Below are 72,089 nucleotides of genomic sequence, written 5' to 3' on the forward strand. Positions count from 1 at the left end.
TGGCTCGGCGTGGAGGTCCGTTTGCATTTCTGCTACTTCAGCGCTACTGAGCCGCCAATTCTCACGTTTCTGTTTCTTCTTGTGCACACAAATGACCGAAAGCTTCAGGAGAGGCTCAGCATTTTGCTCCCCGGACCACTGAAGGACGTGCACGTTATATAAGCACGCCAAAAGTATGTGGACACCTTTCCTGAGTTTAAAGCTACTGCTAACAGGTGCAAATTTGCTTGAGAAACCTCAGTGGTGATAGTTTAGAATGAATGGGCACAAGTTCCCACAGACACACTCCAAATTCATTTGGGTATGATTCTCAGAAGGAGCTGGGAATTATATATCAATGCTTATGGTTTTGGAATATCCTGCCAGGACCTGGTGCCCTATTCAATATGTATTCACTCCTTGCACAGTGTTTCGGACATGTGGGCCCTACAAATATATCCATGCCTGACGTGGGCAGTGCCAGTCGTGGTTGGTTCACACACACACACACACACCTAGGGCAAGTAGTAGTAGTAAATTTAGTATGATCATGTCTACGCTTTGACGAATTTGTTTGAGGAACCTCAGTGGTCTCCGCTAAGCAGTTTGGAATGAATGGGCACATGTTCCCACAGACACACTCCAAACTCTATTAGATATGAAGCTGGGAATTATATATTAATGCTCATGGTTTTGGAATGCCCTGCCAGGACCTGTTGCCCTGTTTAGGATGTATTCGCACCTTGCACCCAGTGTTTTCGGACATGTGACCCCGACGTGGCCTGAAATGACCGAAAGCTTTAGGAGACGCGCAGCATTTTGTTCCCTGGACCACAAACAACTTTAAAGTAAACTAAAAGACGTGTACGTTATATAAGCACACCAAAAGCATGCGGACACCCCTCCTGAGTTTAAAGCTATTAAAGCTAACAGGTGCAATAATTTGTTTGAGGGACCTCAGTGGTCTGTGCCAAAAGAATGGGCACAAGTTCCCACAGACACATTCCAAATTCATTTGGATTTGATTCTCAGAAGGAGCTGGGAGTTATATATCAATGCTCATGGTTTTGGAATACCCTGCCAGGACCTGGTGCCCTATTCAGGATGTATTCATGTGCCAGTCGCAATTGGTTCACACACACACACACACACACACACCTACCTAGGGCAATTTTAGTAGTAGTAAATGGGCACAAGTTCCCACAGACACACTTCAAAATAATTTGGATTTAATTCTCAGAAGAAGCTTTGCACCTTACCCACAAGTTTCGGACATGTGAGCCCCAAAATATATCCATGCTGGACATGGGCTGTGCCAGTCGTGGCAGGTTCACACACACACACACACACACACCTACGGCAAGTTTAGTATTTCTAATTACTTGCGTGTCTTTGGACTGTGGGAGGAAACCCATGCAGACATGGGAGAACATGCAAACTCCACACAGAAAGGACCCACACCGCTCCACTTAGGGATTCGAACCCAGGACCTTCTTGCTGTGAGGTGGCAGTGCTACCCACCAAGCCACAGTGAACCCTGGATCCCCAGATACTATATATCTATGCCACCCAAGCACCCTGCTTACCACATGGATAGGATTATTCTGATTATTCCTAAAACCACTCACATCAATCTGTCAGGTAAAGCCACACCCGGTGCAAAATGTGGTGGTGGTGGCATCACATCGTGGAGCTGCATTTCAGCAGCAGGGTCTCAGTTTGCCCTAACAGAGGAGTCAGCACAGGGGCAATTACCTTTCATAGCGTAACACTGTACGTACCCTGGTGCGGACGAGGTTTTTGTTCAGTGCCCTGCATGTGTTTTCTCTCCTGCTATAGTGTTACTGGTGTCAGCAGTAATTCCACACTGCCGGAGCACAGGTCATCTCACAAGGTCATTCTGCTCCCGGTAGCTCTGGTCACTCGCTTGTTCATCACTGTCACACTCATGGAGCTTTAACATTTAATACATTTATTATTTTAAAGCTATTAACTGCTTATTTTTATTCACTAATAAATGATTTATTCTCTTTAACTTCTATCGTTCTGATTATGGTGGATCATTAATTCTGTCTTCATCTGAAATATAAATCCCGCATCGTCCATAGTTTATAATCTACGGCAGTAAGAACGCCTTTATTAGTCATATATACATACACTTAATGGCTACCTACCTACCTACCTACCTACCTACCTACCTACCTACCTACCTACCTACCTACCTACCTACCTACCTACCTACCTACCTACCTACCTACCTACCTACCTACCTACCTACCTACCTACCTACCTACCTACCTACCTACCTACCTACCTACCTACCTACCTACCTACCTACCTACCTACCTACCTACCTACCTACCTACCTACCTACCTACCTACCTACCTACCTACCTACCTACCTACCTACCTACCTACCTACCTACCTACCTACCTACCTACCTACCTACCTACCTACCTACCTACCTACCTACCTACCTACCTACCTACCTACCTACCTACCTACCTACCTACCTACCTACCTACCTACCTACCTACCTACCTACCTACCTACCTACCTACCTACCTACCTACCTACCTACCTACCTACCTACCTACCTACCTACCTACCTACCTACCTACCTACCTACCTACCTACCTACCTACCTACCTACCTACCTACCTACCTACCTACCTACCTACCTATCCCAGAGCTGTCAAGTGGGGTTGAGGTTAGGACTTTTCTTCATGTCTTTATAGAGCTCGTTTTGCTGGAACAGGAAAGGACCTTCCCTAAACTGTTGCTGCAAAATTGGAAGCATATAAAGTCCTTCATATAACTGATTTTTTTACATTTACATTTTCGGCATTTAGGAGAAAACTACTTACAGTACTGGGTCAGTGCATTGTCTTAGCAATGGAGGGTTAAGAGCCTTGCTGAAGGGCCCAAAAGTGGCAACCTGGCAACCTTTTGATTACTTGTCCAGTATTTTAACTACACACTTTTTTTCCCTCATATCGCAGCTAGGGTCAGAGCTCAGGGTCAGCCATTGTATACCTCAACCCTAGCTGAGAGGGTTAAGGCACTTTTTTAAGGGCCCATCAGTGTCTGCATGGCAGAGCTGGGATTCAAACCCACAACCTTAAGACTAGAAACCCAAAGCTCTACCCACTAGCGCAACAATAATATGGAAATACTTCCGGTCAGCCGGGCGTCTACACAGACATGATTGGCTATGTCTGAGTGGGAGGGGGGTGGCCTCCCGACGGATTGACGCCCCCGTCCAGGGTGTCTTCCGGTAAAATAGGCCACACTTTGACCCTGACCAGGATAAAACGATTGACAAAAGCGGGAAAAAGAAACTGAATGGAACTTAATTGTTTATTTTAATCAAGAGCCTAAGAACGCATCACCTAACACACAGATCAGAGCTGCTAAATTCTACCAAAAGCACATTTTAAAACCCTTCAGCAGAAGTTATGACGCTTTTTATCCACTAGGTTGTACGATTGGTCTACTGGTTTATTGGATATAAGACAAACAAACCAGTCCACCACTACATGTTCTATTGATTTAATCCACAAGCACGTTAACGTTTGATCTGAAGAACAGATCTAAAAGACCCGGATGAACCAGTTTTGTATATTTAACTTATATTAAACAAAAACATTTGTATCTACTGCTTTATACTTATCCTGATCAGGGATGCAGCCCATCCGTCTCCCCTGGGGAACACTGGGTGCATACACATACACACACACACACACACACACATTCACCTATAAGGCAATTCAGTGTCTCCAATTAACCTGACTGCATGCAGACACGGGGAGAACAGGCAAACTCTGCACAGAAATGACCCAGACATCCCCGCCTGGGGATCAAACCCAGGACTTTCTTGCTGTGAGGCGACAGTGCTACCCACCGAGCCACCGTGCCGCCCAAATTGCATTCACTATTAATTAATTCCCGTTTTTACACTTTGTCTACCCTTATAAAGCTCATAAATGTATTAATTCATTGTGTGTTTTACCAACTCTTTATCCTGGTTAGGGTTGCAGTGGGTCCAAAAGGAAGGAGACACCTGGGACAGGTCACCATTCCATCACAGGACACACACACGCAATTTCTAGTAGCTCCAATCAGCCTGACTATACGTCTTTGGACTTGTGGGAGGAAACCGGAGCATCCAGAGAAAACCCACACAGATACTACAAGGAGAACATGCAAACTTCACACACAAAGGACTTGAGAATCAAACCCAGGCCCTTCTTGCTATGAGGCGACACTGTGCCACTGTGACTTCCCTAATAAAGTTTCATAGTTACATTTTTATTTACCTTGTGTGTTCTGTGTTATTTTAGGGTTAAACCATGTACATTTCCCAGTACTTCACCTCACACATTTGGTCAGTTTCGTATTTACGCACCATTATCCACGTAGCTTTCAATAATTCTTAAAAACATCATTCGGAAACTTAACAGCTGGTGTGATTTAATGCTTTAGTCTGTTTCCTTTTCTGCACATCCTGTTTATGGTCCCTCGTCCCCTGACAGCAGTGCTAAGGCCACGGGAAACACAGAGGAGGATGAATCTTGCTGTCAGCTCCTCGTAAGTTTTAAAGTTACATAAGCACAACATTCAGTCCTGACCGGTTTTAGCCCAGAATAGAGAAATAAATGGAATTATGTCTGACCACAATGTGACCGATTGTTTTCTGTTATGTACAGTAACAAATCATGCAGAACACAATTAGATTAGAATAATCAGCGGAGTTAAGAAGTGTGGTGTGAAGCGTAAGGATACTTTCACTTTTAGGAAGGAATTTTACCCATCTTGCTGTTAGGCGACAGTGCTACCCACTTAGCCACCGTGCCGCCTAGAGGCTTCCTCGATACGGTGAAAAAAAAAAAAAAAGAAGACCTAACGTTTTATTTGTTAAAGCGAGGGTAATAAATTAAATTAAATTTATTACAATTAAATTGTATTTATTGCAGCTGTTTCACGCATAATCATTCCATCATATATTGTGTCATTTTGTGGGGCCAAGCAAAGCTTATAGTCCTCAAAACCTTCACTGGTGAAACCTAGATGGTGAAATTAAAGTTTTTTTTTTTAATATGTACTTATAACAATAGAATAAGCCACAGACATACAAAAAATATCGTGATATACTGTGATACCATCAGAATCTTATATTGGATAAAGCAATGGTAAAAACAGACAATGAAGGGATGAATTTATTAGGGGGGAAAAATAATCTGCCTGGATGAAAATAAGGAAAGTTGCATCAAAACTGTGCCCAGTGACTCTGAAAAAATGCAAGCAAGCAAGAAAGCAAGCAAGAAAGAAAGAAAGAAAGCAAGAAAGAAAGAAAGAAAGCAAGAAAGAAAGAAAGAAAGAAAGAAAGCAAGCAAGAAAGAAAGAAAGAAAGCAAGAAAGAAAGAAAGAAAGAAAGAAAGCAAGAAAGAAAGAAAGAAAGAAAGAAAGAAAGAAAGCAAGCAAGCAAGCAAGAAAGAAAGAAAGAAAGAAAGAAAGAAAGAAAGAAAGAAAGAAAGAAAGAAAGAAAGAAAGCAAGCAAGAAAGAAAGAAAGAAAGAAAGAAAGAAAGAAAGAAAGAAAGAAAGAAAGAAAGAAAGAAAGGGGGGGGGGGGCTAAATCTGGACCTTGTGACCCCATTGGCGTTCCATATCTAGAGCTTGAGTCTCGGGTTGGAGGTAGAGAAACTCTGCCCTGCCCAAACTCCTGAAGCAGATTTTTCCTTCTGAGCTGGGCGTCGTGTTGCTGAGGAGCTTTTCTCTCTGAAAACCAGACCAACTTTTAAACTAAGCTCGGATCTTCATTAAATTAAGGAAAATGGCCGCTTTTAACAAGGGACCCGCTTACGGTTTATCAGCTGAAGTGAAGAGTAAGGTAAGAACAGAGAGCTGAGAGTGTGAGAGAGAGAGAGAGAGAGAGAAAGAGAGAACTCAGATCTGCTCACTTTGTTTCCACCGCCGCTTCCTTTTCGGTTTTAAAGTCGCGGTTTGATTCTTGAATAATTAAACTCCTAAATCAAATCTTTCAGCTTCTTGTTTGATAGTTTTGAAAACTTCTGACTTTCCATTAAAGCTTTAAAACAGATTTGAACTCGAAGTATAGAGGGTTTTGGGTTTGTTCCCCTTCTTTGTCCGGCCCATCATCATCACCACCAGGGTTTTTTTCTCTCTCTCCATCTCAGATCAGATCAGATCAGGGTTTCTCAGAACCTTCTAGAAAAAAAGGCTTAACTGGAGCAGATCATTGGAGAAAGTAGAAGCTCATTCCAACCTTTATGCACCTCAGATAACCTTTAAATCTTTGGAAGCTGCTTTATTTTATAGTTTATATGATTTATGTGCACAAACTTTCTGCCACGAACACGTTTCTCTCTTACCTTGCAAAACTCGAACGTCTGGTGCTTTCAGTTTACTTGTCTAAACTAAACTAAACTAGACCAAACTAGACTAGTTTACTTAGGTAAAGTTTATTTGGGAGAGTTTAAAAGGCTTAACGTGGCTTAAAGTACAAAAACAACAACCAAGAAACACCAAACTCCATTCACTTATTACTGGTTATAATGATGAAATGACCAACCTGTGGTCCAAAAGGAGAATAATAATGTTTACGTTGAGATTTTATCTTTAAATCTATTATTGTGAGTAAAAAAAGCTTAATGTGGTATTATGTACCAAAACAATGACCTAGGAACACCAACCTTCTCTTAGTAATGACCTGAATGAAATACAATATAGAAAAACAAACGAAACCATCAACAGCAGTAGAGAGAACTTAAGTGAAACGAGAAGTTTGGTGTTTCTTGGTCATTGTGTTAGTACATGAAGCAACGTTAAGCCGCCCCCCCCCCCTTATTTAAACTAGGTTTAAATGGGGGTGAAAAAGCTTAATGTGAACATTATTACTTTCCTTTTGGACCACAGGTTGGTCATTTCAGCAGTAGAGAGCACCTAAGACCAGTAACAAGTGAAAGAAGTTTGGTGATCTTTGGTCGTTGTGTTAGTAAATAAAGCCATGTAAAGATTTTTTGCCTTATAATAGGTTTAAATGGGAGAAAAAAAAGTTTAATGTAAACATTATTCATTTCCTTTTGGACCACAGGTTGGTCATTGGGCAGTAGATAAGAACTTATGACCAGTAATATGTGAATGAAGAAGGTTCCTTGGTCGTTGTTTTAGTACATGAAGCCACATTAAGCTTTTTTTCCTTATAATAGGTTTAAATGGGGCAAAAAACCTTATTGTAAACATTATTCATTTCCTTTTGGACCACAGGTTGGTCATTTTAGCAGTAGAGAGTACTTATGACCAGTAACAATTGAGAAAAGTTGTTGTTTTAGTACTTTAAGCCACATTACGTTTGTTTGCCTCATAATAATAGCTTTAAATGGGAAGAAAAATTAGTACTTACCTTTTGGACTTCAGGTTGGCCACTGGGCAGTAGATGAGAACTTATGACCAGTGAATGAAGTTTGGAGTTCCTAGGTTGTTGTTTTAAAGCATTAAGCCACGTTAGACTCTTCCACTTTTGCTGCGTTCATGTAGACCAGAACATACGGGCCATGGAGAACATTAAAACATGAGAAATGTGAATGCAGTGTTGGGATTTTAAGTATTTTTATCGTTGAGTAAACACGTATCCAAAGCAGCTTACAAGGCTTTGCTCAGAAGCCCAACAGGGGCAACTTGGCAGAGGTGGGGCTTCTGATCACCAGGTTGGTACCTTAACCACTGAGCTTTCACTGTTTTAGGTCCTTGTGCCTTATAAATTGGGTTAGTAATGGTCCTTTATACTGAGCATGTGATTAGTCCAATTGTCTTTGTATTAGGTTGCAGTGACCCTCGCCTCCAAGGGGCATAAGAAAAAGCCTGTAAAATGCACTTTATAGCCAAAACCTTTGGACATCATTCATAATTAGTGATATCATATCAACCATGCGTATTGCTAACATGTATACTGTACAAAATCAATTCTACTCAAGAAATGATGTTTATTGTGCATACTAGTTTGTGCAAAATCAGGTCCATAAGGTTTAATTAATTTACAGAAAGGCCTGCACAAGTCCTAACTTAAACCCCATTGACTACCACTGGGATGAATTGGAATCATTGTCTGACCTTACTGGAGTCGAGGCCAGAGCAGAGGTCAAGTATTATGGCCTGTACCGTTCACCCAGAATCAGCTGAGCCCATCGCTTATACAGCACTGTGGCTGCGGTCGCCATTGCCGCATCGTCCCTATAATGAGGACATCATGCACTGCAACCCTCTGTGCGTTCTTACTGATGGACTGTTCTTGCTGACCGCCCCTTTCCAGTCATTAAATAACATTTTAATTTCATTTGCATCAGCATAAACCCATAAGTCCATGTTTGAAGGGCAGCAGGATATAATGAGTAGGATGTGATTAGATGCACGCCTGTGTGAAATACACCCAAAAATTAACATTACACCAAGGACGACGCATAGACCAAGTCATTCTTACACAATGCAGAATTAGCCATCGCAGAATAACCCACCAACACCTGATAAATGGAGAAAACTTCTCAACCCATTACACCATCCTGACCGTACACCAAGGAAAGACAACGAGTACACACGCCTAAAACCACAAAAGCCATAAAAATGAAAATATCAAATGAACCCCCAATATAAAGACAATATAGAATACAAGGCTCAAACATTATACTGGTCATGCCATAAAATGGCACATATGGGTCAAACATGGCATTAAAATCCAAACAAACAAACAGTATGACGATTGACTACCGGTTTAAAGAAACTGGCAGAATCTGCAGCCCTACCATGGATCAGTTTTTTTTTTATTGTTGTTTACTCCCATTTTAACCCAGTCCAGTCATTTCCTCATTGCTGATGAACCCCAATCTCCAATTTAGGATGGGCGAGGCTTTCATACATCAGCATGGGTTGTCTGCATGGGTTTTCTACAACAGTCCAAAGACGTGCAAGTGAGATGAATTGGAGATACAAAATTGTCCATGACTGTGTTCGATATAACCGTGTGAACTGATGAATCTTGTGTAATGAGTAACTACCGTTCCTGTCATAAATGTAACCAAAGTGTAAAACATGACGTTAAAATCTTAATAAATAAATAAACAAACAAACAAACAAAAAATATGCACCTGTACTGGCAACCTTTTAGTTTATAATTATAGGTGCAAAATCAAAACAGTGGATATCAATACTGGAAGTATATTTAATAACAAAAGCAAACGTGGTTGAATAATTGTTATTTCTTTATTATATGCTGATGTTTGTGTACGTTTGTGTACATATAAGCAGGACGAGGTGGATGTTTGTTTCTGAAAGATGCAGAAGACGGTTAATATCCGTGATGTAATGCAGCTACAGGAAAGTGCAGAAATATGTGATTGCAGATACCCGCCAGGTTCCTCATTCGCTCTGTTCAGCGGACGTTACCACAGTGTCAGATTTTCAGGAAACGTATCTCAGGCCTGTAAATGAAACAGAAAGAACCCCGACGAAATGAGGTCGGTGGTTTTTTTTTATTTTTTATTTATTTTTTTTTTTTTTTAAAGAATTTTCACAACTTGTAAGTTTCTCATGACACGTCTGTCGTGAGGTCTGGATCCAGGGCTGAGCCTCGGGTATAAGCCTTAAGACCAGTGTGGAACTGGTTCTGTTCTAGTTTGTGCACCTAATTTTGAACTGTTATCAAAAATGAAATAAATAGGGACGTTCGTTTCCAGCTGGAACCAAAGAATAGTAGATTTTTATCATGAACCGTGATGACATCCAAGGGCGTGTCAGGTTCTAGAGGAAAGAAAAAGCAACGGTTACTACTGTGTGCTGTGCAGTGCTCTCCATTGATGAAGAATCCTTGGTTCCAATAAAAACTGGCACTTACTTTTTCTGGGAATACCGGACCCACCGCAACCCTGACCAGCTCCGAGTGTTAAGGCTGGCATAAAAAAATGCTTTAATGCCGTCTTGTTTGGTTGGATGGCGACTATATTGAGTGTTTTTATGTGGACACGATACTGAAATCACTGCCGGAATTTAAAACATGTCTGTAGGAATTTATGCCCATTTAGTAAAAGCATTTGTTGATGTTCCAGTTCATCTCAAAGCCTTTCACTGAGGCTGAGCTCAAGCCATGTCTTTATAGAGCTTACTTTGTGCACAGGGGCCTTCCCTAAACTGTTGCTTAGCTACTGTAGGTACTGTAGTTTAGTGTCTCAGTGCTCTTGTGTATTTAGTGCAGTGGTAGCTCGGGGGTTAAGGTACCGGACTACTGATCAGAAGGTCCTTGTTTTAAGCCCCACCAGTGCCAAGTTGCCACTGTTGTGCCCCTGAGCGAGACTAGTCTTCTCAGACTAATTTACCCCAATCGTCGTTACACTATACGCTCAAAAGTATGTGGACTGGTAAGTAAACTGTAGGTAGATCAGATGGGAACACACAACTAGTGTTGTTAACATTCCAGGTGCCGTGTGAGCCGCTCTTATTCACCGTACAGACGGTTCAGCAAGGTTAAATACCAGGATGTGAGTCAGGATAAATTACAGACCGTCTGCAGCATCATCCCAGTCCAGACCTGTAATCTGGGTCACATAAAAAAACATTCTGAGTGGAAACCGAGCACTGGATTTTAGCCTCGAAGTCCACTGTATGGCCTAAAGTATTTGGACACCTGATCATGAGCTTGTTAAACATCCTATTTTGAAAGCAAATGCTATTTTAATTATGTGACCTCTGTGTGAACTTTTTAGCTAGAACGACAGCCGATCTTCTGAGAAGCTTCTCCCAATTTTCTCCCAATTTAGTGTGTAGTCAGTTTGTCTTCCGCTGCTGGTGGATCCGCGATTGCAGTTGAGGTGGGTATATTGCTGCTCACGCCTCCTCCGACCCACCCACATAGTCCGGTCATCCCGCCCTAGCATAGACGTGTCTGCTGCTGGCACTGCCAATTATGCCCGCTAGATGGCGCCCAGCTGACCGGTGGCAATGCCAAGGAGTTCAGAATCTCGGTTCTCACAAGACTGTGGGAATTTGTACCCGTTCAGTCCACGTAAAAGATTATTTGTATGGCTGGTGACTCATGTTGTTCAAGAAAGCCTCAGTTGATGTTTTGAGGTCAGGGCTCTGTGCAGGACGCTGGAGTTCCCTTCAAACCGAGCTTATAGAGCATGCTTTGTGCTGGAACAGGCGTCCCAATACTTTTGTCCATATCGAGTGTGATCGTTTACGGTTTGATTAAACGTTACCATCGTAACAAAAGGTACAAAAGCACAACAAGTCGACAAGCGAACGATGAGAGGAATGAGAAGCAGCGCTGAAGAATCCTGACACACCAGATTTACAGACATGGCTCTAACATTCGTACATGTGGGAAAGTTCCTTAAATAAACAATGCTTTCGGCTTTTGGATTCCAGCGAACCACAGTGAGATCTGTTCTCTCCATATCGAGAAAGCTTGTGGCGTTCCGTTTAATTTCTCAGCTAGGAAGTGACTGAAGAAGTCAGATGAACGTCTGCAGGCCTCGTTCAGTTTAGATTGGGTCAGCATTCACAACTGGACATTGGACAAAAATCCAGATGCTATTTATCATCTAGAACAACCACATTTCTGAGAATGCTTCTCACTAGACTATGGAAATTTGTGCCCTGGGAATGGCTGTGCACCGATCAGTTGATGTTCCAGTTCATCCCATAGCTGTTTAGTAGGGCTCTGTGCAAGTCACTGGAGCTGTTCTTCATGTCTTTATAGAGCTTGCTTAGCTGGAATGGGAAAGGGCCTTCCCTAAACGGGTGCTGCAAAGTTGGAAGCATGTCATTTCCCTTATATAATTTTACATTTTTGGCATTTAGCGGACGCTTTTATCCAAAGCGACTGACAGTATATTGTCTAAGCAATTGAGGATTAAGGGCCTTGCTCAAGGGTCCAACAGTGGCAGCCTGGCAGTGGTGGGGCCTGAACCAGTGTCCTTTCGATTAATAGTCCAGTAGGCTACAACTGCCCTAAATTATCCAATATGCACACAGCTCCTGGTACAGCATGAGGCCGAACTGCAGCGTTCTTGGTTTCTTTTGGTTTTATTTTGACATTCCGGACCGTTTTCATTCCTTTCATTCCGGCTAAACGACCTGCAGATCGAAGCTCACGGGAAAGTGTCAACACCCGTGTGGGCTGTGTGTGTGTGTGTGTGTGTGTGTGTGTGTGTCAGCATCATGTCCTCCCGATTCATCTCACGGTCGGACTTCCCCTCTGCCTGAACCGTGTAGCATCACAGCAACACAGCGGCTTTTGTTTACGACCAGATGCTTGTGTGTTCGGAGACCGTCGTGGGTCTCTTGGTTACCGGAGAATAAACAAGAGCGAAACGCCCCCGCCAGAACACCCTTGACCTGTCTGTGGGTGGACGTTTGTTCCATTTGGGGATGTTTGGCTCGGTGGTGGTCTGCATGACCATTAAAAACAAGTTCAAATAAATCAATGGTTTAAAATTAGGCTTGCCATTTGTTGCTGATCTGTTATCGATCTGGCACAGCGGGATATTCCGCTAGCACACCAGCGACGAGATTCTGAACTCCTCGGTTCGAAACTCTGTGTTGCCACCGGTCGGCTGGGTGCCATCTAGCGGGCATAGTTGGCAGTGCCTGCAGCAGACACGCCTGTGCTAGGGCGGGATGACCGGACTATGTAAGTGGGGTCTTTAAACGCTGTGTAAGGACCCTGATTAGTAGATAGAGAGGCGCCTGTGCGGAGTGCATGGGTAAAAAAGGGTTCCGCTAGGGGCTGTGCATGGGTCGGAAGAGGCGTGAGCAACAATATACCCACATCGACTGCAATCAGGGATCCACCAGCAGCGGAAGACAAACTGACTACGATAAATCGGGAGAAAATGCAGAAATAAAATAGAAAAAAACCCTGAAAACTGGCAAACCGCATCAACTGAGGCTTTCTTGACCAGCATCAGTGCCCAGCCATACAGCCTCTGCTTTATTTGGCTAAATGGGCACAAATTCCCATACTTCTCAGAAGAAAGGCTGTTGTTACAGCTGAGGAGATCACACAGAGGTCATGTGGGATGTCCAGCAAGCTTACGGTCAGATGTCCGCAGGCTTCCCCGAGGGCGTTTGGTGAGGGGAAGTTCTAGATGTGTTTACAAACAGCCCTGGAATGCAGGTCTCTTTTGTTCTGCGCGTGGCGGGGGTTTTCTCCGTCCGTCCCGCCGCCCCCCGCCCTGGTTCCGGACGTGTCCTCACCCGCCCCGTCTGCGCGCCTGCGCCGCGAATGAATCGAGAGGACGGAACGGCTTCCAGCTTTTCTTCACCTCTGTCTGTCGGGCTTTTCTCTGAAAGGCTTTTGTGCTCGGCTCGGCTTTTGTGTTCGCTTCCCGAGCGCGGCGGCTTCCAGAGAGCGCGGCGCGTTATCTCGGTTACAGGAAGCGCCGAGGCGTCTTTCAGCTCCCTGAACAAACACACTGAGCACCGGGGCTTTAATAAACAGGACACAATGCCGTTTTTTTTTTTCGGCCCCGCCCTCTGGTTTTTGTGTCCCGCAGCTCCTCCCAGGCTTTTCACTCCGGCGCCCGTCGGTGTTCCGCCGCCCCTCCTGGACGAGCGCGGGCGGGGCGGCGTCACGGTCAGAGGTGTTTACTCGCACTGTCGCTCTCAAACCTGTGTTTGCTCAACCGATTCTGCTTCCTGTTTGTGTTTCGAGCGTTTACACACAAGCTTTGCAGCAACAGTTTAGGGAGGGTCCTTTCCTGTTCCAACATAAACCGAGCTCCGTATCGTCAGCACCCAAGCGTAGACACTAATCCCCACAGACGTACTTCAAAGTCTTGTGAGAAGCATTCTCAGAAGTGGCTGTTCTAACCGGAAATATCACCGAGGTCACTCTGTATAAAATGGGACGTCTGACAAGCTCACGGTCAGGCGTCCAGCTACATTTGGCCGAACTCCTTACCGCATCACGATGGAGCTGGATCGGTTTGGCTTCTCGTATCACGTCATCCTCTCATTCTGTCATGGATTCTCAGGTCAGACGCCGATGGATGAGAAAGCCCGGCTCACAGTCGCCGTTCCGTTTCGTCCCACAGGTGTTTAAGAGTAAATGCCTTTTAAAGAATGAACTTTTGGGGGGATTTGGCATAAATACTGGAGGGATTAGCATGGGATCAAACATTGTTTACATTTTATAAGCCACTCTGTGCTTCCGGAAGTCTGAGTTCAAAGGGATTGAAAGGGCTGCGGTTTAAAGGGTTCTTTTGTCCCCCGAAGGTTCTTATTGTATTAAAAGTGGACGACTTGTTGGTAGAGGTCGTGTACCCTGCTGGTCAGTACAAAACAGTACAAGATACACCCCAACGTCTGTCTGTCTGTCTATCTATTTCCGGGGAGAACATGCAAACTCTGCACAGAAAGGACCCGGACTGCCCCACTTGGGGATCGAACCCAGGACCTTCTTGCTGTGAGGCGACAGTGCTACCCACTTAGCCACCGTGCCGACACCCCAACATCTGTAATAAACCAAAATTACAGTATGGATAACGTACAGACCATGTTATCAACACTAGATGGATAACTAGAAGACCAAAGACCACCACTGCGAAAACCTAGTGAGCTGCCTTGCTGCCTACTGCTTACCCGATCAGCTGCCTCAGTAGAGAGGATTCTAATAAGACCTGAACTCATAAGGCAGATTATTTAGACGCTCTACTTACTGAGCTACACAGTAAACTGTCCCTGATGACACAAATGTACAAATAAATGACACTTGTGCATCTTTACGAATACGAATTAAACATCATCGGAGAATTTATTTACATGTGGAAAGAACTGTGAATCCGACTCCGTCCCGACACCCGCCGGCTTCTGTTTGTGATCGTGACGTGCAGCAGTTCTGTCCTTCACGGGTGAAATAGAACACACCGGTCGAGTTTTTCTGTTTGGGTGAGAAGCGTGGGCAGAACAATGAGTTCTTTCTCAGTCGTCCGTTAATCGGTCGATCATTAACATCCCGGCTCCATCGACTCGCCTGAAAATCTTCTACACTGTACAGCCAGAAGTATTCGGACACATAAATATGAGCTTGTTGGACGTCCCATTTCAAAAACGTACGATATTTTCTTTTGAGAAGGCTTCTCACAAGAGTTTTAGTATGTCTGTGGGAATTTGTGCCAGTTCAGTCAGTATGGCTGGCTTTAGTTGGTGTTCCAGTTCATTCTCTTTATAGAACTGCTTGATGTCTGGGACAGTCACTGACAGACACAATACAATACTGTCCGTACAGTGTATTTATTTCCGTGGCGTCCTCTTGGTGGATTAAGCTCACTGTCGTACACGCACGGGCGAGATCAGACTTGTCACGCTCGATGAAAAGAGCTGTTGGAGTGTTGTTACATAAACAGGAAGTGACAAAACAATCCCCAGCCTGCTGATTCATGCTATTTTATTATGGTGCCAAAATGACGATGAGCCCAAGTCGAGTAAACGGAGTACGTAACGACGCCGGTTCTGTCGTCTTCATTCTGTGCTGGGAGTTTGAGGGGGTCAGGTCTGATTCACACCCGGAGCCGACCCTAAACACGGGGGGTCGGGATTGGACGGCTTTGAGTGTGATGTCTTACCTGTCATGCCAGGTTTGGCACATTTTCCCAGTATGACCAGTATGTTAGCTGGTGGATAATAAAACTACGATTTTAGTCTGTACAGTTGGCCGGATCAGTGTGAGATTAAAAAATGTGTTTTTAAGCACCGTGAGCATCACAGCGGTTATTTAGCTTCTCTGATCTGTCCTCATTAAACAGTACTTGGTTTTGGGGACGATACAGGTGTAATTCACTGGGAAACACGCCGCAAGGCAAGAACAACCTAAACAGGGCGCCAGTTCACTGCAGGGCTTGTTTGTGTAGATGCCCGGCCAGCCGATAGCTCAAACTCGGATCTTGGTGGTGGTGGTGCACTAGCTTAATAGCACCACCAGAGCACATCTAATCCTAATTATGCAAACATTTCTGTAGTATTTGTAGAAGTATTTGATTTGGAATTGGAGTTGGTATTTCAGCAGAGCTGCCGGTCGTCCAGGTCGTCCGTGTTTAAGGAATGGAAGGTCTGACGGGTCTCTTCCTACTGCCTCAGCAATGTGTAATCTTAGGGACTGGTCTGGGCTCCTGTTTAAGTGTGTGTGTGTGGGGGGGGGGGGGGGGGGGTGGTAGTAAAGAGAGCTTAGCGTAACTATCTGTATGGAATACAGCTCTGTGTGGGAAGCTAAAAGTGGTCACAGGTCGGACATGTGTCAGATCAGGGGTTGTGCACGCAGGAGCAGATTGGGAATTGGACATGACTAAATTGGGAGAAAACAGGAGTCTGTAATGTCTGTATGTTACATAATTCCTCATCGGTTAGTGTAAATTATTAAAAATCCTGATCCTTGGGAATCTGAATTCTCCAAATTTGAATCTCAGCTCTGCTACCGGTCACTTGGCGCCCCCTGGGGGCACAATTGGCAGTTCCTGCAGCGGACAGAATGGGCAACTAGTCTGCTGTGTGGGAAAAGACCAGGCTGGAAAGTGGGCAGGGTCTTCTGTGCCTGTGCAGAAGTGGAGGAACGTCGGAGGGAGCGTGTGTCAGGCGAATACGCCCTCCTCGGACTAGCTCGGGGTCTTCGGCAGCGGAAGACTAAATTTGAAGGAAAATGAGGAATAAATAGCAAAATAAAATCCTGATCCGGTGGTCATTGTGTTCTCCAGATTGCTCAGAAGTACGACATGCAGAAGGAAGAAGAGCTGAGGTTCTGGATCGAGGAGGTGACCGGCATGCCCATCGGAGAGAACTTCCAGGCGGGTCTGAAGGACGGCATGATTCTCTGCACGTGAGTCTCTGCCCTGATCTAAATGCGTGAATGCGTGAGTGTGTGTCATGTCAGTAACTCTTTGTTCATTTGCATGAGTTTTATTTTGTAAGAGCCTGATTTGTTTACGTTTGCATGTTGCTGTAATGGTTCAAAACAATCACCAACACACGTCAGAGGAGTAAGATGGTCCAAATAAAGAATCTACATGTTTTCTCCCGGAGGAAACCCACGCAGACGCGGGGAGAACATGCAAACTCCGCACAGAAAGGACCCGGACCGCCCCACCTGGGGATCGAAGTCAGGACCTTCTTGCTGTGAGGTGGCAGTGCTCAAGCACTAAATAAATAAGTGAAAATTAATTTATTGTTTTTATTATTATCTCTAGCCTCATCAATACACTGAGGCCCGGCTCCATCAAGAAGATCAATCACTCCAAACTCAACTGGCACAAGGTGAGCGCTCATAAAATATCTGCACACGATCCGACCCGACCGGTTATGGAGATGCGAGCTAGCTTTCAGCTGGAGTAAAAAAACAAACACACAACGTGAATTATTGTGGCACTGAAGTGTGTGCTGTGGTGTTTTTGTAGCTGGAGAACCTGGGTAATTTCATCAAAGCCATTCTGGACTACGGCCTGAAGCCCAACGATATATTCGAAGCCAACGATCTGTTTGAGAACGGGAACATGACGCAGGTTCAGACCACGCTGCTCGCCCTCGCTGGCATGGTGAGAATTTTATACGCCGAACACAAAGATCATCAGACTGTAAATCAGTAAAATAACATCATATTCAACTGATTAAATACATTAAATGTTCAAAAGTATATGGACACCCCTTTCTTTTTTTATATATATGCATGTTCTCCCCATTTTCCTCCTGATTCCGCTGCTGAGGGATACCCAATTGCATCCGAGGAGAGCACGTCTCTGTACCCGCCTCCTCCGACACGTGTACATCCTTCTCTTCTCACCTCTGCATTCTGCACAGGCGTCTCTTCCGCCAATCAGGGTCCTTACACACCGTATAAAGACCCCACCCACCCACACATAGTCCGGTCCCCACCCTGCAGATACCGTGACCAATTGGTATCTGCTGCAGGCACCGCCAATTTTGCCCGCCTGATGGCGCCCAGCCGACCGGTGGCGACACCGAGTTTCGAACTGAGGAGTGCTGGTGTGCTGTGGACACCCTTCTGATCATAAGTTTAGGTCTTACAGTTTGGGAAAGGCCCTTTCCCGGTGCAAAAAAGCAAGGTCTATAAAGATTAAAAACTTCTGCCTTTAAATAATGTCTAATTCCAGCCAGGCTTATTCAACCAACCTCCGTACCTCACAAACGGGGGCACAAAGTCTCACAGTCGTGCTCCAAGATCATGTAAAAAAGCCTGTTATAGCTGCAACAAGGTGCCAGACTACACTGTCATTTTGGTTTTGGACTAGGATGTCTCAAAAGGCTTTCGTTCAATTGTGGCTTAGTGGTTAACGTACTGGACTAGTAATGAAAAGGTCGCTGGTTCAAGCCCCACCGCTGTCAGGTTGCCACCGTTAACTCTCAATTGCTTGGACGGTATACTGCCACAGTACTGTAAGTTGGTGGGTGACAGTGTACAGTCAGTGATTGTATCACCACAAAGTTCATCTGTATGATCGATGTGACTGCAAACAGGTGATAGGTGAAGCTAATAAAGTGCTTGCTGAGAGTATATATTGATTATATACAACTGTTACCATAATAATTAGGAATTATGAGCTTGCTGGACGTCCCATTTCTATAATGTGACCTTTTTAAGCTATACCACAAGCCACTCTTCTGAGAAGGCTTCTCATGACACTTTAAAATTCGTCTGTATTCGTCGGAATTTGAGCCCATTCATTAGTACAAAAGACTATTTGTATGGCTGGGCACTGATGTTGGTCAAGAGGGTTTCAGTTCCTTTATGTTATCGATTTATTAGGCTGAAACACATTCAATAACTAGAAGGGGTGTCCCAATACTTTTGATATTTATCGTTTTTTTTCATTTTTAATTTCCATTTCCCCTCAGGCGAAGACCAAAGGCGTGGACACCAAGGTCGATATCGGAGTGAAATACGCAGATAAGCAGGAGCGTCGTTTCAATGATGAGAAGATGAAGGCGGGTAACTGTGTGATCGGTTTACAGGTGAGGCGCCACGTAAACACCTATAAATAAATCAAAAAGATCATCTTAATAAATAGACAACACTGGATACAACGTGCTGCTCTTTCACTGGCTAGATGGGCACCAACAAATGCGCCAGTCAGTCTGGCATGACGGCCTACGGCACCAGGAGGCACCTTTATGACCCGAAAACCCAGACAGACAAGCCGTTCGACCAGACCACCATCAGCCTCCAGATGGGCACCAACAAGGGCGCGAGTCAGGTAAACAAAGTTCATGTAACTTTGTTGTGTGGCCTCCTGATTTCACATGTACCCATAAAAACATAGGTGACACTGTTTACAGTCGAGCAAGCTTTACATCACCATGTGCTTAGTGGCTGCAGTGTGAGAAAGAAGCTTCTGCTCAGTGTGATCGACTTGTCAAGCTTTGTGGTGCAGGTTAGAGAGGAGGGGCCTCTTTATTGCTTGCTTGGCTGTGGACAGTCGATATCTGATAGAGAGTCACAGCAAGAGACTCACAGAAAAGAGTCACAGACTCACATAAAAGAGAGTCATAGAAAAGAGTCACAGAAGAGTCACAGACTCACAGAAAAGAGTCCTAGAAAAGTCACAGAAAAGTCAGTCATAAAAAAGTCATAGAAAAGAGTCACAGGAGAGTCTCAGACTCAGAAAAGAGTCACAGAAAAGAGTCACAGACTCAGAAAAGTCACAGAAAAGAGATAGAGTCATAGAAAAGAATCACAGAAAAGAGTCACAGACTCAGAAAAGAGTCACAGTCACAAACAAGAGTCACAGAAAAGAGAGTCAGTCACAAACAAGAGTCACAGAAAAGTCACACTCACAGAAAAGAGTCACGGAAGAGAGTCACAAAAAAGAGTCACAGTCACAGCAAAGACAGTCACGGGCTCACACTCAGAAAAATGAGTTACAGATTCACAGCAAAGAGACTCACAGCACAGTCACAGAAAAGTCACAGACTCACACTCAGAAAAATTAGTCACAGAAGAGTCACAGAAAGAGAAAGTGTAGCATTAACATCTGCAGTTCACGTTCTTTGCCAGTGTACTTTTAAACTCAGCCACTTTGTGTCCTCTTTGAGCAGCTTTTTTGTTTATTTTATGTAATACATAAATATGCACTATGTTAATGAACACGTGAGCATGACCTTGTGGTATCATTTTAAAACCGTTCAGTCAAACAAAAGGTGTTTGTGAGGTCAGACACTGACTCGGAAGATGTTGAGGAAGGCATGGCTCACACTCAGCGTTCCAGTTCATCTCAAAGGTGTTTAATAGTGTCGAGGCTGAGACTCTGCAGCCCACTGAAGGAACACCAAACTCATCAAACCACGCCTTAATGGTTCTGGCCTTGAGCACGGGAATTCTGGAATAGGAAAGGGCCATCCCCAGACTGTTTGACAACTTTATAATTCATAGGGTATCCACATAATTCTGGCTATATGGTCTGTTTAGGTATAATGTGTTCAGCTTACATATAAATGTAATAAATGTAACTTCTTCTAAACAAATCATGTTTTGGATCCGTGTGTCATGTTACTGTAAACTGGGCACCAGTAAATGCTTTACTGGTCACTAAATCAGGTGTGGTGAAGACAAAAATATTCTACCTTTACCCTGGTCTGTGTTTACTGACTTTCATTCTTAGCAAACTTTCAGTACCTCTTACCTTTCTCACAACTTAAACTCCGGCCCTGCTTCCCTTTTTCTCCTTTCAGACTGGCATGAGCGCTCCGGGCACCCGGCGGGACATCTACGATCAGAAGGTGGCCCAGCAGCCCATGGACAACTCCACCATCTCTCTGCAGATGGGCACCAACAAGACGGCCTCGCAGAAGGGCATGAGCGCCTACGGGTTGGGCAGGCAGATCTACGACCCCAAGTACTGCCCCACCAGCCAGGAGTCTGCCGGCAACACCAACGGCAGCCAGGGCACGGGCACCACCGGGTCCGAGGTCAGCGACACCGAATACCAGGCTGACTACCAGGGGGAATATCAGCATGACTACCAGCCGCAGTACGACGACTACAGCCCCCACTTCGACGTCGCCATCGATTAGTAGCTGGCGGAGTTTGTAGAGTTCACGGCACGGTTTTTTTTTTTGTTCCTGTTTGAACAGAGCAAGAATTTCTTCTTTTTTCCTTGCTGGCCTTAAGAAACTGATGCGGAGGGAACAAAGCGATGCCTTAATACTCATTCCTATTTAGATTATCAGTATTTTCTTTTTTAATACAGAGAATTATGTTGTATTATTTTCTTTGGAACATGTTATACTTTTTTTAAATCCTTTTTTTTTAGTTTGGTGTTTGTTAAATGCCAAGTATTCATAATACCAAGCCAACTCTGTCTGACTCGTCTTTGTGTTCCTGTAATTTGATTTGGTCCGATCACGGGACGTTTCATTCTGGCTGTGGCTTTTTTTCCCCCTCTATTGTATCTTGGACCCGGAGACAGCAGGAGGGCTGAGTGTACCTCTTCCTGGAAGTGTGTATGTGGTTACATGTGACCAGAAAACGTATTAGTCGGTGGCTTTCAGTTACAAAAAACACTTTTTATTTAGATTTTATCTTGGATTTGTACTTCTTTTAATAATTAGACCAAATAGCGCTTTAGTCAGTTTATCCCTTTTTGTATTTATTGTCGCTGTCGCTCGATATGGTCCTGTCGAATGAATAAATTTTGCATTTTACATAAATTTTTGTCATTTGTTTTTGCTTAAAATACCATCAGCACGTCTATCCGTGCTCTTTTCTGTGAGGTAAATCCTTTCATCAGTGACGAGCCTTTTACCACGGGGCCCGTAAAGCCTCCATTCCGTCTGAATGCGCCCTTGTGTACATGTGGACGGAAGCCAGAAGCGGTTCTCATCCCGCCAGCGAGCCCATCCTGCTACAGTGCCCCAGTCAGACATGACAAGGACTCGAATCGCCCCAAAGGTTCATGGGAAAGTCCCGGCGGCTCTCGAATTCACCCCCTCCCCTCCTCTTGCTGAGGAATGAGAGAATAATCCTGGCTTTGTGTGCATGTGGAATCCAGGCCTGATCGGAATTGAGCTCTTTAATAAAGCCGAGGCCGATCGGTCAGCACAGTGCAGGTTGTAGCGACAGCAAATTGGTGCAAAAATAAGCAATCCTTAATGATCATTTTAAATGTGGGTGTGCATTTCACTAAGGATTTTGGTTAATACTGTTAAGACTAAGTCAACCAGATATCCCAAATAAGTCCAGGCAGAGATCATGCCCTATACCAGTAGAATCCAAGATTCTAGGAAGAGACTGGAGACTGGAGGAGATCAGGGCCCATTCCAACTAAGTCTAAAAAGAGATCATGGCTTATACCAGTAGAATCCAAGGAGAGATCATGGCTTTAATCAACAGAGTCCAAGAAGAGACTATGGTTCATTCTGACAGTCTAGGAGGAGATCATGGCCCATACCAGTAGAATCCAAGGAGAGATCATGACCCATACCAGTAGAATTCAGGGAGACCGAGTCCAACAGAGTCTAGGAAGAGATCATAGCCAATACTAAAAAAGTCTAGGAAGAGACAATGATCCATACCAGTAGAAACCAGGGAAAGATCATGGTCTATTTCAACAGAGTCCTGGAAGAGATCATGGTCCATAACAACAGGGTCTAGGAAGAGATATTGGCCCATACCAGTAGAAACCAGGGAAAGATCATGGCCCATACCAGTAGAAACCAGGGAAAGATCATGGCCCATACCAGTAGAATCCAAAAAGAGATCATGGTCCATTCCAACAGAGTCCAGGAAGAGATCATGGCCCATACCAGTAGAAACCAGGGAAAGATCATGGCCCATACCAGTAGAAACCAGGGACAGATCATGGCCCATACAAGTAGATTCCAAGGAGAGATCATGGCCCATACCAGTAGAGTCCAGGATGAAATCACGGCCCATACTAGTAGAATTCAGAGAGAGATCAGGGCCCATACCAACAGAGTCCAGAAGGAGATAATAGCCCGTACCAGTATAATTCAGGGAGAGATCATGGCTCATTCCAACAGAGTATAAGAAGAGATTATAGCCCATACTAAAAAAGTCTAGGAAGAGACAATGATCCATACCAGTAGAAACCAAGGAGAGATCATGGCTCAGTCTAAGAAGAGATCATGGCCCATTCCAAAAGAGTCTAGGAAGAGATCATGACCCATACCAGTAGAGTCCAGAAAAAAATCATGGCATATACAAATCAAGACAAGACCAACACCCATACCAACAGAAACCAATACATTACCCACTGAACCAAGATGAGATCAATCATACCAACATAGATAGAAACAAGGCCAAAACTCTTACTATTATACAAACTGAAACTAAGACGCAAACCTACAAAAACCATTATAATACATACAAAGACAGACAGGACCAAAACAAGACCATGACCTAAATCTGCAGCACCCACTCCACCAGCTGCCCAAGAATATAAACAGAATATTTATTGAGCTCTCTTCTTAATGCCAGTTTTGGTAATCAGGCAGCTCTGTTATTTAATTCTTTGTTTCAGCTATCACAGACAGACGTTTAGGTGGTGCAGCAATAAATTATGCTAGCCCACTATGGCTAGGATCCTGGGTTGGAATCCCCAGCAGAGCTATTAGCCAGTTGGCATCTACATAGAGGCCTGATAGGTTCTGGTTAAGGGAGATGGGACGGCTGAGGCCCCACGATGGATTGGCGTCCTGACAATGTTTCTGCATTGTCACCAGTGATTCCCAAGAGACCAGATCCGCCGTGACACTGACCATGGGTAAAAAATAAAAAAGAAGAACCACCTTTTTCTCCACCCGCCACCCCAGTCAGTGCAGTTTGAGCTTAGCAGTGCAGAGTGATGATCATTTACAGTTCGCGCTGTGAGAACAGACTGAATGCTGAAGAGTCGACTGTGGTTTCAGTAAGTGAGATTTGGATTTGCTTTGTGGTTGGGGAGGAAAAGTTTCCACTGTGGCTGAGCTGGAATTCCTCTCTCACTACAGCTGCTGGAGGACTCAACATCTGGAAACATTTCTGATTTTCATTACCTGCATTATACAGGTCAGGGTCATGTCAGGCTAAGGCAGGAATATTTATTGACTATATATTAATGACTGTTCTTTTCATTATCTCCTTTTCATTATATACTGTATACAGTGGTATCTCGGTTTTCGTCGATAATCCCTTCGAGAAGGCCGTTCGAAAGTCGAAACATACGAAAACCGAAACAATAATTCCCATAAGGAATAAAATAAATACAATTAATGCGTTCCTGAAAGGCCAAAATATTAACAAAAAATACATTTTATAGAGAATAAATGTAGTTTTAAATACAGAAAACAATGAGAAATTATTATAAATAAGTAATGAAATGGATAAATGAACATTTAACATCACATTTACCTTTATTAAGGAGTCCTGTTGGCGTATGGAAGGCGGCGAGGAAGGCAGAGGGATACCCCGATATTGGCGCGCGAGTCTTTGTTCACGTTGGCTTGTACCGAGTCGCGGGGGAACCGGGGAACGACGAAAGTCAACAAAAACCGAATCATACGAAAATAGGGGCATACGAAAATCGAGGTTTGACTGTATTAGAAATGACTATATGTCGTTTAAATGTTAAATGCTCTAAATCTAAATGTAAGTTAATAAAACATTTGATCTGTGTGAATATTTTATTAAGCATTAGCCAGTCTGGATATTTGATTTAGGGACCATACCAGAATAGTCCCCAAGATCGCAGATCACAGCGAGAAGAGAACACATCCGCCCTTCTCTTTTCTCCAAACACGACCAGTTGCATTTGTGTGAACGCCTGACCAGGTCAGCGGCTCTGCTGAAATTCAAACCTATAAGTTCAAACCCTCTGCATTGGTCAGCTAGTGTGTCAGACTGCTGCACCACCCAAACTTTGCTGCTGCAGTTTACAGAAGGTTTAGACCAGCGCTATGATCCAAAAGACTTACGTGCACCATAAACATCCTACACAAATTAATTATAACATCCCTTTTTTGAAAGCTTTATCACAGCAGAATGTCAGAATGCAGGTAGGACAGAAGGCTACTGGGAACCCTGCTGTAGTGTAGTAAGGGTTTGAATATTCAGCATCAGTAACAGCAGCTAGGAGAAAGTTCATAAGTTTGTTTATAACACTGCTGTCACACAGTTATTACCTGTAATGTGCTGTTTATTGTGTACGCATTAGAATAGTGTTGCTTTACTCACTTAGATTTAGCTGACAGTCCCCTATGTACCTAAAACATCAACATTTGATGTGCCAAAACGGGGTCGTGATCTAGTTCCTCTTTACCAAGCTAGTCTAACAACGTCTTTGAGATTCTCACTTTGTGCACTGGCGTATAGTCATGCTGAAACAGGAAAGGGCCTTCCCCAAAACCAATAACAACTTGTCTGGACTTGCACAATTGGACAAACAGACGAAGATTAGCGTGAGCTTTATAATTTCTCATGATTTATTGATTCTTAGCATAAGCTGTATTATCTCAGACTACAAAGAGTTGATGAAGATCACATTCTCCTAATTCCATAACCTTATTAAAGGATATTGAACTGAACTCATTCTGTTTGACATTTCCAGAAAATTCCACGTGCCTGCATGTGCAGGTCAAACCATGGTGCATTCCAAAAAGAACAAAATAACTTCAAATAACACGGTATATTATATTAGACTCATACGTACGTATCTGATTAACAGCCTTCAACGTCATGTATATAATTACAATAACCTCTAACCTGAACAAGAATCACTGGCTTTTTGTTAAAGTATACGACCCACACCAGCTGGGAAATATAAACATACACTACATGGGAAAAGGCATGTGGACGCCTGACCATGAGCTTTTTCCACATACGTACATTTCAAAACTATGTGCATTAATGAGAAATGAGATTTTGTTAGCAGATCATTTAAGACCCTGGGCGAGACTTGTTTGCCCAGCAAATCTTTCAGATGCTAAATCGGATTAAGATTCAGGAAATTTGGAGGCCAAGTCAACACCCTGAACTCACGTCATGTTTCCTAAACCATTCCTGTATTTTTACTGTGTAGCAGGGCGCATTATCCCGCTGCCATTTGGGAATACCATTGTACTTGGTTTGCAGTGATGTTTAGATAGGTGGTACATGTCAAACTAACCTTTACATGGTTACATTACACTTATGCCAGCAGATCATTGCCCAGAGCGTCACACTGCCTTTCCCATCTCGCACATGGGCACTTTGACCCATAAACAGCACACTCGCCAGCATAAACGTTAAGTTTTTTTCTATACATTTGGACTTGCCTTTCTTCCTAATGCGAATTACTGAGCCTTTTAAAATAGTCTTGCATATTTATGTAATTTAAAATATGTGATTGTGTCTTTGTTTTTTGTTACCAACGTTTAGCTCCATTACCTTTTTTTTTTAAATAAATTGTGTGGCGTAATGGTAAGAGCCACGCTGCTTGTATCAAAGTTCTGCGGGTTCGAATCCCAAACTGGGTTCACAAATACTGAATGCGCATGGTTACATGAATCTAGCCATGGTTCATCCTCAGTGCCGGTCCCAAGCCCGGATAAATAGGGAGATTGCATCAGGAAAAGCATCAGATTTCAAATCTGTGCCAAATCAAATATGCAGTCGGATGATCCGCTGTTTAAATCATCCATTAAATAAATCTTTCTACATGGATTTATAAGGTGTTCATAATAACACGTGTGTTCCCAAATTACCCCAAACTCTAGAATCTTGTGCTTGATGAGAAACTTCTGTTCTGAACAGAGGACATGTTGAAATATTGTCTCTTGGTGGTGTTACAGCGCCACTTGCTGGTCACTGGAACATTAACTAGTTGGTTAAAGCCATAGGTTAAAACCTATAGACCCACAAAATGTATTTAAAAAAATGTTATTCCATTGTTAAAGACATTACATAAATATAATAAATAAGTATTTAACAAAAAATCGTTTAACTGCGTTTGTTAATCTGAGATTTGCATTCTCCTTGGTCACGTGGTTTTCTAGGTGGAGCCAGATAGAAAATGAAAGTAATTTAACCCTAAACTGTTTAGAACTAAAACTAGAAGAAAATACGATTATTGTTTTGAATCCAGTTTTCTGTTGACCTGTGGAAAGATCTGCACCAACCACTAGAAGGACACACTGCTTGCAACGTATTTATCACAGACTTGTAATTTGCAGGTCCTGGTCGCTGTTCCTGTTTTTGGTACATGATGTACAGGATTGGTGTGCAGTAGGATCTCAACTGTGAAAGACGAGTCGCATGAAGCCATGGAACCCTCAGATACAGATCTGATCTCAGCGATATATAGAGTGAAGTTTAGTGATGCTGTGTGTAAAAAGTAAGAACTAAAATCATCATGTTTTATGGTGCATCATGTAAACTTGTGGTCCAGAGGTGAAACGCATCAGGAAATGTTTTCAGTATTGTGTCTTTCTGATTTCTGTAACTTGTTCTTTTTCTGTGACTGAATAGTTAGAACACATTCTATGTAAATAGATTAGTGATGGAGTGAGACAGTGTAAACATTAATGAGACATATAATAAATGAATGATTAATGAAGTGAGACAGTGTATTGGTGAATGAATGAATGCAGGACTGTTATTAACGTCTTCATGTTGGTTTTGTTCTTCTCTGAATGTTCATGCAGTGTCGTCCAGCAGAAAGAATCAGACACATCAGCATCCAGTTGTGTTTCCTTCAAGAGTGACTGGTCTATGGATCCACCACTCAAATTAAGGGTTGAACCTTGTTCTTCTGGAAGTGGGTAAGAGTCCTGTAGCACATATTTTACTTCTCTTCTGAGCTGAGCTGTTTATGAGACCAAAACTATGTGGATATCTGACCTTAAGCCTGTTGGACATCCAAGTCCAAACATAGACATTAATTCTACTGAAAGTGTCTCTTCTTCTTACAAGATTCCAGAGTGATAAAGTAAGACAGTGTAAAGATGAATGAGTGAATGCAGGACTGTTATTAACGTCTTCATGTTGGTTTCGTTCTTCTCTGAATGTTCATGCAGTGTCGTCCAGCAGGAAGAATCAGACACATCAGCACCCAGTTGTGTTTCCTTCAAGAGTGACCAGTCTATGGATCCACCGCTCAGTGCATTCTGCAAGCAATTCAGAGCGAACCTTGGGCGCCGATTTCAGCTGCTATCGGATGGTCTGCAAAGCCATGGGCAGTCAACCCTCCTGAACGACATCTACACTGAGCTCTACATCACGGAGGGAGGAACTGGAGAAGTCAACAATGAGCATGAAGTGAGGCAGATCGAGATGTCGACCAAGCTACACCAATTAGAAGAAGACAAGTTAATCAAATGCAATGACATCTTCAAGCCCTTGCCGGGACAACACGGCCACATCAGAACTGTCCTGACAAAGGGAGTCGCTGGAATTGGAAAAACAGTGTCTGTCCAGAAATTCATCCTGGACTGGGCTGAAGGCAAAGCCAATCAGGACGTCGACTTTATCATTCCACTTCCTTTCAGAGAGTTAAACCTGATGAAAGACCAGCACTTCAGCCTGGAAGGTCTCGTTCATTGTTTCTTTCCTGAACTAAAGGGAGTAAGGTTTAGTACCATCGCCAAGCGTCGCATCGTGTTCATCTTCGATGGTCTGGACGAATGTCGTCTACCTTTAGATTTTCAAAACTGTTCACTTGTACATGATGAAACTTGGACAACATCTGTAGATGGTTTGTTGGTAAACCTTATGAAGAAGAATTTGCTCCCGTCTGTGCTCATTTGGATGACCACTCGTCCAGCCGCGGCCAGCCAGATTCCTGCCGAATGCATTGATCAGCTCACTGAGATCCGAGGCTTCAATGACCCTCAGAAAGAAGAATATTTCAAGAAGAAAATCAGTGATCAGAACATGGCCAACAAAATCATCAAGCACCTAAAGCTGTCAAGGAGCCTCCACATCATGTGCCACATCCCGGTGTTTTGTTGGATTTCCGCCACTGTTCTGGAGAAGATGTTTAGAGACGCTGAAGATGCGGCGGTTCCCAGGACTCTCACTCAGATGTACACCCACTTTCTCATCATTCAGACGTCTGTCAGAGAGAAGAAATATCCTCAGACTCAACACGGTGACAAAGAGATGATTTCCAAACTAGGCCAACTCGCCTTCAAACAGTTGCTCAAGGGCAATCTCATCTTCTACGAAGAAGACCTGAGAGAGTGCGACATCAACGTTGAGGATGCAGTCACATATTCAGGAGTTTGCACACAGATCTTCAGAGAGGAGTTTGAACTACTTCATGGTCAGGGAAAGGTCTTCTGCTTTGTTCACTTGAGCATCCAGGAACATCTCGCAGCTTTGTATGTTCACCTGACCTTCAGTGAAGGAAACAAATCTGTGCTTAACCAGTGGAATCCAACCAAGGGTGCTAATACGTTTCAGTGTTCGTCCATGGCCGACCTTTACATGAGCGCTGTGAATAAAGCCCTGCAAAGCCAAAATGGACAATTTGACATGTTCCTTCGCTTCCTTCTTGGTTTGTCTCTAGAGACCAACCAGGTTCTCCTGCAGATCCTGCTTTCTCAGAAATCTGCTTATAGTTCCATAAGCGTTGCAGATACGACTGACTACATTAAGTTGCGGCTCCGAAATAATCTGACTCCAGAAAAATACATCAACCTGTTTCACTGCCTGAACGAGCTCAATGACTTCTCTCTAGAGGAGGAGATACAACGCTTCCAGAAATCCAGGCGCCTCTCCAAGACCAAACTCTCCACGTCACAGTGGGCCGCTCTGGTCTTCGTCCTGCTTACTTCAGGAAGTGAGCTGAACGTCTTTGACCCCTGGAAATACACCACTGATGATGTAGAAGAATGTCTTCATAGAATGTTTCCTGTTCTGATGGCATCAAGGGCAGCTGAGTAAGCTTGAGTGTGTGTGTGTGTGTGTGTGTGTGTGTGTGTGTGTGAATTAGTAGAATTGCAGTTCACTTTAAAAAGATGTTACTTGCAGAAATCATTATAATCTCAAACTTGTGCATGTAAACGTTCAATCTCATCTGTGTAATAATTACATTGAAGCTAAGCGTGTGTAATATTGTTGATTATATCTCTCATTTTTAGGGTCAGTCTTGATAAACTCTCAGACAAAGGCTTTCAAGCTCTGGCCAAATCCATCAGTTCAGCGTCTACATGTATCAGAGAACTGAAACTCAGCGGGACCCCGCCACAGTCTGGCATCAAAATACTTTCAGAGGGTCTCAAAGATCCACACTGTAAACTAGAGATACTGAGGTAAGCTAGTATAATACTCTCAACACCACAACCATGGAGCCAACACTGTCCACCAGCAACCCTCAGTTTATACTTACTATAATATCGTTTGGGTGTGTCTGAAAACCTTGTGAGCTGCTTTCTTACCTACCTGATCAGCTGCCTCAGTAGAGAGGATTCTAATAAGGCATCGAACTCATAAGGCAGATTATTTAGACGCACTGCTTAGACAGAGATTACGCCGATTACGTCACCGCAGTTTTAGCTTACTAAGCTAACACAGTTAGCCTCAGGCCATTTAAACCAATGAGCTGAGGCGGCACAACCCGCTAGCACGCCAGATAACGTCTCCCTCCGTGTACGGAAAGCGGTTAAATTGTCCCTGATGAGCCCGAGTTTACAAATAAACAACACTTGTGTAGTTACACCTTTATACAAATTAAAATCAACTACAATTTATTTACATTTGAAAATAACTCAGTTGGTTGCTATGCATTCGTCTGCCATATTTGTAATTTTTGAGTGCTGGGATTGCCTTCACTGCCGTCGGACGCTTCCTCGTCATTCAGTCAGATCATCACTCAGAATTAAGGTGAATCAAAGAATTTAGACACGCCCTCTTCTCGGGGGTGTAGAATGATGTAAAATGCGTCTATGTAGAGAGATCGCTAGGCTTTCGGACAGATCCTCTGTCAGTCCCGATACAAATCCTACACACCAAGGATTTGGTGGGATGATCATTTTAAATAGCCGAATTAGTTTGGTGCACGTGTCATGCCTTTAGTTCCTTTACATTCCTAAAAATATACAACTGGAACTACAAATATTTAACCCCCTAAAGAAAATAAGGGTTTATAACTTTTAACTGAATTTGGCTTTCAGATGAATGGTGCAAACACACATAAAGAAAAAAAGAGAATAATGTAGTGTTGTAGAGTAGCATGTCACAGTTATTTAACCATTAAGTTATATTTGCACATATGATCAACCAAGTCAAGTTTTGCTAGTGCTGCCATCTCCATACTGTTCGTACTTCATCTTCTTTCTCATTATAATTCATCTTTTACAGGTTGTCAGGCTGTAATGTTACAACAGAAGATTTCAGATTACTGGTCTCAGCTCTTAATTCCAACCCTTCACATCTGAAAGAGCTCGACCTGAGCTTCTGCTTTTGGAAAGATTTCGGAATGTTGATGCTTAGAGAATTTCTGAAGAATCCACACTGCAGGCTGGAGAAATTAAAGTAAACAAAGCAGCAGACAGCTAGACAAAGATCATTTATCTACACAAAATGATTTAGTTTTTATTGATCAAATGTAACTCACATAAATGTGTATTTTATCACCAGGCTGGTTGACTGTGGACTGAAAAGTGAAAGCTGTTCAGACCTGGCTGCAGCCCTGAGCTCCAACTCCAGCCTGACCGACCTGGATTTAAGTACAAATGATCTTAGAGACTGTGGAATAAAGGTGCTCTCTTCTGGACTGAAGAATTCATCCTGCAAACTGAGAAGTCTTAGGTATGGAACTATAAGCAGCGGTAGCTCTGTGATTAAGGTGCTGGACTAGTAATATTATCATCTAGTAACTAGTATCATCCCAAATTAAATACATATAATTTTCCAGCAGTTGTAGCAACAGGGAGGTAAAACCACGTACAACCCTTCCTTTCTCTGATAGAGCCAAATATGTATGTTGAGTAGGGCAGGACCTAACGATTGTTTAAATCAATTAATCTAACAATTGATTTGATTTGTCGAATAATCTAAAACTAATTTATTGATTATTTTAAAGGTGTTTATGTGTGCGCTCAAAATAATTTACCCCAAAATAATGAAATAACAGAATTCATCTAAATATTTCAATATTTTCTTTAATCTTCTCTTAACACAATATGCACTTCAGGGCATTATTTAGCAAAATAATACCTGTGGTAAAAGGTACCTTTACTGTACATTCAAACATAAAATCTCCAATAAAATAAAGTAAGAGCTTGTAAAATTCAAGTAAAAGGAATATAGTGCAAAACATTTAACAACAAAATAACTACAACAACCTAAAGTCACTTTCAGGATGAATACTAACAGTCTAAAATATATTTTTTACAGTACAAAGTAGTGCAGTTTAAGTGGTACTCTTTTTGTCTTAACAATCATTTAGAGGATGCTGTCAGAAAGCTCAGCAGCCATCTGGGTGAGCATGGACTTGAGTTTCTTTTGTTGAAAAAATCCTCCACACTCCTAATCATATTCCAAATTGCTGTGACAGTTTTATTTTATCACTGTTTGTACCTGAAATAGAGTATCAAAATTCTACTTACAAACTAGACTTAAACTTTCATTCTGGTGAAAGGTATCTACTTAATGTTATGCGTCCATTAAAGTGAAAGTTTTGATAACAGTGAGTTAAAGCATCTTTCTGTCTCCATGTGCAGCCTGGCGAACTGTAGAATCACTGAGATAAGCTGCCAATCACTGTGTACAGCTCTGATATCAAACCCATCGTACATCCGTGAGCTTTGTCTGAATATGAACAAGTTCGGCGACGGTGGAGTGCAGATCATCTCAGATTTTCTTGAAATGCCCTCCTGTAAACTGAAGAAACTAAGGTAAATAGTAAACAGTATTTGGGACCTTTAAAAGTTTTACCCTAAACATGGCATGGGAGCGATGGTGAAAGTTGTGTGCAGTTTCAACAATCAGAAAACAATTTATAGTCAATGCCTCCACCTTTCAATGGTTGCAACACTATACTTCTATTCATTATGTAGCTCAGTGGATAAGGTACTGGATTGTTTGTTTATTAGGATTTTAACGTCATGTTTTACACTTTGGTTACATTCATGACAGGAACGGTAGTTACTCATTACACAAGATTCATCAGATCACTAGGTTATATCGAACACAGTCATGGTCACTTGCATGTCTTCGGACTGTGGGAGGAAACCGGAGCACCTGGAGGAAACCCACGCAGACACGGGGAGAACATGCAAACTCCACACAGAAAGGACCCGGACCGCCCCGCCTGGGGATCGAACCCAGGACCTTCTTGCTGTGAGGCGACGGTGCCCCCGTCATTAAGCCCCATCATCGCCTGGTTGCCACTGTTGGGTTTCTGAGCAAGTCTCTTAACCCTCATTTGCTCAAATTATATTCAGTTGTAAGTCACTTTAGATAAAGCGTCTGCTGAATGTCGTGAATGTTTGAAAGTTTTAAGCAGAAAAATCTAAAACATGGAACATCTTTAACGTGTGTGTCCACATATTTTTGCCTTGTAAAGAAGTGGTCAGGGCTTCACATGTGTTGAAAGATGCCGAGTAAAAACGCAGTTTTATTTAAACCGGAAATAAAAGTGGACATAGAACTGCTTTAAAACATTTTGTTTTGATAAGTCAGTTAATGCATTTTTCTGTCTGTTATGTGCAGCCTGGAAAACTGTGGCATCACTGCGATAGGCTGCCACTCACTGTTTACAGCCCTGATATCAAACCCATCGTACATCCGTGAGCTTTGTCTGAATAGGAATCAACTCGGCGATGGTGGAGCACTGATCATCTCAGATCTTATTGAACAGCCCTTCTGTAGTCTGGAGAAACTAAGGTGAGTGTTTACGTACTAACAAGAACTTATTCAACTAAGATAAATAGTCAACAAATGGTCATGGGACTTCTACTTATATAAATAAATAAACATAAAATGTTATTTAAAAGATATTTATCAAACTTGCTTCAATCTGTTTTTTCCCCATTTTGTATTGTCCCGATTTAAGTACATCTGATTTTCCAGCAGTTGTAGCAAACATGTACGACACTTCATCTCAGATAAGCTCAGCTGTGTATGTTGAATGCTTGGCATTCAAGGACATGGAACCTTTAAAAATTTACCTAAACACAGCATGGGAACGATGACGGAAGGTGTGTTAAGTTCCAGCAATCAGAAAATTTCAAATTTTATGCCTCCACCTTTAAATGGGTGCAGCACTATACCTTTATTGATTGGGTGGTATTGGTAGCTCAGCGGTTAAGGTGATGGTTGAATAATCAGAAAGCCAAGTTGCTACTGTTGGGCCTTTGAGCAAGGCCCTTAACCCTTATTGGCTCGAATTATATTTAATTGTAAGTCACTTTAGATAGCATTATAGTTTATACAGTTTATAAAGAAAATAGGTGAATTAATGGTGTTCTCTATAGCTTGTCAGACTGCAGTATCACTGAAGGTGCTGCTGCACTGGTCTCAGCTCTTGAACTGAACCCATCACACCTCAGAGAGCTGGAACTGGACGGAAACAAACTAGACGCCTCTGTAAAGAAAAAACTCTCCGATCTACAACAGCATGAAGGCTACAGACTAGAAAAATTAAAGTAAGTTGCACTATTTTATGCAATTACTATTGTTTTAAAGATTTTTAGGTTCTCGGTTAGAATTAACAGCATCTGTCAGCTAGAAAAGAGTTTGGACGGGGGCGCAAAATAAGGAACGCAAAAATGACATAAAAATGAGAAACCAGGTGAGGATAACAGTTTCAGGCGGAGTTATCGAGGCTCTTGGGCATATTTACTAACCCACAATGCTCTCGTTTAATTGAATTGTGTTTGAATTCTTCTGCTCTGTATGGTAAATATCTGCTCATCACCCCTGTTTTGTTTCCTTTATGCAATTGTAGGCTATAGAAGAATAATGCAGCCATTTCAGGACATGAAAGCTATGGATGGCGTCTGGTATGGACCAACAGAAGATCTACTGTGGCTCAAATTGCAGCTCATTTAAAACTAAAGATGAGGTGAAGTGAGGTAAATGTGCAGAGGTGGAAAGAGTACTAAAATATTGTACTCAAGTAAAAGTACTATTACTTGCATGAATTTTTACTTAAGTACGAGTAAAATTACTGGTCTAAAAATCTACTCAAGTAAAAAGTAAATAATTTAAAATGTACTCAGAGTAAACGTTACTTCGTTACTTTATTAACAGGGTGTCTCTTCTGTGTAATGCAAACAGGACAAGTGGATATAAATCTCACAATAGTTGTTTTAGTTACCCAGTAGCGCCTCTCGCTGCCTGAAAAAAAGAACGAAGAGCCTTTTTTTTTTGAACGGCTCTTTAAAAGGAACAGAGCCAAAAGATCCGGCTCCCTTCAAAGATCCATAATTCCCATCACTAAACTGAAGTTGGCATTAATTGTGGATTCTATAGACCAGCCTTCTTTTTTTTTTTTTTCTCAGTAACGGATGTTATTTAAAATGTAGCGAATTACAATTCTTAATACAAAACATACTTAAGTAAAAGTAAAATTACTGGTTGTAAAATCTACTTTTAAAAGTACAAGTACACAAAAAAACGACTCAATTACAGTAACATGAGTAAATGTAATTCGTTACTTTTCACCTCTGTGAATGTGTAACAACACAGTACATCGAACCCTTGTGTGTACGGGGTCAAAGTGCCCATGTTCACTCCTGCCCACTGTCAAAGGCACCTACTGGGCACAGCATGTTGGGTGGGTGGTCCTAATGTATTGGCTCATTGGTGTTTATTACCAAGATCATTATTAACTAAAAAAAAAAGCGGCTATATCAACCATATATATTATCCTGGTCAGGGACATGTCGGGTCTGGGTTCAACAAGAAACACTGGAATACAAATTAACGATTAAATGCTGCAGTTTGTATGCATCTTTTCTTTATGCATTTGTATGTATAAATCCCAGGGACTTAAAAAAATGTGGTTTGTAAAAATTTTTATAATAAACATGATTTCATGTCTGTCTGGTTTTTGTAAGGATTCAAGAATAATAATAATAAAATTACAAAAGAAGCAAAAGATGACAATAGAACCAGGGGCGGCTCGTTCCTTAGGGCGATCGGGCGACGCACCACCAAAGGGCGAAAGGGAAGAAATTTTTCTATCACAGCTGTGACTGTTCTGGACAGTCTGTCTTGTCTCTGAATATCGTCGTCCAATCAGCATCGAGTTGTGTTCCGTACAGTACCGCCCCTTTTGGGGTGTCTGCAGTCTGACTGAAAATCGCCCCGGATTGCTCTCATAGACTCTCATGTTAAGGCTCTTTTTTTCGAACTGCAGGCGCTGCAATACATTCTGAATGGGTTCCGGGAGGGCTCGCACTTACATAACCTGGTACCGCGATCTCGTCACCATGATTACCATCACCTCAGTTCGGAGCAACTCCATCGAAGTAATCAGGATAAATTAGCAACTAAAGAATTAGGGCCACCCAGACCAAATTTAAACATCAAGTATCTACAAAGAGGGGAAAATCATATAAGTTACAAGTAAATTACAAGTAAGTCATGTCATTTTTAAATAGTGAATTGTGATTGCACTTATTGTATCTCCCCAATTGTTTAATTGTACTTCTTAATTCATTGCACATCAGCCCCGATGTCCCCGATCTTTATTCTGGATCTGCTGCACCTAAAATAAAATGCTATCTGATGAAGACTGAATTAAATTGTTAGTGTGAAGCTTTACTTCATCTGATTAACGGTAAAGCTGCTCTCTCTCTCTCTCTCTCTCCATGTTCAGAGTTATTTGTGAGGGCAAACTGACAGATGACTTAAGATGTTAATTATTTAAGCTTTAATTTACCCATTGAACGGGTCACCTTGGCCATCATCGCAACAATTGCCCCCCCTGAGAGATTTGGCAGGAGCCGCCACTGCGCTTTAATATCATGAACTCAACCACTCACCTTACTGCCCCCCCCCCCCCCATTGGCTGCACTCGCCACGTCGTTATTATTATATTACAATATTTTTGTTAAGTAAAATAACTAACATTGTGCATTAAAAATACCAGAGGCAGGAATTTGGACTTGAAGTCTAATTTCTGAGTGAGTACTTGTAATTCATTCTGATCAGCTATCAGCATATATGCAATTTGTTGAGGGGGCCCAACATTTGTTTTTGCACTGGGGCCCATGAGCTCCTAGTTACCCCACTGGTGTTGTATATAGAAATGGTTCATATTATAAGCAGCTGTTTTCAGTGGCAGGGTTATGAACAGGTAAAGATCCTCACTTTTGCCAGATAATGTGAACAGACTCATTTTAAATAACTGGCTGAAAGATGGGTAGCTGTTAACAACTTTATATAGGCATTGGATGGCTTTCTAAAAATAATTTAGTAATTGTAAGAGCCACGCTGCTTGTATCAAAGTTCTGGGGGTTCGAATCCCAAATTACCACAAACTCTAGAATCTTGTGCTTGATAAGAAACTTCTGTTCTGAACAGAGGACGTGTTGAAATATTGTCTCTTGGTGGTGTTACAGCGCCACTTGCTGGTCACTGGAACATTACCTAGTTGGTTAAAGCCATAGGTTAAAACCTATAGACCCATAAAATGTATTGTGGCGCCGGCGAGCAGGAAGGATAGCGTCAGAGCCGCAAGTGAGCTGCCTTTGGCAGTTCACTCAGTGGTTTAGGGACAGACACCCATTCATACACACATACATTCATACAACAGACAAACATATAAGCTACTTACCCAACCCTCACCGCAGCCACCCCACTCCCAACAACGGGATACACGGCTACGGTGAGCTTAGACACCACTGCCGCAAGGCTTTCTGGGTAAAGCCTGTGCCGGCCCCCCAGTGGCGACGCTACACTGCCCCCTCCCTAATGGTCAACCGTCCCGGCGACCAACTCACCAGCGTCCACTGGGTGGCTCCTCGGCCAGACCGCACCCCATTACACCGCCGAGCCGCTCTTCCACCCACTGCTGGACCGGGCACCCTGCCCCTACAGCCACCTGGGCTAGCGCACTCAGACAGACCGGACATATTGGCCTACTGTACCACCAGAGCCACCCAAATGCCACAATCCCACTTCTGACACCAATGTGGCGCCGGCGAGCAGGAAGGATAGCGTCAGGGCCACAAGTGAGCTGCTTTTGGCAGTTCACTCAGTGGTTTAGGGACAGACACCCATTCATACACACATACATTCATACAACAGACAAACATATAAGCTACTTACCCAACCCTCACCGCAGCCACCCCACTCCCAACAACGGGATACACGGCTACGGTGAGCTTAGACACCACTGCCGCAAGGCTTTCTGGGTAAAACCTGTGCCGGCCCCCCAGTGGCGACGCTACAGTATTTAAAAAAAAAGTTATTCCATTGTTAAAGATATTACATAAATACTGTCATATTTGGTCATATCTGGTCATATTTTTCTTGGTAGGGCTTTGGGCTATCAACTAAAAGGTTGAGAGTTTGAATTCCAGGCACTGTTGGGCCCTTGAGCAAGGCCCTTAACCCTCTCTGCTCCAGGGGCGCCGTACAAGCTGTTTATGCAAATAAAGAATTTGGTTGTGTTGTACACCTGTATAGTATAAATAACAAAAAAAGGTGTTCTATCCTAGTCTATCCTCGTCTATTCTTGATGCTTTTGTGTTTGTTCATGTAAATCACCAGATGGATTTGGCTTTTAACCCACTCAGTCACTCATGTTTAGCAGGTGGAGGAGCTTCCACAAAAGAGAAATGTTGGCACAATGAAACAGGAGAAGCCACCAATGGCTCAGTCTGGGTCCTGGCTCACAATATTCTCTCTTAAAGTGCTGAGCCACAAACTTTTCACACTTTATTTCCCATGTCCCAACTTCAGCGGTAGTGTGCAAGTGTAATAGACCATACACTCATCAGCCACATCAGATTATCAGCTCCACTAACCATATAGAAGCATTTTGTAGTTCTACAATTACTGACTGTAGTCCATCTGTTTCTCTACATGCTTTGTTAGCTCCTTTTACCCTGTTCTTCAATGGTCAGGACCCCCACAGGACCACCACAGAGCAGGTATTATTTAGGTGGTGGATTATTCTCAGCACTGCAGTGACACTGACATGGTGGTGGTGTGTTAGTGTGTGTTGTGCTGGTATGAGTGGATCAGACACAGCAGCGCTGCTGGAGTTTTTAAATACCGTGTCCACTCACTGTCCACTCTATTAGACACTCCTACCTAGTTGCTCCACCTTGTAGATGTAATGTCAGAGACGATCGCTCATCTATTGCTGCTGTTTGAGTCGGTCATCTTCTAGACCTTCATCAGTGGCCACAGGACGCTGCCCACAGGGCACGGTTGGCTGGATGTTTTTGGTTGGTGGACTATTCTCAGTCCAGCAGTGACAGTGAGGTGTTTAAAAACTCCAGCAGCGCTGCTGTGTCTGATCCACTCATACCAGCACAACACACACTAACACACCACCACCATGTCAGTGTCACTGCAGTGCTGAGAATGATCCACCACCTAAATAATACCTGCTCTGTGGGGGTCCTGCAGGGGTCCTGACCATTGCAGAGCATGCAGAGAAACAGATGGACTACAGTCAGTAATTGTAGAACTACAAAGTGCTTCTATATGGTAAGTGGAGCTGATGAAATGGACAGTGAGAGTAGAAACAAGGAGGTGGTTTTAATGTTTAATGATTAGAATCTTTGGCGTTTAAAGTTTCATGTTGAACTTTGTGACAGGCTGGGTGTTCCTAATTCCTCACTACCTGTACCTGGTATCAGAGTATTGATGACGTCACAGTTTTACCACACCTTGTATTTGACTAAACCGTCTCTCCTGCTTTTTTCTAGTTCTCTCATTGTATAATAAGGACATGACAGTAAATAAACTTTGTATGTTACGATTCAATAAGTATTTTAATGTAAAAATAATAATAAATATTCAATCGTTTAACTGCGTTTGTTAATCTGAGATTTGCGGTCTCCCTGGTCACTGTAATGTACCGAGTAGTCCAAGGACCAGAGCAGTTAGCTTATCGACATCTTTTTATTAACCAACGTCCTGCGCATATACCACGTCATCACGTACACCATCATTCAATCACGTGTCCGGCAATACATAACATACATGACATCCCCACACTTCTTCTTTTTTTTTTTTTTTTTTTTTTTTTTTTTAAACTGTCCATAACCTTGTGCATACCACTATAACATTGTTATTAGACCAGAACATAATAAACATGAATTGCAACATGTGCATCCAAATATACTATTAATACAAACTACAATGCACGGAATTGAAGCATTATTTGTAGATAAAATGTGAAATAAGTAATGATGACCTAAACCTGAATAATATAACTTAAACTTCAACATCAACATTTGTCTTGGTTAGGTCATTCAGTAAAGTATATACAGTGTATCACAAAAGTGAGTACACCCCTCACATTTCTGCAGATATTTAAGTATATCTTTTCATGGGACAACACTGACAAAATGACACTTTGACACAATGAAAAGTAGTCTGTGTGCAGCTTATATAACAGTGTAAATTTATTCTTCCCTCAAAATAACTCAATATACAGCCATTCATGTCTAAACCACCGGCAACAAAAGTGAGTACACCCCTTAGTGAAAGTTCCTGAAGTGTCAATATTTTGTGTGGCCACCATTATTTCCAAGAACTGCCTTAACTCTCCTGGGCATGGAGTTTACCAGAGCTTCACAGGTTGCCACTGGAATGCTTTTCCACTCCTCCATGACGACATCACGGAGCTGGCGGATATTCGAGACTTTGCGCTCCTCCACCTTCCGCTTGAGGATGCCCCAAAGATGTTCTATTGGGTTTAGGTCTGGAGACATGCTTGGCCAGTCCATCACCTTTACCCTCAGCCTCTTCAATAAAGCAGTGGTCATCTTAGAGGTGTGTTTGGGGTCATTATCATGCTGGAACACTGCCCTGCGACCCAGTTTCCGGAGGGAGGGGATCATGCTCTGCTTCAGTATTTCACAGTACATATTGGAGTTCATGTGTCCCTCAATGAAATGTAACTCCCCAACACCTGCTGCACTCATGCAGCCCCAGACCATGGCATTCCCACCACCATGCTTGACTGTAGGCATGACACACTTATCTTTGTACTCCTCACCTGATTGCCGCCACACATGCTTGAGACCATCTGAACCAAACAAATTAATCTTGGTCTCATCAGACCATAGGACATGGTTCCAGTAATCCATGTCCTTTGTTGACATGTCTTCAGCAAACTGTTTGCGGGCTTTCTTGTGTAGAGACTTCAGAAGAGGCTTCCTTCTGGGGTGACAGCCATGCAGACCAATTTGATGTAGTGTGCGGCGTATGGTCTGAGCACTGACAGGCTGACCCCCCACCTTTTCAATCTCTGCAGCAATGCTGACAGCACTCCTGCGCCTATCTTTCAAAGACAGCAGTTGGATGTGACGCTGAGCACGTGCACTCAGCTTCTTTGGACGACCAACGCGAGGTCTGTTCTGAGTGGACCCTGCTCTTTTAAAACGCTGGATGATCTTGGCCACTGTGCTGCAGCTCAGTTTCAGGGTGTTGGCAATCTTCTTGTAGCCTTGGCCATCTTCATGTAGCGCAACAATTCGTCTTTTAAGATCCTCAGAGAGTTCTTTGCCATGAGGTGCCATGTTGGAACTTTCAGTGACCAGTATGAGAGAGTGTGAGAGCTGTACTACTAAATTGAACACACCTGCTCCCTATGCACATATGAGACCTAGTAACACTAACAAATCACATGACATTTTGGAGGGAAAATGACAAGCAGTGCTCAATTTGGACATTTAGGGGTGTAGTCTCTTAGGGGTGTACTCACTTTTGTTGCCGGTGGTTTAGACATTAATGGCTGTATATTGAGTTATTTTGAGGGAAGAATAAATTTACACTGTTATATAAGCTGCACACAGACTACTTTTCATTGTGTCAAAGTGTCATTTTGTCAGTGTTGTCCCATGAAAAGATATACTTAAATATCTGCAGAAATGTGAGGGGTGTACTCACTTTTGTGATACACTGTAAGTTTCTCCTTTGTTTTTTTGTTTTTTTTTCACAATAAGAGCATGTTTTAAGTTTTAAGGTTTTCATGTTTACAATTTAGTACAATGTGTATTTGTGCTCCGTATGTGTATTTAAGTTCATTCTTTGTATCTTGCTGGTGTTTTTACTTGTCTCCCAGATCTTGTGAGGTAATTTTCTCTCACAGGTGTCTCAGTGTTCTGTGTCTTCAATTTCTGCAGATGGATTGCATTCAATAATTTGTGGTTCTGAATAAGAATCACCGATGTTTGGACTAGCATCCTTAGTGTCATTGTCAGAGGATGACGGAAACTCTTTTTCACCTGTCTTGAGGAGATGTTTCCTGTTTCTTCTGTAGGATCTTCCATCTGGCGTGTGTACAATGAATGATCTGGGCTGCTCATGCATTTTGATCACTGTGGCTGGTTGCCATATGTCCCCTTTGCGTATTCTCACCTTTTCACCAGTGCGTATTACAGGCAGGCTTCTTGTTTGTCTGTCATAATAGCTTTTTTGCTTGAGTTGTTTCTTTTGCAGCTTGTCTTGAATCTTGAACTTCAGTTGACGACCCATTAGGAGCTGTGCAGGTGAGTAACCTATGCCTTCTAATGGTGTGTTGCGATATTCGAGCAACGCGATGTATGGATCTCCCTTACCCTCTTGAGCTGTCTTGAGCAGATTCTTAATGGTTTGGACGGTTCTCTCTGCTTGTCCATTGGACTGAGCGTGTCCTAGGCTCGATGTAACATGTTTGAATTCCCAGTCTCTTGCAAAGTTTCTGAATTCTGCACTGGCATATTGTGGACCATTGTCAGACATCACAATGTCTGGTATGCCGTGCCTGGCAAATATTGACCTAAGGGACATAATGACACCCTTGGTGATTGTATCTGATAACTTGTTGATCTCTGGGAATTTGGAATAATAATCTACACAAAGAAGGTATTCTAACCCATTATAGTGAAATAGATCAGTTCCAATCTTGGACCATGGTCTTCCTGGTAATGAATGCGGCAAGAGTGGTTCTCTCGGATTGTTGTTTTTGTAGGCATTGCATACTGCACATTGTGAGATGTAGTTTTCTATTTGTAATGACATGCCTGGCCAATACAAAATGTCTCTTGCTCTTTCTTTGCATTTTACCACTCCTAAGTGTGATCCATGAATTTTGCTCAGCATTTCTTGTCGCAGCCGATTTGGTACAATGAGCTTTGCGGCTTTGAATAACAGTCCTGATGTGTAGCTTATTTCCTCTCTGAATGTCCAATATGCTTGAACTTCCTTGGGAGTAGCATTTTTGTCATTGGGCCATCCATTCATAGTCATTGTGCACAAAAGTTGCATTTCAGGATCAGCAGCTGTTGCATTTCTGAACATGGTCAACTTCTCATCTGAGATGGGTAGCTGCAGTGTAATCCAGTTTACCTCTAGCTCCTCACCTAGTAAGTCTTCAGTTTGTTCATTCAAATGTGCACGACTTAATGCATCTGCGATGTGCATTTCTTTGCCTGGTTTGTAGCTGACTTTAAGAATGTATTTCTGAAGCCTAAGCAACATTCTTTGCAGTCTTGGTGGGGCTTTGTGTAGTGGCTTTTTGAATATAGTCTCTAGCGGTTTGTGGTCACTCTCAACTGAGATTTCTTTGCCATACAGGTATTGGTGGAATTTTTCACAACCATAAACAATGGCTAACAGTTCTTTCTCTATCTGCGCGTATCTGCGTTGTGCATCAGTAAGCGCACGAGATCCATAAGCCATAGGCTTTCCCTCTTGAAGAATAGCTGCTCCAATGCCTTCTGAGCTGGCATCTACTGACAGTGTCACTGGTTTTGTCACATCATAGAGCTTGAGTGTTGGTGCATTTGTTAGGAGCAATTTCATTTTTTCAAAACTTTGTGCTTGATTTTTCTCCCAGTGCCATTGCACATCCTGTTCTAGTAATTTTCTGAGAGGTGCGCTGACTTCTGATAGGTTGGGAATAAACTTGGATAGATATTGAACCATGCCCATGAATCTCATTAGTGCTTGTCTGTTTTCTGGTGTAGGCATCTGCACTATAGCTCTTACTTTCTCTGCGTCTGGCTTGAGACCTTCTGCAGATAGTATATGTCCAACATACCGGATTTCCCATGTTCTGATCTTGCACTTGTTTTTGTTGAGTTTGAGATTCCATTCTCTAACCCTTTGCAGTAAGAGGATGAGTCTATGATCATGTTCCTCGATTGTTTCACCCCAGACTAGGATATCGTCCATGACATTAATCACGCCTTCCAGGCCTTCAATCATCTGTGCAATTGTCCTTTGGAAAACTTCAGAAGCCGATGACACCCCAAAAGGAAGACGAAGAAATCTGTATCTCCCAATTGGCGTGTTAAATGTACAAAGCTTGGAGCTCTCATCATCAAGTTTGATCTGCCAAAATCCTTGAATTGCGTCAAGCACGGAGAATATCTTTGCATTTGGCATGCTGGAAACCACCTCTTCCACTGTGCGTAGTGGGTAGTGTTCGCGTTTAATTACTTTGTTTAGGTCTTGCGGATCAATGCATATCCTAATCTTTTGTGGTTTTACCACTGTAACCATACTGTTTACCCAATCAGTTGGCTCTGACTGTCTGGCAATTACACCCATTTGTTCCATTTTGTGCAGTTCTTCAATAATCTTTTCTCTCAGTGCAAGTGGAACTTTTCTTGGAGGATGTATAACTGGTGTGGCTTTGGGATCAATCTGAATGTGGTGATGCCCTGGTAAACATCCAAGACCAGTAAATAAATCCTCAAAATCTTTCAATAGATCATTTTCAGCTTTGATTACATGCAATCTTTTAATCATGCCTAATTTCTCACATGTTTCACGCCCTAGTATTGCTGGTACTTCACTATCAACTACCTGGAACTCAATGTTGTGTTTTTGTTGTGTTCACAGATGAGCTTTAGCTTTCCTAACGGCGACATCTGGTGGTTTATGAACTTAGTTTTGATTCCAAGTGACCTGTAGATTTTTGAAGAGATGACATTGCATTCAGCACCAGTGTCCAGTTTGAAAACAATGTTCTTGTTGTTTATTTTTAGGTCTTGAGTCCATTTATTATTTTCACTTTGCGTTTCTATTGTGACAGTTTCAATACTTTTAAACGTTTCTTTTCTTTGAACTTGAACAGTTCCTATGAAGAAATCTAACTGGTCTGCTTCCTGCTCAACTACATTTATTTTCCTTGTCATATTATTCTGACTTCTGGATTTGCACATTTTGGCAAAGTGATTTTTCTTCTTACAGGATTTACAAATTTGACCATAAGCTGGACATTGTCTGTATTTGTGCTCATAGCCACATCTGGAGCAAAGTGTGTCTGCTTTCTGTCTGTCTTGAACTGTTTTATTGCTCTTATGCTCGTATTTAACTGTCTTTGTCTTGGCTCTGTCATTCAGTTTTTTTGCTTTTGACACATTTAACTTTGTTCACTTCTACTTCTTCATTGAACATTTTCACCTGACTGGATGTCATTTCATTTGCACGACAGATATCTATGGCTTTTGTCAGTGTGAGTTCTGTTTCTCTTAGCAGTCTTGCACGCACATGATGCCACAAACAATTCTGTCCCTGATTAGTGAATCATGTAGTTCACCGAATTCACAATCTTTTGCTCTGTTTTTCAGTTCTGTGACATATGCGTCGATACTTTCACTTGGACCCTGAGCTCTCGTGAAGAACAAATGGCGAATGTAAGGTAAGTTCTTTCTTGGCTCACAGTACTCTCTGAATTTCTTTTTAAGCACATTTATCTTGTCTATCTCTTCCTCACCGAATTCAAACGTGTTGTAGACTTTCACAGCCTCTTCTCCAGCGACGTGCAGAAACGTGGCGCACTGAACTTTTTTCGTTTTCTCCGCTATGCCACTCGCGGTCAGAAATAATTCAAACTTTTGTATCCATAGTCTCCAGTTCTCTGCAAGGTTGCCTTGTAGACACAACGTTGAAGGCGGCTGTAACTGTGCCATTTTCTTTAGTTTACTTCTGACAACATGTAATGTACCGAGTAGTCCAAGGACCAGAGCAGTTAGCTTATCGACATCAACGTCCTGCGCATATACCACGTCATCACGTACACCATCATTCAATCACGTGTCATAACATACATGACAGTCACGTGGTTTTCTAGGTGGAGCCAGGTAAAAAATGAAAGTAATTTTGCCCTAAACTGTTTAGAACTAAAACTAGACGAAAATACCATTATTGTTTTGAATCCAGTTCTCTGTTGACCCGTGGAAAGATCTGCACCAACCACTAGAAGGACACACTGCTTGCAACGTATTTATCACAGATTTGGAATTTGCAGGTCCTGGTCGCTGTTCCTGTTTCTGGTACAGGATGTACAGGATTGGTGTGCAGTAGGATCTCGACTGTAAAAGAAAAATCGCATGAAGCCATGGAACCCTCAGATACAGATCTGATCTCAGCGATGTCTGGAATGAAGTTTAGTGATGCTGTGTGTAAAAAGTAAGAACTAAAATCATCATGTTTTATGGTGCATCATGTAAACTTGTGGTCCAGAGGTGAAACGCATCAGGAAATGTTTTCAGTATTGTGTCTTTCTGATTTCTGTAACTCTTCTTTTTCTGTGACTGAATAGTTAGAACACATTCTAGGTAAATAGATTAGTGATGGAGTGAGACAGTGTAAACATTAATGAGAGATATAATAAATGAATGATTAATGGAGTGACACAGTGTATAAATAAAAGACCAGTGATGGAGTAGCTGAGTGTTTAAGTGAATAAGTGACAGAGTGAGACAGTATAAATGAAAGAGTAAGTGATGGTGTAAGTAAGTGAATGAGTGATAGAGTGAGACAGTGTATAGCTGAATGAGTGATGGAGTGAGACAGTGTATTGGTGAATGAATAAATGCAGGACTGTTATTAACGTCTTCATGTTGTTTTTGTTCTTCTCTGAATGTTCATGCAGTGTCGTCCAGCAGGAAGAATCAGACACATCAGCATCCAGTTGTGTTTCCTTCAAGAGTGACCAGTCTATGGCTCCACCACTCAAATTAAGGGCTGAACCTGGTTCTTCTGGAAGTGGGTAAGAGTCCTGCAGCACATATTTTGTTTCTCATCCGACTTGTCAAGTTTTAGCTACTTTATATGGCCAAAAGTATGTGGATATCTGACCTTGAGCCTGTTTGACTTCCAAGTTCAAAAAAACATAAAGATTTATTTTACAAAAGTGAAGAAATGAGACAGTGTCAACATGAAAGGATGAATGCAGGACTGTTATTAACGTCTTCATGTTGGTTTTGTTCTTCTCTGAACATTCATGCAGTGTCGTCCAGCAGAAACAATCAAACACATCAACATCCAGTTGTGTTTCCTTCAAGAGTGACTGGTCTATGGCTCTACCACTCAAATTAAGGACTGAACCTGGTTCTTCTGGAAGTGGGTAAGAGTCCTGCAGCACATATTTTGTTTCTCATCTGACTTGTCAAGTTTCAGCTACTTTTATGGCCAAAAGTATGTGGATATCTGACCTTGAGCCTGTTTGACCTCCAAGTTCCAAAAAACATAAACATTTATTTTACAAGAGTGATGGAGTGAGAGTGTAGAGATGAATGTGTGAATGCAGGACTGTTATTAACGTCTTCATGTTGGTTTTGTTCTTCTCTTAATGTTCATGCAGTGTCGTCCAGCAGAAACAATCAGACACATCAGCATCCAGTTGTGTTTCCTTCAAGAGTTACCAGTCTATGGATCCACCACTCAAATTGAGGACTGAACCTGGTTCTTCTGGAAGTGGGTAAGAGTCCTGTAGCACATATTTCACATCTTTTCTGAGCTCCCAATTGAGCTTGAGCTTTCCTTATATGGCCAGAAGTGTGTGAATATCTGACCTTGAGCCTGTTGGATTTTTAAGTCCAAAAACATGAGAATTAATGCTACTAAAAGTGTCTCGTCCTCTTACAAGATTCCAGAGTGATGAAGTGAGAGTGTAGAGATGAATGAGTGAATACAGGACTGTTATTAACGTCTTCATGTTGGTTTTGTTCTTCTCTGAATGTTCATGCAGTGTCGTCCAGCAGGAAGAATCAGACACATCAGCATCCAGTTGTGTTTCCTTCAAGAGTGACCAGTCTATGGCTCCACCACTCAAATTAAGGACTGAACCTGGTTCTTCTGGACGTGGGTAAGAGTCCTGCAGCACATATTTTGTTTCTCATCTAACTTGTCAAGTTTCATCTACTTTATATGGCCAAAAGTATGTGGACATCTGAACCTGAGTCTTTTAATAAACGGGCATTATTGGACTAAGTGTCTCTTCTGTACCAGATTTCAGACTGTGCCCACAGAGTCAAAATAGCATTTTTGAGTTCAGGGTAGATGTCACAGTCAGCCTTTCAAGTCATCCCAAAAGTAGTTCAGTGGAGTTAATGCCAAGACCACTGGAGTTCATGCTGGAACTGGAAAGAGCCTTCCCCAAACTGTAGCCACAAAGTTGGAAGCATGTGATTAATTTTACAAAATTGAAATAGCAAATAGGTGTGGCTGAAACACATCTCAATAACAGGAGTGATGTCTACATACTGTTAATGATATATTGGTCATTGTTTCCATCATGTCCCACATTGATCTCTGAAGCTTTAAATGTCTTAAATGTGCATGCTGTTGATTGGACAGTTTTTGTTGCCTCAAGTTATTCAGTGTCAACACAAAAATATTATTTTTCTGCAAAGGAACAAGCAGAGAGCTGAGATTCAACCAGCAGCAGCAAAGATCAAACAGTTTCATCTTTCAGGAGAAGAAGAGGTGTCTCCCAGTACTCATGACTCTCAAACGTAAGCTATTAATCTTTATACGTCCTGTGTTTTTTATAATTATCACAAAACATCCACATGTGATTAATGTGATGATTTCTTAGGTGGACAGCATTAACCGAGAAAGAATTCTGCAATAAATTCAGAGCGAAGCTTGGGCGCCGATTTCAGCTGCTATCGGATGGTCTGCAAATCCAAAGTCAGTCAACCCTCCTGAACGACATCTACACTGAGCTCTACATCATGGAGGGAGGAACTGGAGAAGTCAACAATGAGCATGAAGTGAGGCAGATCGAGATGTCGACCAAGCTACACCAATTAGAAGAGGACAAGATAATCAAATGCAATGACATCTTCAAGCCCTTGCCGGGGCAACACGGCCAAATCAGAACTGTCCTGACAAAGGGAGTCGCTGGAATTGGAAAAACAGTGTCTGTCCAGAAATTCATCCTGGACTGGGCTGAAGGCAAAGCCAATCAGGACGTCGACTTCATCATCCCACTTCCTTTCAGAGAGTTAAACCTGATGAAAGACCAGCACTTCAGCCTGGAGGGTCTCGTTCATCGATTCTTTCCTGAACTAAAGGGAGTAAGGTTTAGTACCATCGCCAAGCGCCGCATCGTGTTCATCTTCGATGGTCTGGACGAATGTCGTCTACCTTTAGATTTTCAAAACTGTTCACTTGTACATGATGAAACTTGGACAACATCTGTAGATGGTTTGTTGGTAAACCTTATCAAGAAGAATTTGCTACCGTCTGTGCTCATTTGGATGACCACTCGTCCAGCCGCGGCCAGCCAGATTCCTGCCGAATGCATTGATCAGCTCACTGAGATCCGAGGCTTCAATGACCCTCAGAAAGAAGAATATTTCAAGAAGAAAATCAGTGATCAGAACATGGCCATCAAAATCATCATGCACCTAAAGCTGTCAAGGAGCCTCCACATCATGTGCCACATCCCGGTGTTTTGTTGGATTTCCGCCACCGTCCTGGAGAAGATGTTTAGAGACGCTGAAGATGCGGCGGTTCCCAGGACTCTCACTCAGATGTACACCCACTTTCTCATCATTCAGACGTCTGTCAGAGAGAAGAAATATCCTCAGACTCAACACGGTGACAAAGAGATGATTTCCAAACTAGGCCAACTCGCCTTCAAACAGTTGCTCAAGGGCAATCTCATCTTCTACGACGAAGACCTGAGAGAGTGCGACATCAACGTCGAGGATGCAGTCACATATTCAGGAGTTTGCACACAGATCTTCAGAGAGGAGTTTGAACTACTTCACGGTCAGGGAAAGGTCTTCTGCTTTGTTCACTTGAGCATCCAGGAACATCTCGCAGCTTTGTATGTTCACCTGACCTTCAGTGAAGGAAACAAATCTGTGCTTAATCAGTGGAATCCAACCAAGGGTGCTAATACGTTTCAGTGTTCGTCCGTGGCCGACCTTTACACGAGCGCTGTGGATAAAGCCCTGCAAAGCCAAAATGGACAATTTGACATGTTCCTTCGCTTCCTTCTTGGTTTGTCTCTAGAGACCAACCAGGTTCTCCTGCAGATCCTGCTTCCTCAGAAATCTGCTTATAGTTCCCAAAGTGTTGAAGAAACGACTGACTACGTTAAATTCCGGCTTAGGATGAATCTGTCTCCAGAAAAATACATCAACCTGTTTCACTGCCTGAACGAGCTCAATGACTTCTCTCTAGAGGAGGAGATACAACACTTCCAGAAATCCAGGCGCCTCTCCAAGTCCAAACTCTCCACGTCACAGTGGGCCACTCTGGTCTTCGTCCTGCTTACTTCAGGAAGTGAGCTGAACGTCTTTGACCCCTGGAAATACACCACTGATAATGTAGATGAATGCCTTCATAGAATGTTTCCTGTTCTGATGGCATCAAGGGCAGCTGAGTAAGCTTGAGTGTGTGTGGTGTGAATTAGTAGAATTCATTCATTGAGTAGAATTAATAGAGTTCAGGTGTTTTAGCCATGCTTATTAATAGCAGGTGTATAAAATCAATTAAAGATCATCAATTAAATGCTTTCAATGGGAAGTCCCAATTGCCAATTAAGCTGGGATATGGGATAAAGATTTATCATATACCATATTTATCATAACCACATAGACTATTTTTGGAATAAATTGGCATGTTGATTGCGAACCAGGCCTTCTCTCAACAACATTAGTGCCTGAGCTCACAAATGCAGCTTTTTTTTAGCTGTATGATATTAACATTGAAGCTAAGAGTGTGTAATATTGTTGATTATATTTCTCATTTTTAGGGTTAGTCTCCCTAAACTCTCAGACAAAGGCTTTCAAGCCCTGGCCAAATCCATCAGTTCAGCATCTACATGTGTCAGAGAACTGAAACTCAGCGGGACCCCGCCACAGTCTGGCATCAAAATACTTTCAGAGGGTCTCAAAGATCCACACTGTAAACTTGAGATACTGAGGTAAGCAGGTACAATACTTTCAATACCACAACTTAAGGGCAGCCAGGTGGCTCGGTGGGTAGCACTGTCGCCTCACAGCAAGAAGGCCCTGGGTTTGATTCCCAGGTGGAGCGGTCCGGGTCGTGTCTGTGTGGGTTTCCTCCGGGAGCCGCGGTTTCCTCCCACAGTCCAAAGACGTGCAGAATTGCCCATGACTGTGTTTGATATTAAAAACTTGAACTAATGAATCTTGTGTAAGCAGTAACTACCTGTCCTGTCATGAATGTTACCAAAGTGTGTAAATCCTAATCAAATAATAATAAATAAACACTGTCCACCACCAGCCTTCATTTTATACTTAATATAATACCGTCAGTCTCTATATAAATCCTGATTCGAGGTTTTGGCTGTATCAGAGACTCCGGGTGGGGACAGCCAGATTTGGTATGTTTTTTCATAAATGGCTTTTGCTGTCTGTTTGAGGTGCCTGCAGGAGTGGTGGAGATTACTTAAACCCAGCATGCACAAGGCAGAGATGGACTAGGCGATGTAATCTATGTGGGGGGAATAAGCATGTTTAAAAATATACAACCGCAATTAGAAAGATCTATCCCCATAAATAAAAGAAGGGGTTAAAACTCTTAACTTGTGCACAGCTGAATTTTGCACTTTACATGATGTTTTTATTAGAGACGATGCAGCAAATGAAGAATAATGTGAACGATGTGCTTTAGAGAAGCAGGATGTTTTGTCACGACTGCATGTCACAATTATTCAACCGTAATATTTGCAGATATGATCAACCTACTCAAGCTTGGCTAATGCTGCTGTCTCAATACTGTACACGCTTCATGTTTTCATGTATTTTCTTTCTCATTATAATTCATCTTTTACAGGTTGTCAGACTGTAATGTTACAACAGAAGATTGCGGATTACTGGTCTCAGCTCTTAATTTTAACCCTTCACATCTGAAAGAGCTCGACCTGAGCTTCTGCTCTTGGAATGATATTGGAATGTTGATGCTTAGAGAATTTCTGAAGAATGCACACTGCAGGCTGGAGAAATTAAAGTAAACGAAACAGCAGACAGCTAGACAAACAGCATTTATCTACACAAAATGATTGTGTTTTTATTTATCAAAAGTAACTCACTTAAATGTGTATTTTATCACCAGGCTGGTTGGCTGTGAACTGATAAAGGAAAGCTGTTCGGACCTGGCTGCAGCCCTGAGCTCCAACTCCAGCCTGACGAACCTGGATTTAAGTACAAATGATCTTAGAGACTATGGAATAAAGTTGCTCTCTTCTGGACTGAAGAATTCATCCTGCAAACTGAGAAGTGTTAGGTATGGAACTATGGGCAGCAGTAGCCCGTATGCCACTGTTGGTCCCCTGAGCATAGCATTTAATGCTCAATTGCTTAAAAAATGTTAAGTTGTTATTGTTAATTATTAGATGAAAGTGTCCGCTAAATGCCACACAGTCGGGTAATGCATCTTTCTGTCTCCATGTGCAGCCTGGCAGATTGTAGAATCACAGAGAGAGGCTGCCGCTCACTGTGTACAGCTCTGAAATCAAACCCATCGTACATCCGTGAGCTTTGTCTGAACAGGAACGAGCTCGGTGACGGTGGAGCGCAGATCATCTCAGATTTTCTTAAACAACCCTTCTGTACACTGGAGAAACTAAGGTGAGTGTTTACATACTAACAAGAACTTAGTCAACTAAGATAAATAGTAAACAAACGGTCATGGAACTTTTACCTACGTTATAAATGGATGATCAGCTAAAATAAAATGTTAAAGATATTTATCAAACTTGCCTCAGTTGGATACTTTCCCAATTGAAATACATTCACATACAGCCCTTCCTCTCTCCGATAGGGCCAACTATGTATGTTGAATGCCTGACCATGTGGGCAAGTGACACCTAAGAGCCCGAGAAGATGTATAAAGATCCCATATACAGTGTATCACAAAAGTGAGTACACCCCTCACATTTCTGCAAATATTTCATTATATCTTTTCATGGGACAACACTATAGACATGAAACTTGGATATAACTTAGAGTAGTCAGTGTACAACTTGTATAGCAGTGTAGATTTACTGTCTTCTGAAAATAACTCAACACACAGCCATTAATGTCTAAATAGCTGGCAACATAAGTGAGTACACCCCACAGCGAACATGTCCAAATTGTGCCCAAATGTGTCGTTGTCCCTCCCTGGTGTCATGTGTCAAGGTCCCAGGTGTAAATGGGGAGCAGGGCTGTTAAATTTGGTGTTTTGGGTACAATTCTCTCATACTGGCCATTGGATATTCAACATGGCACCTCATGGCAAAGAACTCTCTGAGGATGTGAGAAATAGAATTGTTGCTCTCCACAAAGATGGCCTGGGCTATAAGAAGATTGCTAACACCCTGAAACTGAGCTACAGCATGGTGGCCAAGGTCATACAGCGGTTTTCCAGGACAGGTTCCACTCGGAACAGACTTCGCCAGGGTCGACCAAAGAAGTCGAGTCCACGTGTTCGGCGTCATATCCAGAGGTTGGCTTTAAAAAATAGACACATGAGTGCTGCCAGCATTGCTGCAGAGGTTGAAGACGTGGGAGGTCAGCCTGTCAGTGCTCAGACCATACGCCGCACACTGCATCAACTCGGTCTGCATGGTCGTCATCCCAGAAGGAAGCTGACGCACAAGAAAGCCCGCAAACAGTTTGCTGAAGACAAGCAGTCCAAGAACATGGATTACTGGAATGCCCTGTGGTCTGACGAGACCAAGATAAACTTGTTTGGCTCAGATGGTGTCCAGCATGTGTGGCGGCGCCCTGGTGAGAAGTACCAAGACAACTGTATCTTGCCTACAGTCAAGCATGGTGGTGGTAGCATCATGGTCTTGGGCTGCATGAGTGTTGCTGGCACTGGGGAGCTGCAGTTCATTGAGGGAAACATGAATTCCAACATGTACTGTGACATTCTGAAACAGAGCATGATCCCCTCCCTTCGAAATCTGGGCCTCATGGCAGTTTTCCAACAGGATAACGACCCCAAACACAACCTCCAAGATGACAACTGCCTTGCTGAGGAAGCTGAAGGTAAAGGTGATGGACTAAACCCAATTGAGCACCTGTGGCGCATCCTCAAGTGGAAGGTGGAGGAGTTCAAGGTGTCTAACATCCACCAGCTCTGTGATGTCATTATGGAGGAGTGGAAGAGGATTCCAGTAGCAACCTGTGCAGCTCTGGTGAATTCCATGCCCAGGAGGGTTAAGGCAGTGCTGGATAATAATGGTGGTCACACAAAATATTGACACTTTGGGCACAATTTGGACATGTTCACTGTGGGGTGTACTCACTTATGTTGCAGCTATTTAGACATTAATGGCTGTGTGTTGAGTTATTTTCAGAAGACAGTAAATCTACACTGCTATACAAGCTGTACACTGACTACTCTAAGTTATATCCAAGTTTTATTTCTATAGTGTTGTCCCATGAAAAGATATAATAAAATATTTGCAGAAATGTGAGGGGTGTACTCACTTTTGTGATACACTGTACATTAATTATATGAGTATTATATGAGTATAAATATATACTGTACATCATCTCCCCTGCTGGCCCAAATTGTAGTTTTTAAGTATATATTTTTGTTTCAGATAAGCACTATAGTTTATACAGTTTATAATGAATATAGTTTAATTAATTGCATTCTCTCTAGTTTGTCGTACTGCGGTATCACTGAAGGTGCTGCTGCACTGGTCTCTGCCCTTGAACTGAACCCATCACACCTCAGAGAGCTGGAACTGGCCGGAAACAAACTAGACGCCTCTGTAAAGACAAAACTCTCCGATCTACAACAGCATGAAGGCTACAGACTGGAAAAATTAAAATAAGTGCTACTATTTTAATAATTTGAGAATGTTAACTAAGTTTTATCGGGAGCTGTGGTGTTTGTGACCAGTGTCATTAAGGTGAATGCTGATTGCTGCTACAAACAATCCATTTAGCAAAATCTTCCAGACGATGGAGGAACATGTCAATGTGACATACATACCTTTAAATGCATTAGCAAGTACATTTTAAGCTGCTTTTTAATCACCTGACAAGCAATGAATGCTTAAGATCAGATCAACATAAAGACCTGAGTGATTTTGATGGAAACCAAATCGTTATGATCAGACGACTGGGTTTCTCCAAAACAACAAGGGGTGTCACAGACACCAATAGTGGTACTAGTAGGGACTAATCACAAACCACCAACAGGTTGTTGGGCAGCCAAGACACTTTGATGACAGAGATTCAAGATTTAAGAGTTTTATTGTCACATGCAGTTACACTGTACAATGAAATTCTTACTTTGCTTGTCCTCCATGTATATATATATCTATATCTATGTATCTATATATATATATATATATATACTGTATATAAAACAGAATAAAAACAAGAATAAGGCATCAGAAAAAAACTAATAAAAAATTAAACCTCTGCAAGAGGACATGAACACTGTAACTACACTATAACTACATATGGTACAGATTAACAGAAGATCTACTGTGGTTCAAATTGCAGCTCATTTAAAGCTACAGATGATGAGGGGATTGTGTAACAACACTACACACATCGAACCCTTGTGTGTACGGGGTCAATGTTCACTCCTGCCCGCTGTCAAAAGCACTGACAATGGGCACACAGGAAGAACGGAAGAAAACTGACCAGTCTGATGAATACTCTTTTCTCCAGGACCATGTAGACGTCTGGGCACAGCATGTTGGGTGGGTGGTCCTAATGTTTCAGCTCCTCTGTGTATATTTCCAAGATCCATCAAATCCTGTGATGCATTTAATGTGGCATTATCATTTATTCAATTAAAAACAAACTCATATTTGGACAGTTTGGATATATTTTAAATTTAGCACATTTTATCAACCACTCTGGGTCCATCAACAAACACTGTACTTGAATACAAATGAACAAATAAATAAATTACTGCCGTTTTATGTGTTATTGATGTCGTGTGTCCACTGTTAGTGAACATACGAGGCTCTGGTACTTATTGCATGTTTTCAGAATTAAATTTTGTAATGTTTTATACATTTGTGTAAATAAAACGAATAGATTTGAGATGTGGTTCGTAAGTTTTTAATAATGTACATGATGTTATGTCTGGGATTTTTGCAAGGTCGTAGCCATGAATTGAACATTACAGGGGACTAAATCTACCGGGAAGGAGGGTGGCTGACGATCTAAAATCTATCAACAACTGATGGGAACGCAGGCGGATCCTGACATTAGACAAAGCTAGTAGTGAGTGGATGATGTTTACTGGGGGACACTGAGCATATCTGAGTATTGGAGTTCTGTATTTTCATGTATTTTCCATCAGTAATATAAAACCTATGGAAGTTCAGTCCTAATTGAAGAACAGAAGGTTATTGACCTCAGACACCTGGCAAAAATACGACAGATTCATAAATCCCCAAGAGAGCCCAAGGAATGTGCCTAAGATCAATCGAATGAAAGAAAGGCTCTAACTGACCCCTACACGGGCGTGATTGAGCTCTGTGGGGTTCTTACTACATGTAAAGAACAGTTTGGGGGGGTGGGGGGGGTGCTGGATCAATTCAATACATTTCTGAATGTACAGCTACATTTAAGAGTTTAATACACCTGAAAGGGACACGTTTGTCAAAAACAGTTACAATTTTAAATTCCCTGAAAAGTTTATTGCTTAGTTTATTCTGGTCAGGGTCACGGTGGGTCCCATTCACCACATGATATGCAGAAAAAACATTAAACAGGTCACCAGTCCATCACAAGGCAGATACACTCACACACGTCGGGCAATTTCTAGTATTTCTAACTGCTTTCTTTTAGGCTGTGGGAGGAAAAGAGAGCACCTGGGGGAAACCCACATGGACACAGTGGACAGTTGTAGCCTAGTGGTTAAGGTACTGGACACGTAAGCAGAAGGTTGCTGGTTCAAACCCCACAACTGCCAGGTTGCCACTGTTGAGGCCCTTGAGCAAGGACCTTAACCCTCACTTGCTTAGACTGCTAAATGCTGAAAATGTAAATGTAATGTAAATGACGCAGGGAGAACATGCAAACTCAAGGACCCTGGCCGGTAATTAAACCCATCCTGTGAGGCGACAGCACTACCCACTGCAACCACTGTTCTATAATGCTTTGTGTGCCATGTTCTATAATACTTTTTAGCTATGTGACATGGGTTTGCGACCCTTATATGATCGCAAGTCGAAAATAATGGGTCGCAGAGAACAATAATAATAATTAAATTAACTTGTACACGAGCACCCCCTTGTGGAGGCTTTATGTGACATCTTGTACATAGAGAGTAAGATGCTTTGTGTTGCCCGGGTCACGTTAAAAATCACTGACAAAATGTCGATCGCTTGAAAAACCGTTCTACACTACATTGTATGGCCAAAAGTATGTGGACACTGTTGCTAACAAGAGTATAAAATCCTGGGAAACACTGGACGCACGGTAGGAAAACTGTGGACAGGGTGCCGATCCATTGCAGGATTTCGGCCACCTTCCACTTAGACACAGCCAATCATGTCTATGTAGACGCCCGGCTGCCTGTTCGAACCTGTAAGCATTTGCCGGTGATTTTTTGACTGCATGGAATGACCAGTTCCCAACCACACCCTTCAGCATCTTGTGGAAAGCCTTCCTGGAGGAATGGAGGCTGTTATAGCTGTAAAGGGGAAGCTAGGTGAACTGTATGATAATGTCCATGATTTTATGGTTGTCCAACAAGCTTATGGTCAGATGATGGCATAGTTTTTGACATATAGTGTGTGCTAGGGACACATGCTGCCCCCCCCCAAAATATTGTTAGAATCAGTCAAGTGTTCCCATCAGTTGATAAGGCAGGGATCATCAACCCCCCACCTTCAAGTAGATTTGGTCCCCCCGAATGTCCAGTTCATGAACTGTAACCTGAGTGAGACCTGCTATTGTAATCCATACCATAACGTACTGGGAAAACATCTAATAATCTGATCTGATTCGCCGTATCACCCACATCTAGTCTGGTTCTGTCGTTATACCGTGACGCTAATGTAATTAGCATTTGTGTGCACTGAACCCTGTCCGCGCCCCATGAAACCGAACGCAGCCCCGGCCCCGTACGTTCCAGCTCTGGGAAGGTAAGGCAGGTAAGTGTGACGGTGCGTGATCAAATGCTGACGTCCCTCTGAAAGACCCCATTGTGCGAGCAGAAGGTCTCCTACCGCCGAGCATTCACACGAATGGATTCCTCCCAAATGAGACTAAAGAATTTTAATGGGCCGACTAATGGAGCGTGATTAGATAAGCTGAGGAGGGCAAAGGACACCGGGCGCTCGCTGTGTGTGATAAGGTTCGTGTTTCGTGAACTGGAAAAAGGTTCCTGTGGTCAGATTAAACCTGTCAGAGGTTCTGATACTGTTCTGATCATCAAATATTACATTACTGACTCTGTTAAGACACAGAACAGATTTGTGGTGCTCGGATTTAAAGAAATATTAAAAAATATTCACAATTAGAAGTAAGTCAAGTCATATAAAGTGTCTGAAACATTGCATTGGAGCTACAGATCTAATGTAGCTACAGTTTTCTTCTTTTAATCAGTGTTATCTGATCTTGTCCGTAATATATCCAAGCAGAAATCAGTTCTAATTCGGTTGTATTGATTAAGAACTCTCAGTGACGAAAATAGTCACAAACAGCTTCACACAGATCCACACAAATCCGCAATACACAACCAGAGGCGACGCTGACCTGATAAAGGAACCCTGAGAGGAACCAGGCTCAAATATCAAAACCGTCCTTCTTTTTTGGTCAAGTGGTTCGCAAAGAATCCCGGTGTAATGAAACTGTACTGACTGAATACAGCTAGTAGTGTGGGTGGTGCACAGGTACAGAGATCCTGGGGACCTACGTTTGAACCAGGTCCATTAAGACATGATCAAACATCACAAAGAGCTTTGGGCTGAATTGGAACAACCTTCTCATTCAGTATCAGAGCTCTTTTTAACTGAACAAGCACAAATTCCCACAGACACAGGTTAAGTGCACACGTGCTATATAGACCGAAGTATTTGGACACCCCCTATAATTTTTATTCATGATATTTATGGGTTTCAGCCAAAACGATTGCTAATCACTTATATAAAGGAAAGGCTATGCTTCCAACTTTGCAGCAGCAGTTTAGGGAAGGCCTTTTCCCGTCCCAGCATGACTGTACCTTGTGAACAAAGCCACCTTTATAAAGACACGAGGAAAGAGCCCTGACATCAGCCCCACTAACCAGCTCCTGGATGAACTGGAACATCACCTGAGGCTTTCTTGACCCATATCATTTCTCAGTCATAGAAATACTCAAATGCACAAATTCAAAGACTTGAAAAAGAATGATTTGCCTATCTCAAAGAATGATTGTTGTGATAGCTGAAATTGATCATTCCCAGCATGCATAAGCTGTAAAAGAGCTCTGCTTGATCTGCACTTTACACGTGAGCTGTTGAAGCAACCAACAGAGTTCAAACCATGCCACATAGTTGGTGCTTGAGTCTCAGGTGCAGCGTTTACAACAAGACAAACGGCAGCAGCTCTCTGACACAAGCAGACAGTTTTACAGGGTAGGTGCTAAATGCCTCAAAAGTATTACAGGGTCCTTCGGGGTCCTTACCCCCCAAAAAATACCCACATAATTCAGGGAGCGACGAGAGGACGAGGGTTTGATGTGTGATTGACGGGGGTGGTTGGCTGCAGCATCTGGAAGTGCTTGGTGTGAGCAGGTGTGTGTGCGGGGATCAATAGTGCAACATTCCAGATCTCCCGGTTCAATACCAGTGTGATTAAACACTATGTGTGAGGAACACAGGTCACCAGTGACATGATCACCCCTCACACTGGGGCTTCCACCACCGCTGTGTGTATATATATGCATGTGTGTGTGTTGATTGATCTCATTTCTTGAGCCTTTCATATTATTCTTATACCAAAAAATCTTACAGGACGGTGAGTGTTGACTGACTGGAAATACTTTTCTTGACTGGCATTATTATTTGGGACAGAACAGGAAATGGAAAGCACATGTGGCGTTCAGTTTCTTTCTTATTCTTTAGACTTTATGGGATTTTAACATTTACAGCAAACACTGTTTAAACGAATCCTCAGATTTTCTCATGATGCAGTAAATAAAGTAGAAAGACTCCAGGGTAAAGCTTGTTTTGTCTCTGTGATCGGCACCTTCTAATTTAAGGTCCTTAATATGGGCTAAACTTTGTGGCCTACAGTATGAGGAACCTAACCAAAAGCTTTAATCCCTTATGGGCATCAATAAGGACTCTTCAAAGCACAAGCAAAGAATTTTAAAATAAATCTGTTTAGGCCACTTGAGACATTCCTATATATAGTAATACATTGAAATCAGTTTCTCATTTTGCCACCATTTACCATCAAGCATGTTAGCTGTTTTTAGAAGCCACGTTAAAAATTATAAATGTTTGTTCTGGAAGATGCAGAAAGTTAACCTTCACAACATTTAGGCTTATAATAATGTCATGCATTATCTCCTTTTTATTATTAGATATTTATCTGTATAATAATAATAATAATAATAATAATAATAACAATAATAATAATAATAATAATAATAATAATAATAATAATAATAAGCGTGAGTTTGCTGAACGTGGTCTAGTTGACTCTCACTGCGCTATAATATTGAACACTAGAGGGAGACATTACATCATGTACACATTAACTTACATTACATCGGTATGTTTTATATACGTAAATAAAACAAATGGCAAATTAACACCCTAATTAACACATATCTAATAAAAGCAATATTATTATCATAATATTACTACTACTAATAATAATAACAATGATTTCATTGCTGCTCTGACCACACATTACATTCACTTTATTCTACGTATCATATTTATTTATTTATGTTTTAATGACCCGACAAATTTAACATAGTAAATTAATTGGAATTATTATTATTTGAAGTTGAAGTATTATTAGGCGGTTTTTAGATGTATTACAATGCCAGATCAGAAGTTACAGTAGGGAAATGAAAGTGCACTAAGTAAACAGAATGATTTATTTAAAGGATAAAAATTATTAAATTAAATAGGATTAAAAGTAAATAGTGTTTAGGGAGTGTTTGTGTATTAAACTCATTTAACTAACAAACTCAAGAAAGTTAGAATTTTCAAGTGAAAATTGGCCCATAAACTTCTCAAATTCTTATATATTAACATTAACATTATTAACATTAAAGTAAATAATAATTAACCTTAATGTTAACTACTATAAAATATTTTACTCTGCAATTTTTTTATTATTATTATTTTTATTATTATCATTATTATTATTATCATTATTACTATTATTAGTATTATTACTACTATTAATATTATCATTATCATTATCAATCATTCTTATTAGTAATATTATTGCTATTATTATTAATATTATTATTATCTTTATTATTATTACCATTATTATTATTATTATTATTATCATCATCATCACTATTATTATTATTTTTATTATTATTATTATTATTATCTGTATCATAATAATATTAATAATAATAATAATAATTATTATTATTATTATTATTGTTATGATCACTATTATTATTATTACTATCATTATTATTATTATCTATATCATAATAATAATAATAATAATTATTATTATTGTTATGATCACTATTATTATTATTACTATCATTATTAATATTATTGTTATGATCACTATTATTATTATTACTATCATTATTATTATTATTATCTATATCATTATTATTATTATTTTTTGTAATTATTATTATTATTTTATTATTATTATTATTTATTATTATTATTATTATTATTATCATTAGTATTCGTATTATTATTAATATTATAATGATTTGATTGACAGGTGCGTCAGTGTGAATAAGCCCCGCCCCCTCCGCACCGACAGTGTATGTTTGGTGCTGCGCTCAGATCCGAACCACAGAGCGGAGAGTGCAGAGAGAGCGAGAGACACTCACACACACACTCATCACACACACTCATCACACACACTCAGAGAGAAGAGTCCGTGTGTGTGTGTGAGAGAGAGAGAACTAGAGAGAGGAAAGAAGAGGAACTAACAGAAGGATTTAGGGGAGAAGAGCGGAGGCAGAGTGGTGCACATGGCCGGGATTATTATTATCGGTTCGGTTTTGTTGGGGATTTGTGCCGCTATTGGTCCGCTGCGGAGGAACCATCCTGCCAATGAAGGTACCTAATAACACACACACAACTTTATTTAACACTAAATACATTAACACCAACACTGTTTAATAAAGTCCAACAATGTAACACACACAACTTACTATAACACACACACTGTATTAACACCAACAGTGTTCAGTAAAGTCCAACTCTATACACACACAACTTACTATAACACACACTGCATTAACACCAACACTGTTTAGTAAAGTCCAACAGTGTTACACACACAACTTACTATAACACACACTGCATTAACACCAACACTGTTTAGTAAAGTCCAACAGTGTTACACACACAACTTACTATAACACACACTGCATTAACACCAACAGTGTTCAGTAAAGTCCAACTCTATACACACACAACTTACTATAACACACACTGCATTAACACCAACACTGTTTAGTAAAGTCCAACTCTATACACACACAACTTACTATAACACACACTGCATTAACACCAACAGTGTTCAGTAAAGTCCAACTCTATACACACACAACTTACTATAACACACACTGCATTAACACCAACACTGTTCAGTAAAGTCCAACTCTATACACACACAACTTACTATAACACACACTGCATTAACACCAACACTGTTTAGTAAAGTCCAACTCTATACACACACAACTTACTATAACACACACTGTATTAACACCAACAGTGTTCAGTAAAGTCCAACTCTATACACACACACACACAACTAACAACTAACTATAACACACACTGCATCAACATCAACATGACACATTTAATCAACACCAACACTGTTTAATAAACTCTACCAATGTTACACATACAACTACATGTAATACACACTTAATTAACAGCAACACTGTTTAGTAAACTCCAACTATATATACACACACAACTTACTAACTATAACACACACTTAATTAACACCAACATTGGTCAATAAACCCCAATGTTGCACACACAACTAACTATATTACACACTGCATTAACACCAACACTTAATAAACTCCAACTATATATATATACACACACAACTAAACGTAATACACACTTAATTAACACCAACACTGTTTAGTAAACTCCAACTATAACACACACTGCATTAACACCAACACTGGCCTATAAGGTCCAACAGTGTTAAACACTCAACTTACTAACTGTAACACACCATTACTGTTCAGTAAACGTCTGTGTTACACACACGCAACTTACTAACTGTAACCAACACTATGTAATAAACTCCACCAGTGTTACACACAGTGTTACTTTTATTAATACACACCAGTAAATATAACACAGGGTCACTGGAACTGCAGTTTATTTGGGATTGCAGGTGTTAATGCAACAATTCAAACCTTTATCCAGGTCAGTGATATATAATAATATTATTACTTTTTTATTATATTTAAGTATTGATAAGAAAATGTTTTGTGGTTTCATGTTTAATATTGTGTGAGTGTTTAATATCTTTACAGTATGTGAAATAAATAGAAAAAAATAGAAACTGTGAATTAAAACTTATAAAATAAATAAATAAATAATAATATAACAAAAGTACTGATTTTAATACACATAGAATTATGTAATATAAAAGTTTATATAAAAACTTTAATTAAAAAAATTAAGCATTTTCTTAAAACTATAGAACATATTTATTTGTTAAATACAGACATTGTGTGTGTGTGTGTGTGTGTGTGTTACACAAAATGCAAATGCAAAACATGAGTGTTGATTCAACCCAACCAAAGTGTCCCATTTAATAGTGGGGGTCAAAAATCTGAGACCACTAGTAAAAATGCTTTTATTTGCTATGTGGTATTGATAAACTTTTGCAAATTTTTATGTTTAAATCTCTGAATTTTTTTTAAAATAAAAATAATAATGTAAGTAATTTTTAGAATGTGTACATTAAAACCAAAGATGACAAATTGTCACTGTCCGGTGAACACTCGATGGGCTACTTGATGAGCCACAAAGCCCTTCTGACGTCTTGTTTTTTATGCTATATACTTTTTAGTTCAATTTCTAGATTACAGTTTTAACTCTGTCAGGCTACATAACATTGTTTATAAAATATAGTGAGTGTTTTTCATTCCTGGACCTGGATTAACACTGCTGTGTTCATTATATGTAATAATAAAGACATTCAAATGCGGATAAATACATTTCCACATATAAAACCCAGCGTACTAGAGTAAAATTTGCATTTGGTTTTCATTCCGGTCGGAGTTGGATGAGGTTAGAGAACACAGAATACTTTGGACCCATTAGGCACGTTCTAATCTTCTCTAATCTCTCTGTATATATATTATATTTCTATTTATTTACCATATACATTTGTACTAAATTAGTATTATCTGTATATAATTAAAGTTCTACAGAGTTTATGTAAAAGTTTGGACGCCCCAGTCAAATTCTGTGTTTTGCTGATTTAAAATAAAAATAAAATGACACACACACACACACACACACACAACTGTTTTTTGTGCAAAAAGCTTCTCAGGTTTGATATTTTGTGTAAAAAATAATTCGACTTCAGTTTGTTCCCTTATTCTCACAGACCAGCAAAACTTTTCTTTACGTCCCTACAAACAGCTCGTGTTCATTTACAGTGATCGAGCGTGACGCAACTATCCGGCTTCTAATTCAGCTAAATAACATTAAAACTTATTTTTCAGTGATTATTGTTTTAGTCAGTCATGCAGAGTCATTTCTCAGACTTTAGAAATGGTTTCAATCTCGGAAATAAGTAATAAAGTTAGAAAAATAATTAAAATGAGGCTTTGCTTGTTGCTGGGGTGGAAGCACTAAGGCTTTTGGACCTTTAGTGTGTGTATGTTTATAAGACAATGTGTATTATAGTGCATTCATCGTAATAAAGATAATAAGATACAGGGTGAGTTCTGATGCTCGCTTGTTTTTGTGTGTTGAACATGATGGCGAACAGGTTGAGACTGTCCTGTAAATCATCTCACACATGTGAAGTGTGTTTTGTGAATAAAAGGTTTCCGCCGTTCAAGCGTTAACATCACCCTGTATTATTATAAGCTCTAGATGTACTTCTTACTGAACCCCTGAGGTCACCAACAACAAAACTTCCCAAACCTCTGAAGCCCAGGCAGCGTAGCCTCGGTCTGTGAGTATATACACAGGTCAGATCGTTCCTAAACTCTTCCTTCTGAATCATGCAGTGGATTAATAACACGACAATTATATTATATATAAAATATTATTTCCTTTAGGTAACATATAATAATGTAAGTTTACTGCACCTAAAACTAGTTCTAGCCTTAACACAATTAACACAAAAATAAAGATTTAGAAGATATACTTTATTTGTCATATATACATATACAGGTGTCCAGTACAATGAAATTCTTTCTTCGCATATCAAAGCGCCGCCATCGTACGGCGCCCCTGGAGCAGACAGGGTTAAGGGCCGTGCTCAAGGACCCAACAGTGGCTGCATGGATTTGAGCCGCCAATCTTCCGGTTGATAGCCCAAAGATCTACCCACTAGGCTCCCCTTAATCTGGAACAAGCTTGTTTTGGTCACTCTGTGCATAGATGCCCGGGTGGCGTAGTGGCCTATTCTGCTATCTAATCTGCTATCAGTCAGACGGGCAGCTACACAGTCTGCCTATAAATGGCTGTGTGTGGGCAAGAAGTGGGGTGGACGAAGCCCTGCGATGGATTGGCAGACTGTTCAGGGTATTCCTGTTTGCGCCCTGTGTTTACTGGTTGAACCAGACCCACCACGACCCTGACCAGTATGAAGCGGTTGATGGAAATGAAATAAACTGAATCTGTGTGTGACCTGACAAGAGAACATTGATAAATATTGTTAAAACGTTTTAGTTGAATTAGATATAAGAATCTATATTAAAAATAACGTGTTTTTTTTAACAAATCCACACAATTATTGGCATCTGTGTCATTTTTATGAATAAAGTGCAATTAAAGCTTTTCCTCATATATTTATTATAACTTTGATTATTTTTACATTTATCTGAGTGTTAATGTTACTAAATCATTTATCCACATGAGAATGAGAGATGTTTGAAAGGCAAAGAATCGCAGTTGGAGACTTGCAGTCGACATGGGGCATTTTTGGGGGTCACAGAGTCTCCAGATTTACATTTACGTGCCACCTCAATGGCAACGGATTATTTGGGGGGCATACCAGAGGAAAATAATCACATGTAGTCTGTTAGATCTTACCGGAACTGGTTTCTGTAGTTGGGAAAAGACAGGGGTTACATAGACATACATGTTTTAGGGTATTTTAGACTATAGAACATCAGCGGATTATAAAGTACCAGAAGGTTTCATATAGACACTTGACTGTCTCTGCCAGGAAGCTTAAACTGGGTCATGAGTGATCATGATTTTCCAGCAGGACAGAAATCCAACATACATTCACATCCAAAAAATGGTTTGCTGAGCACAGAACTGAAAAGCCATTAAAACTGAAAAGATTCTGGACTGAGGAGCTCTCAGATTCCTTGCTCTGAATTTTTCAGTCTTATTAAGCTGATTAGGAGTAACATCAGGCTCTGTCTCATCTTCATTTAGTCAAAAAATCTGCAGACAACAATTAAAAATATTAACTCGCTCATGTTCTTAAGTTATTAAACCTTGATATAAATTCAACTCATCAGTAATTCTAATTTACTAAAGCTAATGATTTATCTGTGCTCATTAGGGTTATATGATTTAAAAGCTGCTGGAACGTGGCTAACCCTGTCCATAGTCAAGCACGATTTACGTGGGTAGGGACTTTTTTTGGACTTTTGTAGTTTCTGTGCAAGAAGTAAGCAATGCTGGACTTTTTAATTAGTATTTTATTATTAATATTATTATTATTATTATTATTATTATTAATAGTAGGAGTAGTAGGAGTATTATTTTTAGTATTAGTATTATTATTATACAGAAATCAATGCACAATCATATTAAAGTCATTTTATTTTAGTATTATTATTACTATTAAAATACAACTATAAAAATGCACAATCAAATTAATAAGTAATTTTATTTGATTAATATTATTATTATTATTACAGTTATTATTATTATTATTATTATTATTAAAAATACAATTCTAAAAATACAATGCACAATTATGTTAAAAAGTCATTTTATTTTATTAATATTATTATTACATTATTATTATTATTGCAGTTATCATTATTATAATTATAATTATTATTAAAGGTACAATTATAAAAATTCAATGCACAATTATATTAAAAAGTCATTTTATTATTATTATTACTATTAAAATACAACTATAAAATTCACAAATTAAAAAGTAATTTTATTTTATTTATATTATTATTATTACATTATTATATTATATTGCAGTTATTATTATTATAATTATTAAAATTATTGTTTATTGTTGTTATTACTATTCATATTATTAAAAATACAATGCACAATTTTATTAAGACATTTTATTTTTATTATTACATTTTTATTATTATTGTTATTACAATTACTAGTATCATAAAAATACAGTTCACAGTTATATTAAAAAGTCATTTTATTCTTATTATTATGATTACTATTTGATTATTAATACATTATCATCAGCATTATTATCAGCCTTATTATTACCTGTATTATTATTATTATTAATAATAAATAATACATTAAATAAATTACCTTTGCCTGTCATGGCTTATTTTGCCCTAATATGTGTTCAGGACTTAAGATAAAAAGATTTTTTAACTCTGCTGTTAAATAAAATATTAAATGAGTTCTAAACAGGGTGTTTTAGCATTGTACATTATTATTCCCTAAATCAAAGATTTTTAGGCTCAATATTAAACGTTTTCTCAGATATCCCAGACACTCGGTTCAGGCCGTATGTGAATTGTTCTTTAGCTCGGACTCCCTGCTGAACTGTTGAGTGGTTCGTCCACAACAGATCAGAATCACAGCCTGATCTCTTCCTGTCTTCTCGGTTTCAGTGTTTTTTTTTATTCTTATTTCAGTAACGTTGCTGGATTCCAGAACCGTGCAGGGAGAGCTGGCGTGGGTAGCGAGTCCGTCTGAAGGAGGGGTGAGTATTTAAGAACCATCTCTCTCTCTCTCTCTCTCTCTCTCGCTCTCTCTTTTCCCCCTTTTTTGTCTGATGGGAATTCGGATAGCTAGGTTACTGCGACAAGCGTCAGGTTTCCTAAATAGTGCAAGGAGACAGAAATGCTCTTTGTTGGGAAACTTTATCCCTCAACTTCCAAAAAAAGGGGATGAATGGGGGGGTTGGCAACACTAAAACTGTGAGCGGGTTCGTGTGTGCACCTCTGAAAGAAGGTTCTTCTGATCTGGGAGGTCACTGGGTTCTGTCTGATATGTATGCTCGCTCGGTGGCAGGAATGGTCGGCTTCTACGACAGATATTCCAAATAAAAGAGAGCTGAACCATCGTCCACTGCTGGTCGCAGCCACGTGATCCGGTTCTTATGGAAATGATCGGCTGGTCGCGCTCTCTGATCACCTGTGTGATTGATAGCTCTTTGGCAGCGACAGAGGGGGGCATTCATCTCTAAATATGGCCAATTAGCTCCTTTCTGCTCGCGGCCTGCTATCGCTGGAGTGGAAAGCTTATCAGTAACTCGCTCCACTGGCCCCCAGTCCACACAGGACACACTGAATTACCCCCTCAGACCGAGCTCCAGATCGGTTTCATGCCCATTGTCTCTTCATTGCTCAATTGCCAGTGCAATTTATTGAATGATTAGTATTTATCATAATACAGATTTCAGCTTGGTCGCAGATGCTAACAAAGTCGGCAATATTGCCCAAAAATCTATCAAATATACAACTGATTAGTAACCAACAAACCAGTCATCAAAGACACAGTTTAATATAACGTGCAACCAATCAATTCAAATATGACCCGTCATCCATCCATCAAGTCAACCCATCAACCAACAAACCAGCCACAAAACCAGTTAGCCCATCAACAGACATACTAACCATCTATTAACCATCTAAATAACCAAATAACAAGCTGATCACACAAATAACCGACCAGTTAACCAACAAATAAACCAGCCAGCCAGCCAGCCAAAAAAAACAGTTAACCCATCAACAGCTATACCAACTGTCCATTAAAACAACCAAATAACAAGCTGATTACTTAAATAACCAACCAATTAACCAGCAAACAAACATACCAGCCAAATAACCAGTTAACACATGCATATAACCAGTTAGACCGATAGACAGATAGATAGACAGACAGACAGGCATCGAATAGATAGATCGACAGATAGACAGACAGACAGACATACAGATAGATAGATAGATAAAATAGAAAGATAGATAGACAGATAGACAGACAGACAGACATACATACAAACAGACAGACAGATAGATAGATAGATAGATAGATAGATAGATAGATAGATAGATAGATAGATGATAGATAGATAGATAGATAGATAGATAGATAGACAGACAGACAGACAGACAGACAGACAGACAGACAGATAACTGAAGTCTGTTATTCACAAAAGTATTCAGACCCTTTGCTGTGGGTCAAGGTTCTGGACAGTGCAGGACACTGGAGTTTATTTAAACTGAGCTTTTCTTCGTTTCTTTATAGAGCTTGCTTTAAGCTGGAACAGGAAAGGGCCTTCCCTAAACTGTTGCTGCAAAGTCAGAAGCATATCATTTCCTTTGCATATTTGATTAAACCTGTTAGCAGCTGTTGTGGCCGAAACACATGAATTATGAAAATGAAAAATTAGAAGGGGTGTAATTGCTGTCAAAGGGGCGTCCACAGATTATTGAACAGGGTCTGAATACTTTTGTAAAAAAAGACATTTAAGTTTTATTTCATATGATTTTTATAACTTAATTATTATCTTATAATCTGCAGTGGGAGGAAGTGAGCATCATGGATGAGAAGAACGTGCCCATCAGGACGTACCAGGTGTGTAACGTCATGGAGGCCAGTCAGAATAACTGGCTGCGTACACACTGGATCGAGCGCGGCCCCGCCCAGCGTATCTACGTGGAGATCAAGTTCACGCTTCGCGACTGTAACAGTCTGCCGGGGGTCACCGGCGCCTGTAAGGAGACCTTTAACCTCTACTATCTGCAGTCGGACTCGGGCGGCGAACGCGGGGTCCCCGAGCGCCATTTCGCCAAGATCGACACGGTGGCCGCCGACGAGAGCTTCACCCAGGTGGACGTAGGCGACCGGGTCATGAAACTCAACACGGAGGTGCGGGAAGTGGGCGCGCTCAACCGGCGGGGGTTCTACCTGGCCTTTCAGGACGTGGGGGCGTGCGTGGCCCTGGTGTCTGTGCGGGTGTTTTATAAGAGGTGCCCGCTGGCCGTCAGGAACCTGGCGCGCTTCCCCGATACGGTGGCGGGCGCGGATGCGTCCGCGCTGGTGGAGGTGCGTGGCGCGTGCGTGGAGCACTCGGAGGAGCGCCAGGTACCCAAGATGTACTGCGGCGCCGACGGAGAGTGGCTGGTGCCCATCGGAACGTGTCTGTGCCAACCTGGCTATGAGGAGCGGAATGACCGGTGCCAAGGTAAGATGATCCTTCTGTCAGATATTCATCCCTCAAGATTCTGAGCCTTTTGATCTTGTGATATTCAGATTGTGTAGCAGCAGAAGTGTTATGTATCATGTGAAAATACACACACACACACACACACACACACACTGAGCACAGCAGTGATATATCAGAACTACAGTGTGTGTTACTGTAAATGACAGAGGGATGAAGAACGAGTGGAGCTCGTTTGCTAGCTGTTTGCGTGTTTCCTCCTGTTGTTCTCTTTATTATCTGAGGTGTTATCAGCAGAGAGAGCTCAGCAATTCAGGGCGACATGACGGGCGCAATAGAGACGCAACGAAACATGGAGAGAGAGCGAGAGAGAGAGAGCTGATGATGTGATGAGATAGAGAACATGGCCTTGAGAAGAAAGAAGCGTAACTCAGTTAGTCATGGTGTACGATTCAATGGTTTCCTTACTGTCAGCTTTAAAAAAAAATCCCCAGATCTTTATACTGCAGAATTTATAAATATGTCAGAGATAGGGGGCGCTTGGGTGGTGCAGGGGTGAAATACGGTAGCCTGTTGCTGGGATGCAGGGTTCAGTTCTCTACACGTTCATGATGTATGTTAGTGTATAGAAAGGTTTTGTCTGGATTACAACTTTAGCGCTCTTTCACTGAGTAAGTGCATAAACCGGCACATGGATGAGCAAGTACACATACAGAGTACATACAGAGTACATATGTAGTACATACAGAGTACTACTAGTACATGTAGAGTACATACATAGTACATATAGTACATATGGAGTACATACAGAGTACATACAAAATACAGAGTACATATAAAGTATGTACATATACAGTACGTATAATGTACATATAGAAAACATATAGAGTACATTTAGAGTACTACTAGTACATAAAGAGTACATACATAGTACATACAGAGTACATACAGAGTACTACTAGTGCA

General features: G+C 41.3%; 4 protein-coding genes across 4 annotated transcripts in view; all 4 read left to right on the top strand.

Moving 5' to 3' along the window:
• Nucleotides 1–5,684: 5,684 nt before the first annotated feature.
• LOC134334576 (calponin-3-like) lies at nt 5,685–21,701 on the top strand. Its single transcript, XM_063016946.1, has 7 exons — nt 5,685–5,871; nt 16,739–16,860; nt 17,228–17,294; nt 17,435–17,572; nt 18,891–19,007; nt 19,103–19,249; nt 20,724–21,701. Exons 1-7 carry the CDS (start codon nt 5,815–5,817, stop codon nt 21,063–21,065), a joined length of 990 nt encoding a protein of 329 aa, XP_062873016.1. The 5' UTR covers nt 5,685–5,814; the 3' UTR covers nt 21,066–21,701.
• Nucleotides 21,702–26,445: 4,744 nt separating this feature from the next.
• Nucleotides 26,446–34,623, top strand: LOC134334822 (NACHT, LRR and PYD domains-containing protein 12-like). Its single transcript, XM_063017293.1, has 8 exons — nt 26,446–26,483; nt 27,672–27,788; nt 28,044–29,909; nt 30,111–30,281; nt 31,330–31,503; nt 31,609–31,779; nt 32,694–32,867; nt 34,449–34,623. Exons 1-8 carry the CDS (start codon nt 26,446–26,448, stop codon nt 34,621–34,623), a joined length of 2,886 nt encoding a protein of 961 aa, XP_062873363.1.
• An 11,602-nt stretch (nt 34,624–46,225) lies between these two features.
• LOC134334823 (NLR family CARD domain-containing protein 3-like) lies at nt 46,226–56,414 on the top strand. The gene is made up of 13 exons (XM_063017294.1): nt 46,226–46,241; nt 46,409–46,569; nt 47,036–47,152; nt 47,393–47,509; nt 47,747–47,863; nt 48,134–48,250; nt 48,798–48,899; nt 48,983–50,785; nt 51,158–51,328; nt 52,204–52,377; nt 52,483–52,653; nt 52,824–52,997; nt 55,027–56,414. Exons 2-13 carry the CDS (start codon nt 46,499–46,501, stop codon nt 55,199–55,201), a joined length of 3,309 nt encoding a protein of 1,102 aa, XP_062873364.1. The 5' UTR covers nt 46,226–46,241; nt 46,409–46,498; the 3' UTR covers nt 55,202–56,414.
• A 6,085-nt stretch (nt 56,415–62,499) lies between these two features.
• Nucleotides 62,500–72,089, top strand: part of LOC134334573 (ephrin type-A receptor 4-like) — a 56,360-nt gene continuing 46,770 nt past the window's right edge. Inside the window, exons 1-3 of the mRNA XM_063016941.1 lie at nt 62,500–62,611; nt 68,590–68,657; nt 70,481–71,144. Coding sequence (XP_062873011.1) covers nt 62,524–62,611; nt 68,590–68,657; nt 70,481–71,144 — 820 coding nt within the window. The 5' untranslated portion in view covers nt 62,500–62,523. The remainder of the gene's footprint in view (nt 62,612–68,589; nt 68,658–70,480; nt 71,145–72,089) is intronic.

The sequence above is a fragment of the Trichomycterus rosablanca genome, chromosome 20, assembly GCF_030014385.1.
Source record: "Trichomycterus rosablanca isolate fTriRos1 chromosome 20, fTriRos1.hap1, whole genome shotgun sequence".
Taxonomy (NCBI): Eukaryota; Metazoa; Chordata; class Actinopteri; order Siluriformes; family Trichomycteridae; genus Trichomycterus; species Trichomycterus rosablanca.

Bases quoted from the DNA above. Each gene is read 5' to 3' on its own strand.
- LOC134334576 (XM_063016946.1), top strand. From the start codon at position 5,815: ATGGCCGCTTTTAACAAGGGACCCGCTTACGGTTTATCAGCTGAAGTG. The intron at 17,295-17,434 runs GTGAGCGCTCAT...GTGTTTTTGTAG, and splicing joins CCAAACTCAACTGGCACAAG to CTGGAGAACCTGGGTAATTT. The intron at 17,573-18,890 runs GTGAGAATTTTA...ATTTCCCCTCAG, and splicing joins TGCTCGCCCTCGCTGGCATG to GCGAAGACCAAAGGCGTGGA.
- LOC134334822 (XM_063017293.1), top strand. From the start codon at position 26,446: ATGGTAAGAGCCACGCTGCTTGTATCAAAGTTCTGCGG. The intron at 26,484-27,671 runs GTTCGAATCCCA...ATGTTCATGCAG, and splicing joins CTTGTATCAAAGTTCTGCGG to TGTCGTCCAGCAGAAAGAAT. The intron at 32,868-34,448 runs GTAAATAGTAAA...TGTTCTCTATAG, and splicing joins TGTAAACTGAAGAAACTAAG to CTTGTCAGACTGCAGTATCA.
- LOC134334823 (XM_063017294.1), top strand. From the start codon at position 46,499: ATGGAACCCTCAGATACAGATCTGATCTCAGCGATGTCTGGAATGAAG. The intron at 47,864-48,133 runs GTAAGAGTCCTG...ATGTTCATGCAG, and splicing joins CCTGGTTCTTCTGGAAGTGG to TGTCGTCCAGCAGGAAGAAT. The intron at 52,378-52,482 runs GTAAACGAAACA...TTTTATCACCAG, and splicing joins TGCAGGCTGGAGAAATTAAA to GCTGGTTGGCTGTGAACTGA.